Genomic DNA, 72,089 nt, shown 5'->3' on the forward strand with positions numbered 1-72,089 from the left:
CCTTCTTTATTAATATCAACCATTTTTCTGACATGAATTACCACTCCATATATAACACCCGAATAGCCTCACTTTTATAGTAAACTTAACAGGGGCGGAGAGTGTCTCACACAGGATTATTAACAACTCCATATATAACAACAACAGACAGAAGGTCATAATTTTCATTAAAAATCTGAACTGGAAAAAAATAACACTTTTTTATTCCTTTTTTTTTTTTTTAATTTGCCTTCCTTTTCATTACTTGTATAGAATACAATTTACTTTACATCTTCTCAGTGTTGTGATATATGGCATAATAATTTGTGTCAAGAAAATGGTTGATATTAATAAAGAAGGGGGAGATGTGGGAAAGTGGCCATGGGGGTCGGAAAGCCCCGTGGTTGATGATAACATCAGACTCTTAATGATGAGGCCATCAGGAATATAAAAGAGTTTAGAGGGAACAAAGAAGCCATTAAGGCATGGAAGTTTCTGGGTGTTTGCTGTTGTTGTTACATTCAAAGTTGTCTGACCAATGAAAAGTTGTTTTGAAAAGAACTGCTGTGGGGAGAAGGGTATAAGAGGGGAGCCTGCCCTCAAGATAAAAAAAAAAGAAGGCAACACGATGAAGTTATGTCATCAATAAAGAAGCAGGAATAAGGAATGAAAAGGAACAGGCTAGCAGAACGGAGACCAGGAGGGGAACAGGCACTTTGATTGCCTCTTGGAGATAGGTTTGGCCAGACTCAGCAAACTGCTCAAAGAAGTTCATAGAGAAACTCGCTGGAAATAGGTGCGCTGGAGCTGGAAAGAAGCTCAAGCTGAGAGAAGCAGACCTGTGCACACAACTGCCCCTCGCTGGTAAGCAGTTGCGCATTATGGGGAATCATACGTCCTTAGGAACAAAGACTGTCCTGGTAACCTTACAGCTTATTCTCCTTATTAACAATTGGACAGTTTATGATTCTGAAATATGGGACCAAACCGAGGTCAAGGTGTGGGACTCTGCAACTAAAAAGGACAAGGTTGCAGTGGGATTGCTCGGCACCTGGCGAGCAATCTCTGAGGCCTTAAAGAGCCATGTGGAGCCACAATCACAAAAGTGTGGCTTGCCAGATAGTGAGGGAGCTGCGGGCTCCTTTACTGATCCGACTGCTACACCATCAGCCCCTCTGCTGCTACAGCCATCGAAGGCTTTTGCTGTTTCGCCCCCTGTTGACCTGAACGTGCCTTTTGACCCAGGCCTTACTGGCCTTGAAAAGGAGATGGATATGCTTTACTTTGATCTGGGAAGAATGGGATACATAAGGCCTGAAGAACAAGTTGCTTGACAACTTAAAGCGAGACATATTGTTCTAAAGTAATGGAAAATGGAGACTTGTTTGTAATCAAGAAAAGAAATGGAAAATGGAGACTGTTAAGTCATGGAACTTAAAGGATTGTTTGTTACCTTTTCTGATTGTACATATGTATAGGCATACTCGGGTTTAGTATGTAAAGCCATGTTCTGTATATTTAGAATGTTTGATGTTTGTGTGTGCGTGTTGGTGGAGCGTAGACTCCCCACACACCCAGCACTGTTTACTTGCCTTTTATACCTTTTAGAAATATTTGTTTTATAAATATTACAAAATTCAGAGTGAGTTGAGACTTCATTTATAACAGCAGTACCCAGCACCTCTACCTCAATAACTTCGGAAATGCTGTCCCGTACTCCCACACAGCTCTCAGGCATCCACCATTTAGTTGTACCTTCTCTCAGCTTTCCCTCTACACCCTTGTAATTCATCAGATATTATTCATTCCTTTCACTGCTGTGGTAGAGTTCAGACAAGAGCAGAACTTTACTGTGCTGTATGAGCAGTGTAGGAGAGTTTCTGTTGCTGAAAAAGTTTGTAGTCGACAACAGAGAAAGTGGGGGAAACAGTATTTTTGTCATATTTCACTAAGGTTGATTGGGGACATCAAGCTATTGCCTTCTGTTCACACAAGAAATATCTAGTATATTTAAAATACTGAGTCTCTGCCTAGAGTCTAAAATCACCTTCCATTTCATCAAGGTTTCATGTTATGCAAATTACATATATTTAGAAGACATTCATGTTTTAGAAGTCCTATTCAATTCCCATCCTTTAACTTTAAACATATTTAAAGTTATAATCTTTAGTCCTACTTCCCAAAATGATTTGCTTTGATTTCATGTTTTCAGAAAAATCCATGATCACCTTTTCATAAAAATTGTCATGTGCTCTTAATTCGGCTGTATTCTTTCTACTTTGGCCACTAGAGGGTAGCACAAACAGCCTCCTGGAGAGAAGGTCCAAGTACCCCCAGGAAGTCTCTGGGACACAGATCAGGCACAGCAGGGTGGCAAAGCTGTACTGTGCGGCTGCAAAGAAAAGCCCAGTGTTCACTCCTTGCATCTGCTCAATTCAAGAGTGGTGCCACCACAGCAGTGACTGGAGCTAGACATGGATCACTGCCCATTAACAAAGCACAGCTATGGGGTTTGAAGGCTAAAGAAGGGTACACACAGGCACCTATATTAATGAGCTGCAGCAGATGTCTGGTTGTGATTGAATGAACTGCATATGATTAACCCTTTCAAGCAGCACACATATGGACCTGAATGAGAGTGCACAGAACACTGATTATAACATTTACAGGAACAGATTCTGGATAAATTTGTTTAGAAAATTGTCTGATTTGTTTAGAAATGTTATTGTCATTAATATGCCTTTGTCATATAAATCACATAACAGCCACTTGACTTTGACTTGAGATATTCACTGCATTTCAATCCAAGGGTTTCACTGGATGAAAGGCTTACTAGCCTACCTAACCCAGGCCAGGAGCATAAACAAAGACTGAAGAAATATAGGAGATAAGTGCTCTGTAGACACAGCACACTTCACATACAGATGCTAAGAAGTAGGTCAGACCTGTTGTAATAATTTCTTAACTCATAATGAAAATGAAAGGCAATAAACTGCAATATCCCAGCTAGGATTCTAGAATCCTAGTTACCTTGGTCATCATGAGCAAAAAAAGAGGGTGGAGAAGCTGAGTCAAACAGCAGAGCTATTGTGCACACCGACCTCCAGGTAACAAATAAACTGTAACTGTTGTACAGAAGTACAGAAGACAGCAGCAAAATACTCAAGGCGTGATCCAGTACAGAACAGAATGCAACACCAGAGGAAGGCCTATTATAAAGCAATTTTCATAAAGTCTCCACAGTAGAACAAGGAACTGGAAGGAAAAAAAAAAAAAAAAGAAAAAAAGAAAAAAAGAAAAAAAAAGATAATGACAGGCGGGAAAATTATATAACAGGTTGTAGATCATCAGTGATTTTTTTTTCATCTCAGCAGCAATGAATCTGGTAGTAAAATCAGCCGAAAAAGCAGTGTACAGGTCCACTAATAGCAGGAATAAAGAAGACCTAGGGGAAAGCCTAAATGGACAATAATTGCAGGTTATTATATATTGTGCTACAGTACAGTGGAAAGCTGGTCAGCTATTAGCAAGGCTGGAAGGAATAATCAAGAGGACAAGGAAGAAAGTTTATAATCTTTGAAATACAGCAAGGCAGAGGCAAGGCTCTGGAACTGAGAGATGGGAAAATAAGCCAATGATATGGAGAGGGTATGGCATTATACGCCAGGGTCATATCTCCACTGGCAAAGAAGGAATTTGTTAGGGTTTCTAAATATAATTTTAAAGTCACTTTTGCATGTGCAGCTGTAAGTTAACAGAGGTTCCTAGATCAGGTGCAGAGATGGTCTAGGCTGATGGAGATAGCCTCTCTGGAGGGGAATTCAGCCCACCTTAAATCTGAATCCCTGCCTAGAGCTTTCTGTCTCTCTCCATTGACTTTACAGGGAATGTAGAGCAACTAGCCTATTAATTTAAATTTCTTAAGTAAGGTCTGCAGCCATCTTAGATGAGAGGATGCTCAGAGGTAAGAGCAATGAGGGCCACAGATACACCCACAGGGAGACTAAGATGATGAATGACATGCTCAGGAAATGTTGATCAGGAGCACCTCCATGGCATATCCAAGAATGATCTTGAATTTTCTACACAGTATTTTAGTGGGCTCTTACAGAGCCCAATGCAACATCACCCATACTCCCACACAGTAAAACCTGCTCATGCACAAAGCTATGCCCATGCACACACAAAGCAGTCACACATTTGGGAAGAGAGGTATAGAGAACACTTCTTTAAAGGCTGGGAGCACCTAATGGCCAGAGGCTGAGCAGTGTGCAGTGTGCCATACTCTCTGTGGCAAGGTTGGGAAATGTCACTGCTCTAACACCCCACCACAGTGTAAATGTAAATAAGGTTACCCACTTAATCTTTCACCTGTCTTTATTCCTAGAGAAACTCACATCTGGCATACAATTAAGGTGAAACTGGAAACTGAACAGGAAAGATACTTTCAAGGCTTTGCACACTTTTCAAGGTGGCCACAGTTTTATCTCAACAGATATCTTCAGCTGGGTATAACTATATCTCTTTTCAACTTCTAAATGGCCTTCAATGGTATTGTCCTGAAGGCCATTTAGAAATTCAGTTGTTTCAACATAGGCATCCACTGTCATGTAAAGAGCTGTGGGACATCCCACCCAGTCATGGAAGTCGTGTCATATCTTGTGGATTAATTGCCTAAAGTGACTAGAAAAATTAAACTAATATTCACATTTTAAAGAAAATGTACAGCATGGAAAAGGTTTTTGGGGTAGGGCATAGTTGCATGACCTCAGCATTCCCTGGGCTTCCAACCTTAGATGTTACTGCACTAGGGGAATCTGGTGTGCTGACTCTAAGGAACAGTACGGAGCATAGAGTGAAGTGGAGACACCACGGCTAGGCTCTGTGACAAGAGGGGGACTCGACTGTTCTTGTGCACACTGAGACCGATCAGCTGCACATTTGCCACTCTGAGACAATGACCTGCCATGTTTTTGACAAAATACTGTACTCTAGTGAACTTTTGCTCGTTATAATATCATAATAATACCAAAACACACCTCTATCCCAAAAGCTACCCGCCTCCAAGGTGCAACCACCCCTCACTGAGCACGAGACAGTTTTGTTTATTTCTTTCCAGAAGTGTAATACGTTATGGTGGTACTGCTTTTGCAATAAGGATGACTTAAACATAGGAATAACATGAGTTTGAGTAGAAAGTAGATACCCCTTTTAATCAAACCAACCATATTGCTAAGGAAAACAACAAATCAGAAATGTAACAGTGGATGCTTTGCCACCCATTAGATTTCTTCAAGGACTTTTTGGACCTCATGCAACTGATATTTTTCTTTGTTTAGCTGTTTTCTTGTTGTTGTGTTTTGTAGGTTTTTTTCTTGCTGTTGTTGTTGTTGTTGTTTATTTGATTGGTTGGTTTTTGTTGTTGTTGTTGTTTTCCCTTGCTGCATCTACTGGTCTCATATAACTTTCTTTGGTTCTAATGTTACATGGTAGACCAAAATACCAGAAGCCAAAATGCACCATCACATTCAGAGGGAGATTTTTCATACTCTAAAGATGTATACAGGATCATGGTCTGGAGAAAATCAGTGATGTTCCATTGGCAAGCACTCGGCCTTGAAAAAGACAATAGTTTTCTACTGTGTTTCATTGAAAGACTCTGTGTGGGAGAGAGTTAAGAGGAAAATAATGCTATTCCTATTTTAGAGCTCATAAAACACAAAACAAAGTGGCCCATGGCCATGCCAGAGATCAGAACCAAGAACTGAGTGTAAATCATGAGACTCCAGGTGTGAGACAACAGGCTGCATTGCCTTATCCTTTTAATGAAACTGTTTCTCTGGCAACTTTCACCAGTGCTAAATGCACAACAGGAAGGATAATAAAGAGCCTAAGTGGAGGAAAATAGTGAGGAGTTGTGAGGTTTTGTTCAGTTGTAACAATATCACGTTTATTAATAGAAGGTCGCCGTGTATAAATATATAATTTTAGTTAGATATGGGCAGCATCCCTTTAATTATCTGAAGAAAGAGGGTACTTATTATATAGATAGTACAGGAACATCATTCAGCAGAAAAGCAATAGAGATTTTCAAGCAAAGAAAGGCATGAACTGATTTTTTTCCATCTCTTGCTTTTCATAATGAATCATTTCTACAGTGCCTGTGTGCACATATGCACGTGTGTAAGTGCGTATATATGTTTACACATAAAAATACAATGACTGCATGATATAAAATTGTGTGTATGCTTCCTCGGTAACTCTGAAGGCAGACAGGAGCTGTAAATTCTGGAAAAAAAAAAAAAAAAAGTGAAATGAATGCAGAGCTGACCTGGCTCAGTGTGCAGTGACTGAGGGTAGAATACAATTTAGTTTCACAAATTGAACTTCCTTTCATAGCCACTGTGTCCCAAAGTGCTTTACATACAGTACAATGAGAGTGATGCCACGAATAGAGGCAAACACAGCAGTCATTGTGGGCACACAAATAGCTCACATGTAACCTTCTATATTAGAATCTGTTTCAGCAGAAGAATGCTGGCCTTGGGAACACTATTAACGCTATATTCATCTGTTTCCTGCTTGCCAAGGGATGCTGAACTTCCCCCTGGACAGCCTCTGAGAGGATGTTTTCAAGAAAGTGTCATACTGTGAGATATGTTCATCTGATCCATGTCTGTATGGAACCTAGGGCCACATGGTATGATGAATGTGACCTTCTGTCTTACATACCCTTGTATAACCACAATTCTAAGAAAAACAGAGTGGTTAATGTATATATCATAGAATCATAGAATCATAGAATTTCTAGGATATAGTTCTTGTCTCTTGCAAAGGAATGTTTTAGCAATTCATGTCAATAGAGAGCTTGAAGGGAAATGTATTTGTAGGCTTTTCCTTGAAGTCTCTGATATCTGGGGGGGTTCAGAATAACTGCTAACTATTATGACTATTGCATGGGACACTATGCAAGTCTCTGATATCTGGCCAGGAGATTAAGGAGACGGGGAGAGCTGAAGAACAACTAAAAGACAAAGCTTGCAGGGGACGCTGCACAAGTCTCTGACATACAGCCAAGTTGGACAAAGGAGAAGGACAAGAGGGAGGAAGACTATGAACCTTCAGCACAAGAGACCCCCAGAGGGACCACCAGAGACTGATACGCATGCTCCAGTAGGAGGGTTTGGATTCCGGAAACTAATTATAATAATCCTCTTTTCTTTTAGGAGTAGTAATGAATATGTGTTAGCCTAGGAGCATAAAAATCAACTGCTTGATGTGACTGGTGTGCATCTTGGTGGAGCAGAGACTCCTGGTGCACCCAGCGCTGTTTGCTTACCTCTATTCCTTTAACAAATTGTAAACTTTGATTATAGTCCTATTTTGAAGACTGAGCCATTTATTACAGTACCTTCCATCCTCTTTAAAAAAGCTTATAATTATCATGCCCAAGTGTGGTGGTTTTACCTTGCTAGGCAGCTGAACTCCACCACAACCGCTCTCTCACTCCCCGTCCTCAGAAGAGGAGGGGAAGAAGTAAAGGAAAGAAACAACTCACGGGTTGAGATAAGGATAATTTAATTAAAGCAAAAAATATTTTTTAAGGTATAATTATTATTAATTAAACAATTTAACTAAAAGGAAAAAAGGGAAAGGGGAAAAGGGAAAAAACAAGCAAACAAACAAACAAGCAAAGGCTGTGTGGAAGTGCAGAGGAAAGAAATTACTCTCTACTTCCCACAAATGAGCGATGCTTGACCACATCCTTGAAGCAGGGCCTCAACGCACGTAGCTGTGGTTCAGGAGGACAGATGTTTTCACAACAAGAGCCCACCCCTCCCCTCTTCTTCCTGTTTCCACCTTTTATTGCTGAGTGTGACACCACAATGGTATGGAATATCCCTTTGGTTGGTTTAGGTCAGCTGCCCTGGTGATGTTCCTTCCTCACCTTTTGCCCATCCCCAGCCTGTTGGCTCTGGCAGTTTAGAGGAAGTCCTGATGCTGTGCCAGTATTGTGCAGCAATAGACACAACACTGGTGTGATACCAGTGCTGTTCTAGCTACAAGTGCAGAGCACAGCACTGTATGGGCTGCTGCAGTGAAAGTTAACTCCATCCCAGCCAGACCCAGCACAACCTCCACCCCTTATTCCATAAAATTTGTGTCAATCTCAGGTCCCACATACTTTAGCATATAAGTATTCTCATCACCATTGTTCCTTGTCCTTTAACAGAATGATAAGTAGGTACATCGTTTCATTTTACAGGTCTTTTTCAAAAAATGTTCATAAGAACTGGTGATGATTTAGTCTTCATCTGCCAAAGTGTCAGGACAGGTGGAATTGGATTTCTGGACGCCAACACCAGCTTAGCTCGAGTCGTTGCTGCACTTGACCGGTTTCTTGCTGTCCTGGTTTTAGCTAGGGTAGAGTTAATTTTCCTCCTAGTAGCTGGTAGAATGCTATGTTTTGGCTTAGGATGAGAAGAGTGTTGATAACATGCTGATGTTTTAATTGTTGCAGAGCAGTGCTTACACTAAGCCAAGGACTTTTCAACTTCTCACTCTGTCCTGCCGATGGGCAGGCTGGGGGAGCAGCAGGAGCTGGGAGGGGAAAGACCCAAGAAAGCTGACCCAAACTGGCCAAAGGGGGTATTCCATACCATCTGACATCATGCTAAACAATATATAGGGGTGGCTGGCTGGGGTGGGGGGTTGCTCAGGGTTAGGCTGGGCATTGGCCAGCGGGTGGTGAGCAATTGCATTGTGCATCACTTGTTTTGTACACATTATTAGTAGTAGTACTATTATTATTTTCTGTCTTAATAAACTGTCCCTATCTCAACCCACAGGCTTCATTTTCCTGTTTCTCTCCCCCATCCCAGAGAGGGAGGGGTGAGTGTGAGTGAACGGCTGTGTGGTGTTTAGCTGCTTGCCGGGTTAAACCATGACACTTGCAAAGCTGACCTGTCATTGATCCTGCAGTGTCTTCCTACAACATATAACTTAGATTACAGATTAGTTTTCTCCCGAGGTTAAATCTCTTTGAGGCATGCACATGTTATCCCCATACTTTTGCATGACCCACCAGGTATATCCCGGTCCTTCGGTGAAGACAATCCCACGAGTGGTTTTGCCTGTTCTCAAGCCAATTCATGAAACCCGAGGTTAGCATAGATACTTGATGTCCCTACTGAGAGCAGTGTTAGACTCAGAAGTGAAACACAGAAACTGTCCTCACTTCTAGCACAAAGCAAATTTGGGGAAACTTGGAAAATCTGCTGAGTACTTTAGGGTTCAGAGTATACAAACTTTTTTCAGCATGACTGTAGGAGGCCATGAAATGGCTACTTGTGGCTTGTGGTCAAAATGGAAAGTAACCATCTCTTATAAATAAAGCATAAATTATTTACTACATCTATATACAGAGACTAAAGCCTTATTCTCCATCTAAATGCATCAGTGCTGTTCTTTGCAAGCACCAATGAATGCTGTGCCACTCACCTTTGGTTTCCACCGTGCTGCTCTAAGAGATCCTTATTGGTGCCCTCCCTAAGCAGCTGCATTTTACACTTACTGGAATAGCACCTTATAGCCAGGCCCTTTTAAAAGAATGCTCTGTGTTTGAAATTCTTTACTGAGATTTTCATCCTGTATCCATGCAGCATCTCTTTCTGGCACTGGTTTGGATAGTTAGATTGACATCTAGATGCTTTTCTAATGCTCATCTGTACATTTTCCCTTTCTTTTGCCACAAGATAACTAGTGATGTCTTTGTGACACAGGGTTTCCAACATTCAAACATGCTCTGCTTTAGACTGCCCAAAACCTTTAGTTATGTAATTCTACTGTTCCATCCCAGAGCTATCACTGTTGGTTAAGCAGACATCTGTGCTCTCCAGAGCTTCGTTCATTTGTAGTGGTCTGGGTTGGGTGTTATAACCAACCTAAATCACAGACTGTGGGAATGATGCCTCTAAAAAGGTGTCCTGAATGTGCAAAGATGTATGGCATTTATTGCAGAGGCACAAACCAAAACTGTGACTTCTCAAGCAGAAAATACTTAATATTGGTCCTAACCTCTATTATTTTTCTCTTTAATGGTAGTAGGAGACATTTTCTTTTTGCATCTCTGTTCAATTTGGGAGCACCTATAAACAGGAAAGATTTAATTCTTGGGGATACTGGGAACAGTATCCCCATTTGGCACTTCTACTCACCTGAGCTGTCTCATGTCAATAAGCCTGCCTCAGATTTTCTTTAAGCCTCTTCATTAAAAAAGCTCTGTTTCCTGAAGAATATAGTGGCAATAAAGTTCAGCTTTGTCCTGAGAGCTTCTTTGTTCCCTCATAGACTTCCAAAGTTGTTTCAGTCCCCTACTCCTATGCTGCTTGTACCTTCTTGGTAACTTTAAGGTCTTGCTGAGTGTTAAGTAACGAGTGGGATTTCTTTCCTGGGGATATGACAACTGCCACATATAATGGATTTATGATAAATGATACATCTTCTGTTTATATGACTTCATGGTAGCAGAATACTTTGAAGAAAGGCTGAAGCACTACTTTCTTTTTACATTTTTTTTCTCCTCAGTTGTTGTAAATGCTTGGTAAAAAGAAAATGTATAACTCTCAGAGGTATATATCAGTAACAGGAAGTAAGAAACTCAAAAGTCCTTTTGTTGAACCACACAAATAAGCTTCTGTTAATTTTTCTCACTCACCCAACAGTGTAGAAATTTGGGAATATTAATTCATATATATTCAGGCTGCAAACTTAGTTATGGCCATGTGCCATCCTGCAGAGCCTGAAGATGGAAAATTTCTCTCTGTGATTGCTCTACCTGGTTGAAACACCTGCTACTGAACCACAGCACTTTTTTCAGATAGTTGAACCAATTTTGATCTTTGTTGCCACAGTCAAAAGGAAAGAAAAGTGTATACATGATGCAGGTGCTGATGATTCGCACTATTTTTCTCATCTCATGGCAGTGACAGGGCTTATGCCATGATGTGGCTTTGAAAACCCCAGCTGTATCTCTGAGCATGAGAGACATTATAATGCGAGTTTGAACAAACTTGTAGAAATGGTATTCTTTTGACTCGCAACAAGAATAACTCAGTTGATATATATCTAGGCCTCTATTTATTTTAGCCATTTTTTCTGTTCTTGATAGGGTGATGACTAACATTTCTTTCTTGATGGAAAACAAAATAGGGTTGATAAAACATTGAAAAGTTAAATCAAAGGCATCTGTGGTTACTGAAAGCCAGCGTTCATCAGTAGGGAAACACATTGGGAATCTGGGAGCTCTTAGATTTTAGTGCCTTCAGTTTAAATGTCAGACATATGACATTTTTCTGTATCTGCAGAATTTAGGTTTAGAGTCTTCTTTAAAAAAGTAATTCAACTTTCTGGTCTCGTTGTTAACAGCCTCTTTCAACCTTCAGTCAGTTATCCAGTGTAAATAGGAGAATATTTGATGACATAAGTGGAGGGTTGATACGTATGTGAATAGCAAGACTTCTCCCTTTGGACAATACACTTGGTCAAGGAAAGCTGCAGAGACATTGAAGGAGGTGATTCGTGGTTTGAAGTTGAGAACTATTTAGATTTTTTTTCAATTAATAATGAAAAGAATATAATGTAGGGACAGAAAAGCTTATGAAAGTGATATGCATCTATTTCTCTCACCATTTAGAAACACCCGGAACATTCACCTTTGAGTAAAGTAACTCAGTTGTGTACTGAGAAAGTCAGAGAGAGATCCCTTCCTCTTCACTGCTGGCAAGACTTACCCCCAATTTCAACAGATAATGCATTTGGAGGCAAGAGGAAGTCCTAAAATATGATGGGTATAGAATATCTGTCAGCCCAGGGCATCATGTTGTCAGTCCTGCAAGTTTGTGGGTTATGTCAAGTCAGATTTCTCCATTGTGTTGGACATACTTGATTTTAACTGAAGAAGATTCTCAGATGCCTTGAACTGATTCTGTGGTAAACATGAGCTGTGGGAGTATTGCCATGGGGGTCAACAAGCCCCATGGCTGGTGATAACATAGGACTCTTAACGATGAAACCATGAGGAATGTAAAGAAGTTAGAAGGAACAAAGAAGGGTGATTCAGGAGACACCTTGCTGTCTCAAACTGCTTGTTCTCCAGCCCTTAAGACATGGAAGTTGCTAAATGTTTGCTGTTGCTGGGTAAAATTGCTAACCAATTAAAAGTACTGCTGGTAGAGCTAATGGCATAAGAAGGGAGCTTGTCCTCAATAAAGTAGTGGAAGTAGAAGTTACTGATCCTAAAAGAAACCCTGGCATCTGTGTGGTCTTCACGCCACACTGAGCCAACCTAAATAGCTGCTTTATTATAGTTTATTATGTTAGTGTTGGTTCATAATAAATCGTTGTACTCTGTAGAAAGAAGTTTGAAAAAAAGTGCATAAATATTAAATGGCCTCAGGAATAAAGACATTTTCAGCAGGATTAATGAGTGTGGTTTTCCAAATCCATTGGGTAATCCAAAATCCCCATAGTCATTTAAGGACTGACATGTACTGCCATTTATAGTAATGTAAATCCAGTGTAATTGTGTTGAAATGAACAGTTATTGTGATATATGGAATAATAATTCGTGTCAAGAAGATGCTTGATGTTAATAAAGAAGGGGGAGATGTGGGAGTGTGGCCATGGGGGTCGGCAAGCCCCATGGTTGGTGATAACATCAGACTCTTAACAATGAGGCCATCAGGAATGTAAAAGAGTTTAGAGGGAACAAAGAAGGGTGATTCAGAAGATTCCATGCAGTCTGGGGTTTCTTCTTCTCCAGATGGTTTTCTTGTTCTCCAGCCATTAAGGCATGGAAGTTTCTGGGTGTTTGCTGTTGTTGTTACATTCAAAGTTGTTTAACCAATGAAAAGTTGTTTCAAAAAGAACTGCTGTGGAGAGAAGGGTATAAGAGGGGAGCCTGCCCTCAAGATAAAAAAAAAAGGCAACACGTTGTTATGAAGTTATGTCATCAATAAAGAAGCAGGAATAAGGAATGAAAAGGAATAGGCTAGCAGAACAGGGACCAGGATGGGAACATTGATCACCTCATGAAGATAGGTTCGGCCAAACTCAGCAAACTGCTCAAAGAAGCTCGTACTGAAAGTCCCTGGAAATAGGCGCACTAGAACTGGAGAGAAGCTCAAGCTGAGAGAAGCAGACCCGCGCACACAACTGCCTCCTGCTGGTAAGCAGCTGAAGTTATGTCATCAATAAAGAAGCTGGAATAAGGAATGAAAAGGAACAGGCTAGCAGAACGGGGAACAGGCACACTGATTGCGTCATGAAGATAGGTTCGGCCAGACTCAGCAAACTGCTCAAAGAAGTTCATAGAGAAACTCACTGGAAATAGGTGCACTGGAGCTGGAAAGAAGCTCAAGCTGAGAGAAGCAGACCTGTGCACACAACTGCCCCTCGCTGGTAAGCAGTTGCGCATTATGGGGAATCATACGTCCTCAGGAACAAAGACTGTCCTGGTAACCTTACAGCTTATTCTCCTTATTAACAATCGGACAGTTTATGATTCTGAAATATGGGACCAAACCGAGGTCAAGGTGTGGGACTCTGCAACTAAAAAGGACAAGGTTGCAGTGGGATTGCTCGGCACCTGGCGAGCAATCTCTGAGGCCTTAAAGAGCCATGTGGAGCCACAATCACAAAAGTGTGGCTTGCCAGATAGTGAGGGAGCTGCGGGCTCCTTTACTGATCCGACTGCTACGCCATCAGCCCCTCTGCTGCTACAGCCATCGAAGGCTTTTGCTGTTACGCCCCCTGTTGACCTGAACGTGCCTTTTGACCCAGGCCTATTGGCCTTGAAAAGGAGATGGATATGTTTTACTTTGATCTGGGAAGAATGGGATACATAAGGCCTGAAGAACGAGTTGCTTGACAACTTAAAGTAAGACATTGTTCAAACGGAATGGAAAATGGAGACTGTTAAGTTATGGAACTTAAAGGATTTTTTGTTACCTTTCCTGATTGTACGTATGTATAGGCATACTTGCATTTAGTATGCAAAGCAATGTTCTGTATATTTAGAATGTGTGATGTTTGTGTGTGCATGTTGGTGGAGCGTAGACTCCCCGCACACCCAGCGCTGCTTTCTTGCCTTTTATACCTTTTATAGTTTTTATACCTTTTATAAGTATAAATATTACAAAATTCAGATTGAGTTGAGACTTCATTTATAACAGAAGTAATTTACCCAAGAATGTTTTTGTGTCTTGAAGTTTCTTCAATATTTCTGCTTTGAAAACTTTGCAAGTGTGTATGGATCAGAGCAGTTACCGAGGCACTGACGTTCCCAATTTGCGCACAGTGTGACTTTTATAATGCTATCTGTGGGAATAGAAATGTTGTTTTTGCAGTTACATTGTTTAGAGGAAAGGAATATGGTATTGAGATATGCTTACAGTGATAAGAAAACTTAGCAGGTGACCTTGTACAATGCAGACAACCAGACTCCTTAGAACAATTAGGTGAAAATCACGGTGTCAAGTCAAGTCAGATAAGTGAAGAAACATTACCACTTCAAACAGTAAAAAAGTCAAAAGAAATTTGAAATTTAACAGGCCGGCAACTGAAGGCCATGCCAGACTGAGTGACGTGTGATTGAGATGTACTTTTGTACGAAGAGAGTGTGGAGCCCTGATCCGCGGTTCCGTAGCTCCGCGAGGGGCGTGGCCAGAGACAGACGAAGCGTGAGATAACCGAGAGAAATGAAAAGTCTCGGGAAATTTGGTGTGTGGTAAGCCCTTGCACAGGGATGTGCTTGGAAGTACACCAGAGAAATTTGGTGTACGGTAATCCCTGCACAGGGAAGTGCTTGGCAGTACACTACCATTTTCCAGAATCGGAATGTTAGTATGTGGTACCCTGTAGGAGGGAAATTTCTGTAGCAGCACAGTGACAAGGGCTAGGAAAAATGGGAAATATGGGTTCCAGGAGACAGGGAGATAACCCTGGGGGACTGCCTACCGACAGTTCTTCCTGAAGAATGATAAGAATTTGGAAAAATAATCTCAAAATTAGAGGAGATAATTAAAAAAAAAAAAAAAAAAAAAAAAAAAAGAGGTTAAATATTGTGCATCAATCTGGATAAAAGAACCAATTAAGGAAACAGCAGTATTTTGGCCAAAATACGGGTCTGATGAAAATTCAGGCTTTACATTTATGTGTAAACAATAAGATTCCTTTTTCGGAGAAGAAGCCAGGTTATGCTCCCTATAATCCTAATATTGCACCGGTGGCAGCAGCAGCCACTCCAGGAAGGGAGACAGGGACTGTAATTAACACTGTCCCTAAAGAAGGATCGTACTCTAGGCTCTGGCAAGAATTAGAACAAGATAGAAGATATATTGAGAATTTTGCCTTCCCTGATACTAACAGTACTAACACTAACTGTGTATTCTCTTAGGTGAACTCCCCCCCTTCTCCTTACCAACAGAGAGGTTAGGAGTTTTAAGAAGGAGATGAAGTCTTTAATTGAGGACCCCAACAGCCTAGCTGAACTATTAGACCAGTTCCTAGGGCCTAACTTATACTGTTGGGGGAGGGAATTATGTCTAGAAGTATGTTGTTTACAGGGAAAGAAATGGGAATGATCAGGAGGAGAGCTATACAAAGTGGGAAAGAGCTCATTCTCCAGGACCAGGGGTAATACTGGCAGGACAGAAATACCCACTTGCAAATCCTGGCTGGAATAATAATAGTGTGCAACACAGAAATCATATGAGACACTTGGGGTCAGACTGAGAAAGTACTCGGGGATGAATCCTCAGGACCTCGTATCCCAAGGGCTCTTGAAAGTTCATTGTGTGATTAATCAGCCTGGCAAGATACACAGAAAATGCTCCAGAAGGTGGGTGGATGTAGTGAACAGTCACTGGGGGTCCTCCTGCGGGAGGACGTGAAGGTGTGTGTCAGGAGGGGAGATGAGAAGGAAAAGCAGAGTGCGGAACTAATGGTATTGACAGTGTAGCAGGTAGTAAGGCAGAGGGTTGGAGAAAGAGGAAGAAAATCTTCAGGGGGAGTCAGGGCCAGGATGGAAAGGAGAGGAAGAGAGATAGTGAGAAACAATCCATAGCCAATAACTTATCTAGAGGGCAGGCTCCCCTCTTATAACCTTCTCTCAACAGTAGTCCTTTTCAAAAACAACTTTTCATTGGTCAAACAACTTTGCGTATAACAGCAACAGCAAACACCCAGAAACTTCCATGCCTTAATGGCTGGAGAACAAGCAACCCGAGACTTCATGGAGTCTCCTGAATCACCCTTCTTTGTTCCCTCTAAACTCTTTTACATTCCTGATGACCTAATTGTTAAAAGTCTGTGATATATGTTCATCTGATTCATGTCAGTATGGAACAGTACTAGGGCCGCATGGTATGATGAATGTGACCTTCTGTCTTACATACCCTTGTATAACCACAAGTCTAAGAAAAACAGAGTGGTTAATGTATATAGTTCTTGTACCTTGCAAAGGAATTCGTGTCAATAGAGAGCAGTTCTGTCTGTCTCTGGGTCCTGCACTGGCAATTTAATTCTTCCACAGATGTGGTTTCTTCCCTTTCCTCCCAGTGTCCCAGTCTCCCCCTCATTATAGTCAAATTATCAAATCTTCAGAAATATTCCTCAAATCCATGAGCCTATTTGCTTTTGTTATTCCAAACTCTTATTCCTAACAGTTACAGCCTTTTTGCCTTTGTGGTTGATTTAGCACTGCTATAGATGTGACTGGAGTGTCCCTGTGAATGGCCTGTGAGGAATGTTTTAACTACTCGTGAAGTGTCAATAAGAGAGCTATTTGTGTTTGTATGTTCTTTCTTTGAAGTCTCTGATGTCTGGGGGTTTCAGAACAACTGCTAACAACTAGTGACTGTTATGGCTTCTGAATGGGACACTATGTAAGCCCCTGATATCTGGCCAGGTGGCCAGGAGATTAAGGAGAAGAAAAAAAAAGAAGCTGAAGGACAGCTAGGAGACAAAACTTACAGGGGACGCTGTGTAAGCCAAGGAGTACAAAGGGGAAGGACAAGAAAAAAACTTGGAGAGGAAGACTACGAGCCTTCAGCATGAAAGACCCCTAGAGACCCCCATGGGGACCACCGGAGACTGATGCGCATGCTCCAGTAGGAGGGACTGGATCCCGGAAGTTAATTATAATAACCTATTTTTTTTAGAAGTAGTAATGAATATGTATTAGCCTAGGAACATAAAAATCAGCTACTTGATGTAACTGGTGTGCATCCTGGTGGAGCGGAGACTCCCGGTGCACCCAGCGCTGTTTGCTTACCTCTATTCTTTTAATAAATTGTAAACTTTGATTATAATCCTATTTTGAAGACTGAGCCATTTATAACAATCTGAACAAAGCTCACAATATTTCCCATCCAGACTGCATGTCATGCTTTTATTTCCATGGAAACCATGGCACTGGAGCCTTGATACAGTCCTGAATCTCATCGTTATATGAGCTCAGGGACATGGTGACACTGTTGGGCTCACAAGCTGTTCTGCACTCAGGTAAGTTTGGGAATTAATACTGTTCAACATGACCCCAGCTGACATTTAAATCCATTGATAACAGAGTGTCTTCCAGGTTACGCAAGCTTAAGTACCAGATCCTGTTAATGTTACCATAGAAATTAAAGCAGTCAAAAGCTGTCTGTGGCAGAAATGTCCCAGAATATTAAGATCAATATTAGGGAGCATGTTGAGATTGTTCAGCTGCTGAATTGGTTCATCAGAAGGCACGTTGCCCTCCCTAGCTCACCTGACATTATTGACTTCTGCTTTTCAAACCTTCAATATGCTCTATGGCAAGAATAGCAAAATCAATGAGATGTGATAACTGGGGATAATTTGGTATATAATCTGCTGCTGACCAGGTTGAGTGTTTCGCAAGAAGGGAAAGGGGATATGACAGCGTGAACAGTTCTTTAAAAGTATACACTTACATATTTGAAATTTCAAGGAGAGGTAATAATACAGAACCCCTTGCAATTTTCACTGCATAGAAATACTTGGGTTGAATCTTAGTGTTTGGAAACAGACACTAAAACACATGACTGGGGAGGACAATCAAGCTTTCAGGATCTTACAGCTTGGCTGGATCAAACATAGGCAGGACTAAGCTTGCTGGAGGCACGCAGGCCAAATGGAGTTATAGACGTTCATCTGATATCAGCTGTGTGGATAATAATAAGATGCTAAAATGTCTGATTTCATAACAACTGAACCTCAAAGATACCAAATTGTTTGGTATAAGCTGGGGTGTAATCTCATTACTAATGTTTTTCAGCCATGCAACATCTTTAAGCTAGCTGTTTTCCCCATGGCCTGATCCTGATTGTCCAAGGGAGCAGAAATCTCTCAGGTGTATTACTCAGGAAGCCTCTCTCCCTTCTGATTTCATAAGCAACAACAATAGCATGCAATGTATTTCTCTCTGAGGAAAGAATGGGGTAGTCTCATCTTCATGCCTCATTATGGGCTTCTTGGTTATGCTCAAATTGCACTGCCAGCAGACACCACTGTCGTGGTTTAACCCGGCCGGCAGCTAAACACCACGCAGCCGTTCGCTCACCCTCCCCCCTCCCTCTCTGGGACGGGGGAGAGAAATGGAAAGTGAAGCCCGTGAGTTGAGATAAAGACAGTTTAATAAGACAGGAAAATAATAATAACAATAATAATAATAATAATAATACAATGATGATAATAGTACTACTACTAATAATATGTACAAACAAGTGATGCACAATGCAATTGCTCACCACCCGCTGACCGATGCCCAGCCTAACCCCGAGCAGTCCGGCCCCCCTCCCCCGGCTAGCCACCCCTATATATTGTTTAGCATGATGTCAGATGGTATGGAATACCCCTTTGGCTAGTTTGGGTCACCTGTCCTGGGTCTGTCCCCTCTCAGCTCTTGCTGCACCCCCAGCCTGCCTGTTGGCAGGACAGAGCAAAAGGCTGAGATGTCCTTGGCTTGGTGTAAGCACTGCTCTGCAACAATTAAAACATCGGGGTGTTATCAGCACTCTTCTCATCCTAAGCCAAAACACAGCATTCCACCAGCTACTAGGAAGAAAATTAATTCTGTTCTAACTGAAACCAGGAAATCTATCCACCCCTTATTCCATACCATTATTGTCATGCTCAGGTTACACTCTTTTCCATACATTCTAATTAGTCACTTATAGTAGTCATGGTAGTGATAACATACAGTATTATATAGTAATTAACATGGTACAATTCAGTTCATGGGCTATTCTCACCCAGTATTAAATCTCCTTGAGGTACACACCAGACCTCTCCATTCTTTTGCATCACCCACCAAGTGTATCCAGGTCCCTGAGCGAAAACAATTCCACGAATAGGTTTGCCTTCTCCTGAGGCAGGACTAGCCCAGACTGTTTTATACAACATATTTTTTACATGCACTACAGGAACTTTATCTCTATCTACAGTACGTAACAGGTTTGATTGGGCAGGTCCAGCTCGGTTGGCAGATCCCCTAGTATTGACTAACCAGGTGGCCTTTGCCAAATGCGTATCCCAAGTTTTGAATGTCCCAGCGCCCATTGCTTTCAATGTAGTCTTTAAAAGTCCGTTGTATCATTCAACTTTCCCGGAGGCTGGTGCATGATAGGGGATGTGATACACCCACTCAATACCATGTTCTTTGGCCCAAGTGTCTATAAGGTTGTTTCAGAAATGAGTCCCATTGTCTGACTCTATTCTTTCTGGGGTACCATGTCGCCATAGGACTTGCTTTTCAAGGCCCAGGATAGTGTTCTGGGTGGTGGTATGAGGCACAGGATATGTTTCCAGCCATCCGGTGGTTGCTTCCACCATTGTAAGTACATAGCGCTTGCCATTGCGAGTTTGAGGGAGTGTGATGTAATCAATCTGCCAGGCCTCTCCATATTTATATTTCAGCCATCGTCCTCCATACCAAAGAGGCTTTGACCGTTTGGCTTGCTTGATTGCAGCACACGTTTCACAGTCATGAATAGCCTGTGCTATAGCGTCCATGGTCAGGTCCACCCCTCGATCACGAGCCCATCTGTATGTTGCATCTCTACCTTGATGGCCTGAGGTGTCATGGGCCCATCGGGCTATAAATAATTCACCTTTATGCTGCCAATCCAGGTCCACCTGAGCTACTTCAATCTTAGCAGCCTGATCCACCTGCTGGTTGTTTTGATGTTCTTCGGTAGCCCGATTCTTGGGCACATGAGCATCTACGTGGCATACTTTCACAGCCAGGTTCTCTACCCAAGCAGCAATATCTTGCCACAGTGCAGCAGCCCAGATGGGTTTGCCCCTACGCTGCCAGTTGTTTTGCTTCCATTGCTGTAACCATCCCCACAGGGCATTTGCTACCATCCATGAATCAGTACAGAGATAGAGAACTGGCCATTTTTCTCGTTCATCAATGTCTAAAGCCAGCTGAATGGCCTTCACTTCTGCAAACTGACTCGATTCACCTTCTCCCTCAGCAGCTTCTGCAACTCGTCATGTAGGGCTCCATACAGCAGCCTTCCATCTCCGATGCTTCCCCGCAATACGATAGGACCTGTCAGTGAACAGGGCATATTTCTTCTCATTCTCTGGTAACTGGTTGTACAGTGGGGCTTCTTCAGCACGACCCACCTCCTCCTCTGATGATATCCCAAAGTATTTGCCTTCTGGCCAGTTCATAATCACTTCCAATATTCCTTGGTGACTGGGGTTTCCTATTCGAGCCTGCTGAGTAATCAGTGAAACCCACTTGCTCCATGTAGCATCAGCTGCATGATGTGTAGAGGAAACCCTTCCTATGAACATCCAGCCTAGTACCGGCAGTCGGGGTGCTAGGAGGAGCTGCAAATCAGTACCGACCACCTCCGAAGCAGATCGAACTCCTTCCTATTCTGCCAATATCTCCTTTTCAGTTGGATTGTAGCATGCCTCAGATCCTCTGTATCCCCGACTCCAAAACCCCAGGGGCCGACCTCGAGTTTCCCCAGGTTCTTTCTGCCAGAGGCTCCAGGTGGGGCCGTTCTCCCCAGCTGCGGTGTAGAGCACATTCTTTACATCTGGTCCTGTTCGAACTGGCCCAAGGGCTACTGCATGGACTATTTCCTGCTTGATTTGTTCAAAAGGCTTGTCGTTGCTCAGGGCCCCATTCAAACTCATTCTTCTTACGGGTTACTTGGTAGAGCGGGTTTACAATCAGACTGTAATTTGGGATGTGCATTCTCCAAAACCCCACAACACCTAGGAAAGTCTGTGTTTCTTTTTTGTTAGTTGGTGGAGACATAGCTGTTATTTTGTTGATCACATCCATTGGGATTTGACGACGTCCATCTTGCCATTTTATTCCTAAAAACTGGATCTCTCGTGCAGGTCCTTTGACTTTATTTTGTTTTATGGCAAAACCGGCTTTCAGAAGGATTTGGACTATTTTCTTCCCTTTCTCAAAAACTTCCTCTGCTGTGTCACCCCACACAATAATGTCATCGATGTACTGCAGGTATTCAGGAGCTTCCCCCTGCTCTAGCGCAGACTGGATAAGCCCATGGCAAATGGTAGGGCTGTGTTTCCACCCCTGGGGCAGCCGATTCCAGGTATATTGGACTCCCCTCCAAGTGAAAGCAAACTGTGGCCTGCACTCTGCTGCTAGAGGGATGGAGATAAATGCATTAGCGATATCAATTGTGGCATACCACTTGGCTGCCTTCGATTCAAGTTCGTACTGAAGTTCCAGCATGTCCGGCACTGCAGCACTCAGTGGTGGCGTCACTTCGTTCAGGCCACGATAGTCCACTGTTAGTCTCCACTCGCCAGTAGACTTTCGCACTGGCCATATGGGACTATTGAAAGGTGAATGAGTCTTGCTGATCACTCCTTGGCTCTCCAATTGACGAATTAGCTTATGGATGGGAATCAGGGAGTCTCGGTTGGTGCAATATTGCCGCTGGTACACAGTTGTGGTAGCGATTGGCACTTGCTGTTCTTCGACCCTCAGCAACCCCACAACAGAGGGGTCCTCTGAGAGACCAGGCAAGGTAGACAATTGTTTAATGCCCTCTGTCTCTAAGGCAGCTATATCAAAAGCCCACCGGAACCCTTTTGGGTCCTTGCAATATCCTCTTCTAAGATAGTCTATGCCAAGGATACATGGAGCATCTGGGCCAGTCACAATGCGGTGCTTTTCCCACTCATTCCCAGTCAGACTCACTTCAGCCTCCAATACAGTCAACTGCTGAGATCCCCCTGTCACTCCACAAATATAGATGGGCTCTGGTCCTTTATATCTCGATGGCATTATAGTACATTGTACACCGGTGTCTACTAAAGCCTTATACTTTTGTGCGTCTGATGTGCCAGGCCATCGAATCCACACAGTCCAATAAACTTGATTATCCCTTTCCTCCCCCTGGCTGGAGGCAGGGCCTCCATAATCCTGGGCAAAATCTTCTTCGTTTCTGTGTTTGAAGGACTGTCTGCTGGAAGTTGGAGCAGCAAACTTTTCAGAGAATCCCTTTTTCCCGATTGTTTTCATTTGCAACTCACGTACCCATGCCTCTAGGGTCGCAGTAGATTTTCCATCCCATTTTGTCATGTCCTCTCCATGGTCTGAAACCAGGGCCTGGAGAGGATAAACAACATGACAGAGATCACATACGGAAAATAACGTGCTATAATACTCAATTTGGAAAACAGGCGCAGCAGAGTTGAGATTAAAGCAATCAGCATTATGACAAGTGACTATTAAGCAGGTCTAATACTTATACCAACTTTAGTTTAACACACTCTGGTCAGATCTGCCGTTATCTCAACCTTTCGAGCCCCACGTTGGGCACCAAAAAGACTGTCGTGGTTTAACCCAGCCGGCAGCTAAACACCATGCAGCCGTTCGCTCACCCTCCCCCCTCCCTCTCTGGGACGGGGGAGAGAAATGGAAAGTGAAGCCCGTGAGTTGAGATAAAGACAGTTTAATAAGACAGGAAAATAATAATAACAATAATAATAATAATAATACAATGATGATAATAGTACTACTACTAATAATATGTACAAACAAGTGATGCACAATGCAATTGCTCACCACCTGCTGACCGATGCCCAGCCTAACCCCGAGCAGTCCGGCCCCCTCCCCCAGCTAGCCACCCCTATATATTGTTTAGCATGACGTCAGATGGTATGGAATACCCCTTTGGCTAGTTTGGGTCACCTGTCCTGGGTCTGTCCCCTCCCAGCTCTTACTGCACCAGCCTGCCTGTTGGCAGGACAGAGCAAAAGGCTGAGATGTCCTTGACTTGGTATAAGCACTGCTCTGCAACAATTAAAACATCGGGGTGTTATCAGCACTCTTCTCATCCTAAGCCAAAACACAGCATTCCACCAGCTACTAGGAAGAAAATTAATTCTGTTCTAACTGAAACCAGGACAACCATGCACCACTTTGATTAGTCAGCTGGACATTTCCTCCAGATAAAATCAAGAAGAAAGATAAGTTTTCCCTTGGCACAGGTTGGGAAGAAGAGCAGGCCTTTTCAGTTCAAAATCAATTGCCCCTGGAAAGCAACGTCTGATTCTGTCAGTCTGGGACTTAGCTCACTTACGTCTCTTCTCAGTGCCTCTCTGGCTGTGCACCAGCAGAAGCACAGTGTGAGCTAATGCACGCAAGCAGAAATATGGGACAGACACCCTCCCATTCTGCTTCTGACTCTTCATTGATCCCCCTTCGATACAAACATTTCATTTCTCTTCTTGCATGGGCTTGAGACAACTTGTTATTGAGGCATCAGTGGGAGAACTGGTCAATCCAGCAGGTGGAAAACTGAAATCCATGCTTCATTGCTCCATGCTTTCATGCAAAAATACTGACTTCAGACTGTATGTGAAACTAATACTGGCACATCCTAACCTTGAAGTATCAATGTTTTCATTCTACTCAACTATTAAAATATTAATATATGTATGTAAATGCATATACAAATTCTGCTGCTCGTCCTATGCACTTTTTTAGTGTAGATAAATTCACAAGGGTCATGATATCCTTAGACTTACTGCATTATTTTCTGTCACAACACCTCCTATGACAGCTGATAGCATTAGAAGGTTTCCAGCCTCCATCAGGAGCCACTGCAGATGGAACTAGAACATTTTACCAGTATCCTACTTGAATTTTCAGACAGTAGAAGCATAGCAGGAGTCAGAGATCCTTTATTATTATGGACTTTGGAAGAGCCTACATCTTTTTTTGCCATTTCTCCCCACACTCAACCTCTTTCACTTTATGCTTTTAAATCCTCTAAGCCCTTTCATCTAGTTTCCTTATGTGCATGTTCAGAGCTTCCTCAGAAAGGTCTCAGTCTCTTTAAACATATATATGTACAATCATAAAAGGTAACAAACAATCCTCCAAGTTCCACGACTCAACAGTCTCAATTTTCCACTCCTTTTCTTGATTACATACAAGTCTCCATTTTCCATTCCCTTTAAACAATATGTCTCGCTTTAAGTTGTCAAGCAACTTAGTCTTCAGGCCTTATGTATCCCGTTCTTCCCAGATCGAAGAAAAGCATATCCATCTCCTTTTCAAGGCCAATAGGCCTGGGCCAAAAGGCACGTTCAGGTCAACAGGGGGCGTAACAGCAAAGGCCTTTGATGGCTGTAGCAGCAGAGGGGCTGATGGCGTAGCAGTCGGATCAGTAAAGGAGCCCGCAGCTCCCTCACTATTTGGCAAACCACATGTTTGTGATTGTGGCCCCACATGGCTCTTTAAGGCCTCAGAGACTGCCCGCCAGGTGCCGAGCAATCCCACTGCAACCTTGTCCTTTTTAGTTGCAGAGTCCCACACCTTGACCTCAGTTTGGTCCCATATTTCAGAATCATAAACTGTCCGATTGTTAATAAGGAGAATGAGCTGTAAGGTTACCAGGACAGTCTTTGTTCCTAAGGACGTATGATTCCCCATAATGCGCAACTGCTTACCAGCGAGGGGCAGTTGTGTGCACGGGTCCACTTCTCTCAGCTCGAGTTTCTCTCCAGATCCAGTGCGCCTGTTTCTAGCGACTTTCTGTACGAGCTTCTCTGAGTACTTTGTTGAGTTTGGCCGAACCTATCTTCATGAGGCAATCAAAGTGCCTGTTCCTGTCCTGGTCTCCATTCTGCCAGCCTGTTCCTCTTCACTCCTTTTTCCTGTTTCTTTATTGACATATCTTCATCGTGTTGCCTTTTTTATCTTGAGGGCAGGCTCCCCTCTTATACCCTTCTCTCCACAGCAGTTCTTTTCAAAACAACTTTTCATTGGTCAAACAACTTTGAATGTAACAACAACAGCAAACACCCAGAAACATCCATGCCTTAATGGCTGGAGAACAAGAGAACCATCTGGAGAACAAGAAACCCCAGACTGCATGGAGTCTCCTGAATCACCCTTCTTTGTTCCCTCTAAACTCTTTTATATTCCTGATGGCCTGGTCGTTAAGAGTCTAATGTTATCTCAACCACAGGGCTTTCCAACCCCCATGGCCACATTCCCAAATCTCCCCCTTCTTTATTAATATCAACCATTTTCTCGACACAAATTACCACTCCATATATAAAAGAGGTATGCACAGACCTCTGGTTGCTCTCCTGGGCATCCAGCTGCTCTTGCCAGTGGCCTGGCCATGTCGGTACATTTTTCCAGAGGTGAGGATTTGGAGCAGCATGTCTTCTGAGGAGGGATGAATCACCAGCAACCTAGCCCCAGATAAATAGCTTTTGTGTTTACAAAGAAAGATGCTGACCAGAGTGAGGAGCAGGAGCAAAAGGGGGTTGTAAATGGGCTTGGAAATGTTATTTTATTTTATTTTATTTTATTTTATTTTATTTTATTTTATTTTATTTTATTTTATTTTATTTTATTTTATTTTATTTTTTAATTTTTCCTGGAAGTAGACACATAGAAAAAAAAATCTAAGAATTGTGATATATGGCATAATAATTCATGTCAAGAAAATGGTTGATATTAATAAAGAAGGGGGAGATGTTGGAGTGTGGCCATGGGGGTCGGCAAGCCCCATGGTTGGTGATAACATCAGACTCTTAACAATGAGGCCATCAAGAATGTAAAAGAGTTTAGAGGGAACAAAGAAGGGTGATTCAGGAGACTCCATGCAGTCTCCTGGTTTCTTGTTCTCCAGCCATTAAGGCATGGATGTTTCTGGGTGTTTGCTGTTGCTGTTATATGCAAAGTTGTTTGACCAATTGTTGTTTTTGAAAATGACTGCTGTGGAGAGTAGGATATAAGAGGGGAGCCTGCCCTCAAGATGAAATAGGCAACACGATATAATGATGTTACGTCATCAATAAAGAAGTAGAAAAAAGGAATGAATAGGAATAGGCTAGCAGAACAGGGACCAGGACAGGAACAGGCACTTTGATTGCCTCATGTAGATAGGTTCGGCCAAACTCAGCAAACTACTCAGAGAAGCTCGTACAGAAAGTCGCTAGAAACAGGCGCACTGGATCTGGAGAGAAACTCGAGCTGAGAGAAGTGGACCCGTGCACACAACTGCCCCTCGCTGGTAAGCAGTTGCGCATTATGGGGAATCATACGTCCTTAGGAACAAAGACTGTCCTGGTAACCTTACAGCTCATTCTCCTTATTAACAATCGGACAGTTTATGATCCTGAAATATGGGACCAAACTGAGGTCAAGGTGTGGGACTCTGCAACTAAAAAGGACAAGGTTGCAGTGGGATTGCTCGGCACCTGGCGGGCAGTCTCTGAGGCCTTAAAGAGCCATGTGGGGCCACAATCACAAACATGTGGTTTGCCAAATAGTGAGGGAGCTGCGGGCTCCTTTACTGATCCGACTGCTACGCCATCGGCCCCTCTGCTGCTACAGCCATCGAAGGCCTTTGCTGTTACGCCCCCTGTTGACCTGAACGTGCCTTTTGGCCCAGGCCTATTGGCCTAGAAAGGGAGATGGAAATGTTTCCATTCGATCCGGGAAGATTAGGATACATAAGGCCTGAAGACTAAGTTGCTTGACAACTTAAAGCGAGCCATGTTGTTCCCACGACTAGCCCTGGAATTCTCCGGTGTTTGTAATCAAGAAAAGGAATGGAAAATGGAGACTGTTAATTCATGGAACTTAAAGGTTTGTTTGTTACCTTTTCTGATTGTACATATGTATTGGCATACTCGGGTTTAGTATGTAAAAGCAATGTTATGTATATTTAAAAAAAGGTTTAACAAGTCTTCTTGCAGTGAGCCCTCCTCACTGTACTTCAGGTTTGTTTAAAGTTCACCTGCTTCGGGGAGGCAGCCTTGAGAGCTGCAGAGCTACAGTATCAGGATGATTTTTCATTTCATTTCATTTCTTTTTTATTTATTTTTTGGCGGGGGAGGGGGGACAGTACGCTACCTTGCTGCTCAGTTGTTAAAACTCAAATAAAGTGAAAGCCATCCCTGCCACAACGGTGCTGTGGTTCTTTTCCTTTTCATTTATTTATTATTACCACCACCTTTATTTTTTTAAAAAAAACAACAACAACAAAAATACAAATAAATAAATCCTGGTTGAGAAAACAGGCAGGAAAACTGCGAATTTAAACCTCTACCCTCCCTCCCTCCGCTGCTGCCCCTTCCATTTACAGCCACACGTGTTACCGGCTCTTCCTTGGAACAAGGGGGGTCCCGCTCCCTGCCCACCCCCGGGGCCGATGCCACCGCTTGCATCGTGGGGAGCAGCCAGCAGCACCGGGAACAAAGGCTTGGAGCCTCCCCAGGTGGCTGAGGGGGGCCAGGGGATTGGGGAGAACTGGGGGTATCAGGGGGCGTTCAGGCCGGGTAACTCTTGGGCTGCTCCCAGCTTGGTCCCCTCACAGCTTGCACGGGAAGCTGGGGGTAGGAAAAAGGGGAAAAAATAGCAGGGGAATTGCACTGAGCTCATGCAATGCCTTGTTTGGTTGCTGTCCGGATTACTGTTGTTATTATTTGGAGGACAAGGGGGAGTTGTGTCCTTAATCCGAGCCCTGTCCTTAATCCCTGCCCTCCCCACCCCCAGATGCTATGAAAGGAGAGCTGATTTCATTTCCACCATACAGTACATTTTCTCTAGAGAGCATTGTTTGGACAAGCAACTCCCAATCCCTGATGACTACAAAATACGATTTATGTTTCCATCAGAGACAGAATATCCTGATGGCTTGAAAGACAGGCAAGAAAACCTTACCTAATCAATCCCTTTCCAATACACACACACACACACACGCAGCTAGCACAGGAAATAATGCCCGCACTGACTGCACATAAAATAAATATCGGCAGCACAAAAATTAACAATAGTCATCTTGATATTTTTTCTCTCCCTGCAAAGACCTACAGTAATACAGTTTGCGCCTTTCCTAGCTTGATGTCATCATCGGCAGTATAATTCAAAAAAAAGGAAGAGTTTAAAAAGCATGCTTTTTTATTTTAGATGCAACAAGAATAGATATAGTAAAGACAGCTTGTAACATCACAACAACAGCAACAACAACAGCAACAGCAACCTCCAAGCTGGAGGATTTGTCCCTATCTCAACTGCTTTTATTATATATAATTGCGAAATCATAATAAGAATAAACAATAAATAAGAGGCATCATCATAATAGGAAGAAGTCAGAACACCTTGGGTTTGTGTTTTTTTTCCCCCTCTCAATTAAATGGCAGATTTCCCGATGATCACTGAAATTATAACGACAGCGATTGCAAGGGAAAAGGAAGAAAAATAAAATCATCATCATTGGTCCTAAAAATGCAACTGTTCCCCTTTGCTCACTTGGCACAATAGAAATTGACTGTCTCTCAAAGAGCCATGCGCCTAGTGCTATTTATAGCCAGGGGCTGTGTTGGAAGCTACCATTGAGATTCTTCCGGGGCAGGCAGACAGGGTGTGCTCAGAGGGGAGGAGGGGGCTTGGGTCGAGCAGAAGCAGCAGCAGCCCCCTGCCCCCAGCCTCCCTTCCCTGCACACATACACATCCGCACACTCACACCCCACCCCATAGTCTGGCTGGGGAATTTGAACTGATCCAGCCTGTTTAAACGGAAATGACACAGATCTTCAATGTAAAAAAAAAATCAGATCAGACCCGGGGGGGGGGGGGGATGAGAGAAGGGGGAGTGTGTGTGTGTGTGTGTGTGTGTGTGTGTGTGAAAGAGGGAGAGGGAGAGCAAGCGAGAGGGAGAGAGAGGGAGAAGGAGGGAGAGAGAAAAGAAGAGGGGGGAAAAAAGGAAAGATTTTCTCTATGTATATAAAGATGGCCACTTTAGCAAACAGACAACCAGACAATACCAGCCTGAGTAGCAATCACAGCAACCCCAGCACCAACGGGCATATGAACGGATTAAACCATAGTCCCGGAAACCCATCCACCATCCCAATGAAGGACCATGATGCCATTAAGCTCTTTATTGGGCAGATTCCCCGTAACTTGGATGAGAAAGACCTCAAACTGCTCTTCGAGGAGTTCGGGAAGATCTATGAATTGACGGTGCTAAAGGACAGGTTCACTGGCATGCACAAAGGTGAGTTACCTCCTGAACTTTCCCAGAGAGATTGAAAGAGGAAGGCAGGCTCTCGCTCCCTCTCTGGCTCTCTTTATCTCTTTCCTTTCGATTTCATTTTATTTAATTTTCGGCTGGCCAGGGGCGGAGGCGGCAGGGAAAGAAATAATAGACCCTCTTGGAAAGCAAAGAGAGAGAGACAGAGAAGGGGGTTAGCTCCGTTTGGGTTATTTAGGACTATTTTTCCCTCTTTCCCCCCTTTTTTGGGGGGGTGAGATGAAGCCACTTGCGAAAGCTGGAGAGTCCAGGCAAAAGCAGTGGTGCTGAAAAAGATTAAGAGGATTTCTTTATTTATCTTTAGGAGCCGCACATTTTCCACCCAGGTGTGTGTGTGTGTCTGTCCATGTGTTTGTGCCGAGCCGGGAAGCCCCTATTTTACAGCTGTTGTGAATCAGGCACCAGAACCTTTGCATCTTTCTTTTCTTTTCTTTTCTTTTCTTTTCTTTTCTTTTCTTTTCTTTTCTTTTCTTTTCTTTTCTTTTCTTTTCTTTTCTTTTCTTTTCTTTTCTTTTCTTTTCTTTTCTTTTCTTTTCTTTTCTTTTTTCATTTTTGCTGCTGTTAGGATTCTTATTTGTAGCCTGTTCCAAAACCAGATGCAGAGGAGACTGATTTGCTCAAGGGGTAGGAGGTGCTGGGGGGGGGGGGGGAATTCATTTTTGTTTTGTTCAGCGTAGGAACAGAGACATAAAAAAAATAAAAAAGCCCATATCAAGCAGGGGGGGAGTATGAAATCACAAAATGTGGATGTGTTAGAGAGAGCAAGGCAGGAAGGATGGGTTGTAGCTCAGTTCCAGAAGGGAGAAGTCTCCAAGCAGGCATATTCCCAGCACTACTTTAATGTGCCTGAAGTCCACCCTGGGAACTTTTTGTTTTTTCTTTCAAGGCAGTAGAGATGTGCTCCCTGTGCAATGCCTCATTTGATCCGGCTTTGCCCACTCCTTTTCTTTCCCTGCTTAGTCTCTCTGGAGGTACATTTCAGATTAGAGGATGCTATCTTTTGGGGGTGGAGTATGGGGAGGGATGGGGATGCTCAGATACTCGGGTAAGAAAGTAGGACTCACAGGGAGGAAGTTGAAGATAATTTGCATGATAGCCCTGCTTAGGAGCGGGAGAGATACAGGAGGACAGAAAGAAAGAAAAGAAAAGAAAAGAAAAGAAAAGAAAAGAAAAGAAAAGAAAAGAAAAGAAAAGAAAAGAAAAGAAAAGAAAAGAAAAGAAAAGAAAAGAAAAGAAAAGAAAAGAAAAGAAAGAAAGAAAGAAAGAAAGAAAGAAAGAAAGAAAGAAAGAAAGAAAGAAAGAAAGAAAGAAAGAAAGAAAGAAAGAAAAGATCTAATCAGAAGTAAGCAGGGTGTGACTCCAGATCTAGTGCAGGTGAAAAAAGGTTGTGCACGGGGGGGAGTGGTAGTTGCATCTGTTACAGGAGAGGTTCAGTAGCAATGTCTGCTCCAGCCTGGTTAACTCCTGGTAGGGAGAGTCACTGGGAATGGCATTAGTGGCTTCCCAGCTTTCCAGCTGCCATGGTGAGTTGTAAATCTTAAACTTAACAGCATGTTTAGGAGGCATCTCTTCCCCTTTCCCACTCACTCCCCTCCTCTCCTCCACCTTCAGGAAATGCAAATGAAAATATACCCTGACAGTGCAAGTAGCAGTGTTGCACAGGATAGAGAAAACATTCAGGGCTTGGGGACTGGGGATTCAGTCCAAGTTATAGGGTATTTCTTCCTTCCTTTCTTGCAGGCCGCTCCAAACACCCTTCTCATATTTACAGTGATCAGTGTATCCCTTATGAACATTGCTTTCCTTTCGGACTAACTTCTTAGAAACCACATCAAGGTCTGATGGGCATCATTTAAACATGACATCCACACTAGAATAATTATTAATAATAACAATTAAAACAATAGTAAGAAGCACAGGGAAGGAAAGGTCCTGGAAGGTTTTGTCTAATAGATGAGGCATAGTGAGAGTAACCAGTGAGCCCATGTGTGCGCACATGTTTGCAAAAATTATCTAAGGTTTCCATAAAATAAAACAGTAAAAGCTCCACTGAAGAGAATTACTCAACACAGTATAGAGGAAATGTCTGAGTTAATGTCTAGGTAAAGGATTTTTTTTTTGGGGGGTGGAGGGGTATTTTGATTTGTTGATGAGATTTTATTCTTTTGCTTTGTACTACTGTAAACCTGTAATTAATCAATCTATGTGCTAACTTTAATTTCTATTTCATAGATCCTTTCTCTTGCATTTCAGTTTTGCTTTTACTGTATGCCTGTATTCATAGAGACAAACTCAGGAAGGAAGGGAGGGAGACATAGAGAGAGAGAGGGATCATTTATATTGCTTGGATGTGTTTAACACATATTCTTGAATTAAGCAAGATACTAACTTCATTTCCCTTCATTTCATTTCTGTTTTAAAGCTGCAACCTAGGAAAAAAGACAGGTGGGAAATCTTGTCACCTCATCAAACCAAATTGCATGAGTTCATCTTGAAAGAAACAGTCATTTTTAATCTCATGGAAGTTCTGGACTTTGGAAGGAAAAATGATCACGATGATTATTGTATCACAGCCTAGTGTTTGAGTGAAGCTTCAATAGACACTGAGTTGCCAGCGTTTCAGAGACTGGTTTTATTTAGTACATCTGAGAAGAATTTGAACTCCTTTCTAGTGATGCTGCTGATTTATTAGCTAATCCTGATAAAAATGTGCCTCTGGCTACCTGGAAAAAAATTACTTTCTTGCCAGTAGTGATTAATTACTATTAAGTCAAAAAGCATGATGGGGCTTTGAAGGATGAGGATTGTGTTTGGCTTTTTTATTTTATTTCATTATTTCATTTCATTTCATTTCATTTCATTTCATTTCATTTCATTTTTAATCTCTTTTCTCTCTCTTTTCTCTAAATTCAGCCATGTGAAGCATAGTATTCACTCAGATCTCCTTATTTTGGCTTTTCTTGGAGGCATAGGTGAAGAATTGCATAAAAATAGTCCAACTTGGCTCTCAGGGGTAGGATGGCAATATGAAACCCCAAGATGCTTTCCGTAAGTGATACATAATGCTTATACATTAATTGATCCATCACTCTCAGTTTATTTTATTACTAATCCAGTGGATGAAGCTGTGGCAGTGGTATACCTTGAAGGGTTAATAGTGGGCTGTAGTTTATTTAAGTGTATGGAGAGCAAATCTTGGGTGTGGAGGGGGAGAAGGTGGGTTTGTGCTGGGGGGAGGGAAGAGAGAGGAATTAGCTTAGAGTAAAAAGGTAGCAATAAGAGTCATTTCAGGTGTAAATCCACTGAAATGAGAGCATATTATGTGTATGATTCAAAATATTATGAAGAGATCCTACTGTGGTGTGTCTGTATATCAGGAAGAAATTGAAAATTAAGAACTTGAAGATAAAGTACATGACTATCCCTTCTTGCAAAGAAAAAAACAACCAAACAACTATCAAAAGGGAGAGTGAAGTCCTAGATTCTTTCACCAGGAAACCTGGCTGATGCCAGGCCAGATACCAGGGAAGAGGCAGGGGAGTATGACTGTCTTGCAGACACGTGATAAGAGAAGTTATGGGGGAAGCAGCATGTGAGGGAAGGTGGGAAAGAATTGCCAGATCTCTGAGAAAACAAGATTTTGTGTCACGAGCATCGCTGCTACAGATTCCCCCCTTCCTCGCTTTTCTTCACATGGGGCAGGAACACACTCCTGCTGTGGCACTTTGCTCTAGGGTTGGGAAGAGGCTGTGTGTTGAGATCCGTGGGTAGAGATCTACTAGGGCTGAACTGACCCACCCACGCACTCACACGCGCTCACACGCACAGAGTTAACTAATCACACGAACAATTTAGCAAGCAATTCATTCATAACTTCCCCCCTTCTTATCTAGCAGTGGAGTACGCTTAAAGGCTAAGTTACTAGGAGACATGAAGGTTAGTGCTCTCAGAACAGCCATATTATAATGCATTATCTTTGAAGTCATTTAAGGCCAATTTAAGTGGTATTTAGTATAATATTTAATAATTAATGTAATCTAAATATAGGACTGTCCCCATAGGTTTAAACAGCCTTTTCTATCGAAGCATGCTTGTTCCTAAGGCCTGGAATGTGTTTTAATTTAAAACACACAGGTCTCCATAATATTCTATTTAGGAAGTCAGAAGAAATCACTATTCCACACTTAACTGAAATTTACTGAAACATATGCAGGTGAGTGCATTTAAAGAGTGGAGACAGCGTGCTGTGAGAAAGCAAGAGTCTTTCATGGACATGAGACCTACAACTTTCTTTCAACCCTTATTTAGAGAGGGGGAAGCACAAAACTCCCAAAACCTCCTCAAAATCCACTATTGCGGTCCCACTAGGATAGTGTAACTATCTGACCCGAACCTCACTCGTCTAGCGTTCAGTGCAGCTAGAAAAATGCAGTAGAAAAAGAATAATTTAGTTCTTTTGCTGCTTTACCTTCTCAAAAGTACAAATAATTTTGGAATTTAAGACACCTAGGGAGTAGGTAAACAAGGCTTCCATTCATTATATTGTTATGTTTGATTACAAAGATAGATGATAGAAAGATTAAAACCTTGTTAAGTCTAAGGATGTTTATGAGGGTTTGCATATCTCAGAAATTCAAAGGTGCAATGAAAATGTGCATTCAGTTAAGATGGTATATTGTACATGTGTATAAATGTATAGATTTGTGTGTGTACACATACAGAAAAAAAGAGTGATGTATACACATTCACGCATATAGCTTTTGGGAAATGGAAATTTAGTTGAAAAGAAGCACAATGCAATACAGGTGCTGAATAAACTCCTCCATAATTGAAACATAAGGCTTGCCTGGCTGAAAGCAACATATACAGCATTTAGTATGGCAGTAAACCAAACAAGTTTTAGGGAGGTAAATGCACAAATAAACTGGAATAAAACAGAGGAGGCTTTATGCCTTAGGTTTAAAGAGCATCCCCTTAAAACAATCAAAATGCAATTGGATAGCTTGATGGAAGAGAGAAAAAAAGCAACCCCTTGTACATTATAATCTCCCGTACAGATGAGCGTGTATGTATATTTGATAATGTCAAACAGATAGCCCAGATTGCTTCATAAATTAGAAGGCTATGTATTAACTCTTTTTTTCAGGGGTCTAGACATGGATTTTGGTTTCTAAAAGCAGCTGCAGCCAGTTATGATGCTGATGTTATGATTGTGTCAGCATTTCCAGTACAAACTCCAATTTTCTGGGATCTCTCGCTTGGCTGTTAAGTTTTGCACTGAAAGCTGTTCTTCAGCTAGCCCCACCACCATATCAACTAATCGTCCTTACAAGAATGTATTTGCTTTAAAGTTACAGAATGTGGAGAAAAGAAAGAAATTAAAGTCCATGGTTCTGGAGCTTTTGTTTATTTTCTTACCTTTCTCCAGGTTAGACTTATACTTCCAACACATTTATAGATTACTTCTGTCCCTCAATATCTACATATACTGGTGCCTTTGAACATTTTAGGGGAGGAAAAAAAAAGTACTTATTTTTTTTCTTCTGAAAAAAATATAATAGCGACAACTACCAAATCTCATAGTATTTACTTGGCCAAAACAGTGTTTTAATTAAATGTCAAATCAGGAATTTACTAATACCTTAAGAATAAAAACAGAAAATGCTTTTGATTTATTTTATTATATTATTTTTTCCTGTATTCATCCAGAAGAGAACGGGAATGTCAACACTAAAGTAGGGAGAAAATTTGAGGATCCTTGTCACCTTGGATGAAAAACGTGGTTCATCTGGTTCTCTGTCCTGCTTCTGCCAGTGGCCAGTGCCACAGACAGGACTTTCTTTTGCAGAGGATTCAAATTGCATAGTATAACAAAAGCCGGGCAGCTGAAGGAATAGTTTTTTGAAGGAAGTTGTCAGAGACTCTCTGGAAATTTTGCCTGGGTAAAGAGTGAGCAAGATTGTGGAAAGCGTCTTGTGCTCAATAGAAAAGTGGATTGTACCCATCAAGGAGGGTGTGCATAGTACTTCCAATGCTCGGAGTGAAGATCGAGCCAGATGGCCAAGAAGGACCTCTCCTAGCCTTCAGAGCTGGAAATACGCAGCCACATTTTTCAGGAAGATGTCAGGGTGTTTTTTATCACGCATACCCTGTGTGCATGCATACTTGCCGCGCTGACCTGACAGACCAGAACAACACTAAAGGAGCTGTTACCATCCCTCCCGTCAATCAAGTGTAAACCCAGGTGGGTTTATGTGACAGGTGGTAATGGCTCCAAGGGAGAAAAAGTGGGGGAGATGATCGAGGCTGGTGGGACTGGTACCTGCATTTAAAACAGCACAAAAAGCATCTGATGCCCAAAGACTCATGTCGGCGTTGGCTATAGCTTTACAATAAAACTGTGACAGCAGGAGGCTGCAGAGCTCCATATGATCCCTCCAGCATGAGCCATCAGGTTTGTGTCCTGTAAGAGTTCACACTAAGCAGGTGAGGTGTTAAGTGAGCTAAGCCAAATCCTGGCCTTAACAACAAGGCTGGTGTTTCATTAATCCCAGCATCTTCTTTTGGTAGGGAGTGGAGGCCCCTTGCCTGTTGGCTGGGCAGAAGTCCATAAGACCTTTGCCATCACATCAGTTGGTTCACATTTGCAAACTGAATGTTTCCCCTTCCTGTTAAAATTCAGGATTGCAGATTTATGTAGCAAACCACACTTGCAGCTAATGTGACCAGCTTCTGTGCTTGCTGGCTTGTCCCTGAACTTAGCTTTCCTTCAGCAAGTGAAACTAAAACTTAAACAAAGGTGAGGAACTGACAGAAGTCTGACCCCTGCCACATTTCTCACTCACTTAACTGCTCCACCAATGCCCATATGAATGTTTCCTGGGCTTGTCATGGCAGGTTGATCCTTGTGTATTAAAATCTGCAACAGAAAGAGGGAAAAATAATAACCATGGAGACGGAAAGCTATAGCTTTTCTTCCACTGCCACTCCTATGACTGAGCTGGGGTATTTATTATAAGCACCTCTTTCCCTCTGTAACTCTTGGAGATGCATCGTCGCATTTTGGGGATTGCAGGATCTCTTGTATCACTCTCTCTGTGCTGCATCGCTTGGGGTGGGCTGAAGTCAGGGTGTCACCACAGATGTTGCATTTATTTGCTTTTGTCATTGTGATCCATGGCCTGAATGCACACACAGGTGAATGCAGCTTTTAATGTGCATTTATTATATCCACCTGATATCCCCTCGAAGGAAGAGAGGGGTTATTATTGTCACTCCTTAAAATAAAGATAGATGAGAGTTCTAAACCTCTCAAATAAAGTGCCAGACCATATGTAGTGGCTAAAAATAAATCATATATGGCCATCTATTCCATGTAAATGAATGGCAAGACATGTAAATATTGAAATCGTGTTAAGTTTGTCAAGCAGAAGCAGCCAAAAATATTGATCAAGGCAAGAGGAAAAAAGTGATAATGAACTGGACTCCAAGAAGACTTTAATTGACGGTGACTTCTGTGAACCAGCTTTGGACAGTATATATAAACTGACATTGATGTAACTTTATTGCAATGCACTCTCCTTTAATTAATTGTCATCTTTGTTAAGACTGGCTACAGATCAAAGGTTTAAAGAGACTTAACAGGTTCTTAGTAACAAACCCTTCAGATGCATTAGAAATGTCCGACAGCTCAGCCAATGAGGCATGCAGATTTCGATCTACCTCACCCTTATCTGTTTATTTCTCCCTCCTTTGTTGAACAGACAGTCATTGTTTAACATTAACTATTTCATAGATGGCTTTGTTGGTGATGTTGATGCCTCCAGGGATGTGTATTTGCCAGCAAGAGGTGTCTTCGCTCCTAGGTCTGTCAAAGCATTTTGCCACTGGAAACTTGCTTATGGTCTGAGAGACCAAGGTGCAGTACAGGCAGAGTTTGTAACACAGGGTATTCTTTCCCCTTTTCCCTTATCGAGATCTGTAATTTCCCGATTTAACTCTGGAAAATATAATGAGCCATAGTTTGCATGCAAGGGGCTGCCGAGAATGAACTCTTGCATGAAAGTTGCGCATGCAGACAGATATGAATGTGTCTGCCACGGTTTTGTATCACACGCACATGCAACCAACATGTGCATAGTAATGAAAACATGCATTCGGTATAGATGTATATACATTACATACATTCAGGCTGACATATGTCTCTAAATAATTCTTTTCTAAAAGACAGTATAGAGATTGTATTCTTGCATGAAAGTGGCAGGTGACTTAACAGGTTATTCCTGGAATTATATGCGGAGTTTAATATGATACGTAGCTGTTTGTTCATTAAACTAATTTAATGACACACTCACACTTAACTAATCCATGTCTGGTTTATTTGTACATTGTGTCTGAGTCTCCAAAATATTTTAGAGGCAACCCAGCTGGCTTCCCAGTGTGCTGGGGCAGATAACTCTGGACATGAAGCTTCTTCAAACAGAATAAAAATGGAGATCTGACTGCATATTTGGCTTGTTTCTAATTCAAATGCCTGTGTATGCACACATGTATCGAAAGGGCAGACTTACATTTGCGCATAGTTCCTTTCCTTTTCAGTCCCTAAGGATAGATTCACATCACATAATATAACTCACTCACTGCAAACACACACAAATATCTTTGTCGGATTTGGTAGCTTCTTGCAGGTAGATGTATAAAGCAGCATCAGCCTAATAATATCCCTATAAAACAGTGCTTCCTTCCTAGGATCCAAAGGGATGAAGGTTGTCAGAAAATCAAAAGATATATCACAGTATGCTTGTAGAAATCCCCTGATTATGTTTCCTCTATAATGCTCTAATTCACTATTTGATCAATTGTAAAAGGGCCAATGCTGTAGTAGGGGAAAAAAAAATGTAGTAGGTTACTAGATGCTTCAGGATGAGTGAAAATCACACTTAAAATGAAATGTAGTAATACAGTAATGAGCTTATCAATACTTCTTTAAGGAATCTGACAGCCCTATAGGAGAGATTCAGTTCTGTGAGCAAAGGTTACAATACAGATATTGCTTATTAAGACTATCGATAGCCTGGTTGACCAATCTAACCAGAGACTGTATAATGTACCTGCTGTTAACAGGCAGGGAGGAGAACTATGAAGAATTTACAGAATTGCCCACATGTAATATTAATAATATTGATTGATTCTAATAATATAGTAAGGTAAAGATGCACTTCTTTGAAATGGTGCATGAAAGAGAGAGAGAGAGGTGGACACCTTTGCTGAGTAGCTTGAATTGGCTGGCAACTCTTTGAAAGCTAACCCAGAGAAAACTGTTTTCTTACCCCTTCCAGGAAGGGCTCTGTTTCTTGTGCCATGTCTCACCAGACCCACACAGAGTCAGGACACCTCCTGCTCCAGGATCGGATCTGTGCCTGGCAGCTGCAGAGAAGCCAGAGGCCTGGAGAAACTCCAGGATCGAACAGGACCAATCCCAGGGAGCTCTTCTTTCAATGCAACAGTGCAGTGAAAGTGCTCTATTTTTATTTTTATTTTATTTATTTTTCACACTTTTAGTAGCATTTAAAAATTGTGTAAAGAAGAGGGTGTAAGTAATAGGTATTCCATGATATGCACGATCTATAACTGATGGGAAAGGATTTTTCAGAGCAGACGGTGACCTGCTCCGAAACCTGTTGAAGTCTCCAGGAAACCCCCACCTTGCCTGCAGCAGGGTTTGTGTTGGGCCCTAAGTTATGGTCAGTTCTTCAAGGTGCTGCTCATTGGGGCAGGAGCTACCTATAACATGCAGTGTGACTGCTGTAAGGTTGTTCCTCCTATAAATCCAGAGATGCAGACTGGCTTGCTTCCAAATTTCCTAACTGCTCCCTCTTCAGCTATAGGCTGCCTTTTCTTAAGTGCCAGTTCAGTCCTGCCATACCATTCAGCTTCAAGTGTCTCATTCCATTTGCCGTATGGTAGTTTCAAGATGGTTTGCATTTCATTATTTCTTCTCTCAGTTTACAGACTGAGTGTTTTTCTTTTGTGAGCATTTAATTGCTTTTAAAAGTGATTTATTTGATCCTATTCCATCTTCAATAATACACGGATGAGGATGTAATTTTTCACCCTCTTTTATAAAGATATAGTGTTATTCAGTTATGCTGTTCTGCGGGTTTTATTCCGTTTTGTGTGTTCTGAAGGAGACTAGTCATTTTTATGCTTGGTTTTCCTTTTTTCTTTTCTTTTCTTTTCTTTTCTTTTCTTTTCTTTTCTTTTCTTTTCTTTTCTTTTCTTTTAACTATAGATTTTTTATTTTTCTTTTAAGAAAAAGAAATCTCATTCAAGATACTGGCAATAAAAGAGAAAAGTAGAAGTGAGGAATGGACAAGGCAACCAACAAAAATCCTCTGGCAAAGTCTTTAAAAGCATACCATTGCTGCATGTTTATTTGCAAGAGTCTGGACCCAGCTGATTTTGGTAACAAAGAAAAAAGTATCTTACAAATGATTTAACTCCAAATTTAGTCATTAACAAAGAAGAAAAAAAAAAAAACAACAAATCAACCCATAGAAACTGTAGGAGGAAGTGCACATAAAGATCTCGCAGGAGATAAGGGTGACATAGTGGTGCTAGGTTTTACATTTTGCTCTCGGCACAGTAAAAAGTTAACACCAAATTAAATAAACAAGCAAGAAAAGCAAGCGTTACTGCTCCTTCTGTATTTTTATTAGTGGCTACCACATCTCAGAGCTGCCCCCTTGAAACTAGTGCCTGGATCTGCAGTTTCAACGGAAGAGCAGTATATGGTGGGTGAGGGTGGGCAGACACAAACCAAGCCAACTCGGTTCTAATCAGGGCTGGGATAGTTACTCTCTGATAGAGTCATTTAAGCTTGGTGCCTTCAGGCCTGATCCGAAACCTGTTGAATCAATGGGAAGATTCCCATTGGCTCCAGCGAGCTATTCATCTGTCATTTCCTCATCTGCAATATTAGGCCGGTTGGATTTTCTCAGGAGGGAGGAGTTAATGGCAGAAATTTTACATTTATTTTCTGTCAGGAAAGGTTTACGTGCGTCTCTGATGACAGGTGTGTTGCATCAGAGCTTCTTTCAGCATAGAGCAGGAAAACGTACTTGCAAAAAAACATGTGGTGGGGAGGTGGAAATTAGCTTTACTCATTTTACTTGAAAATACATATTTATCCCTGCTTTGCCAAGAAAGAGTCAATGGCAATTTTGCCAGTTTTCTTTGTGTGAGTAGGATTCAGCCTTTGTAATTTCTCTGTCTACAGGAATATCATCATTCACTGATTCAGGATCTTGATTTTTTTTTTCTTTTAGTGAATCACATATATACTCTTCATTGTTACGGCAACTGAGGGAGCTGCAAGGCTCAAGGATCTGATGAAAAGCTGCATCCCACCTTTCTTCTCTAAGGGCCTGATCCAAATCTATTGTTCACAATACAGTTTGGATCAAGCCGAAGGGATATATCTTCCTTGGGTCAGTAAAAAAAGCAAATTCCCTACAGACAAGTGTGCTCTTGCCCTCGGTATGGGCAGAAGGAATTGTCAGTTGTCGTCCGTTTACCGAGGACCAACCCAACACTCTGCAAAGTCGATAGTTAGACTGTGACCCAGCCTCTCGAACAACAGACAGACACCGCATAAATCCTTAAGCAGGGGACGTGAGTGTCCCTGGTTTTGGCAGAGGAAATTAGTCCAGAAGGGGGTTTTCACTGCTGCTACTCAAGGAACAACTTATTGTGGGGGATAAACAAGATTCCAGTGACCTCAGGTACCCAGTCACAACAAAATTCATTTAGAAACCTTTTCATTTAAATGGGGGATTTCAGATTATCTCCCACAGAGATGATCTGGCCACTGACAAGCAAATAAATCAAACTTCTTTTTTTTTTTTTTTTAATTTCAGTTGTAGTTTTAGCTAGTTCATCAATAGCAACGTATGTGGTATTTTGTGTTTCCATCGCATCTGTGCTTACGTTTTTTCATGAAATAAATGGAAGAGCTGGAGTGTGCATGTGTATCTGTGTATGTACAGTTGATTATCTACCCCCAAGTCTATTTGAAATTATCACAGTCAATGATATTCTGTCAAAGGTGGAGAGGAAGCATGTATGCAGGGTGAGTGTGATGCTGTTTGCCTGAAATCCAACAAAGTTTCAGTATCAAAGGCCTGGGGGAAGCAGGGAAAGTATTTGTTTTTTAAAAATTATTCATATAATATAATATAATATAATATAATATAATATAATATATATTTATATATTTATTCAGCTTTACTGACAGTGTTTGCAGATGGGGAAGAAAAAAATTAAAATTGAAGAAGGGATGTTGGGTTCTTGTTTGGAGGGGAACGTGTGTTATATTAGCCTCAATCTGTTCTCCCATATAATGGCTGCTTTGTGCTGTTAAATGATCATTTGTTACTGACCTGCTCATTGAAAAAGGCCAGAGAGGTGCTGATAGAATTAGATTTTACAAGTTTATTCGTAAAAGGAGCTGCACAGTAGGTGTGTTATTCCCCTGTCCTCTCCCTTACATTGATCCAGGGACTCCTGGCAGCAGCTTCCTAACTCACAAATAGCCAAGCTACCAGCCAGCCCAGTGACCCTGCTCTGTGCTCTCAGGCAGGCAGAAGCCATTGGTGGGAATGCCGGGAGAGCCACTCGCTCCCCAGGTGCTCTTCTCCATCCCCAGCCCCCACGTTTGCTGTGCCTGGTCTCTCGCTGGCTGGGTTTGGACACAGGACCTGCTCCTCATCCTTCCTCCTCCCTTGCCCAGTTTCCTCCCTGGGCAAAGGTTGCATGTCCAGGCATGGGTGTATGGACCACAGACTCAGCATCACACCCAGGGACAGGTTCCTTCCCCAGGCACAACTCTCCATGTGCCTGCTTCCCCTAACGTCCTATCTGCTCTCACGAGCTGTTCATTTCCCACAACCAGCCTCTGCCAGTGCAGGACTGTTTGCCTGCCTCTCAACCACTTTGGTTACACTCCTGTTCCCTTCATTCAGCTCTGCACAAACTACATCTCTCCTCTCCTCTCCAAGCTTTTCCTTAAACAGGGCTGGGGAAAAGGCAGCTACACTGACCCTACCAACATTAAAAAAGCCATGAGTAGTAGCCGAAAGATTCACAAAGTATACATGCACATGTAGATAAACTAATATATATATCTGTATGTAAACAATTGAAAAAGCAGAGAGAAAAGCTTTCTTTCTTTTAAGGTTAAAAGCTTAATGACATCTTTCAAAAAAAAAAACAAAAAAACAAAACAAAACAAAAACACAATGTGCAGTAGTTCTACAATTTCACCAAAGCAATTTCACCTTTTTTTTAAAAAAAACTTTTCTTGTTTCATTAAATCAGCAGCAGATTTCTCACATCTGAACAAAAATCCAGCATACATTTTCCTTTGAATTCTTAAAATCATGAGCTTATTCTTAACTATTCTTGGAAGCCCCTTCTGGGACTACAGTTCAGCTTCTTGGAGAAATATTTTCCCTGCTTTTTTGAAACATAGCTACCCATCAGCTCCAGGACCCTTCTCTAGCAGCCCAGCACTAAAGCAAGAAGGCAAAATACATGTAAGTCTTTGGTGTAGTGCTGCACCAGTCTGCTTCATTCAGAGGTGGGTAGGAGGGGATTAGGACCCTATTTCTAGTCCGGACCATCTTCCTTGTCCTGCAAGATCCTGTTTCTAGACCTTGCTCTTCCTCAGTTTGCTATGTGTAAAGAAGAATTTATGATATCCAGCTTTGCAAAGAGCATTCTTTGTATTTAAGGTATAAGTCATGCTGTAGCTTTAGCAGTGATGGTCTGTTATAAATGAGACAACATTTGTAAGGGGAGGTAATCTTTTGTATTAGTCCAGCTGATATAGCTGGAAAAAAAAAAACAACAACAGACAGACTTCCTTGTGTGCTTGAAGGCTTGTCTATTTTTTTCCAACTATATCAGTTGATCCAATAAAAGATATTACCTCTCCTGACAAGCTTTGTCTCATCTGAGGTGTAAAGCATGTACGCTGATTATTTAGGCCTGTTCTGTGGCGGTGTGGAGGGGTTAGACATTTCCTCACCTATTAGGCCAGGGTAAGAGCAGCCCAGGCTGGTGTCCCCCTCATCCCCTCTGTGCCCAGTGATGGTGGCCATCTCATGGGTGCTCGGAGGCATGGAGAAACTCCGGCAGCCTCTGTTTTCTGATCCTGGAGATGTCCTTCCTTTTTCGCTGTTCTGCTCCCTTGCGAAGTGCCGCATACCCTCTCCTCACCCCTGCTACTGTGATTTATTTAAAAAATTGCTGTGTGTGTGTGCGAGTGCGTGTGTGGGCAACCACACAAACACCAGCTGAGCAATCTGATGAGCATTTTCTAATGTATTTAGCAAGTAATAATGCAAACCACAGGCAAAAAGTACAGCAAGGAGTGCAGGTAAAATATTTAAGCTAGGAAAGTCCTAGGAAGGAAAGGATTTTTCCTTCAGCTGCTAATAAATCGCAGTCCCCTGCATGGCTGGGGAAGTATTTTGGTAGTGTTTTTGGTTTTGTTTGATTTTTTAAAGCACAGATGAAAATCCCGAGCAGCTGAAAAGAATCCTGAAGCAGGTAGCAGGTTTTCAGATGTGGCAAAATCCTACTGCAAGGCAGCAGTAGTCAGAAGATGTATACCCCTCACCCTGTCACATAGAGGTGGTGCTGTTTTCCCCGCAAGTTCACATTTCTCTTAATGGTCCCTGTATGATCCCAGTCATCCATCCCGTACGCTTTCCCTGTCTGTCTGTCCCTCTCCAAATACCACACTTTCCCCAGCTCCCTCTCATCATCTCTCTGTTTATCAGAGCTAGACAGGTGTGTGTGTGTGCATTTGCAACCCTGTGCAGGTACATAGATGTGCATATCTGGCTGCTCATTGATAAATAATACATGTACTAAGCCACATCTGCCTCCTTCCTATGTGCACTAGGGTTGTATTTACGCCCTCCAGCCTTTATTTATTCTGACCGGGGACACTCAGATGTAGAACATTTTGCAGGGAGTTATGGTTTATGATGTTACCTCTCCCTTCTATTATTCATTCTCTCTGATTTTTATCTAATCTCTGTCTGATTGTCCTGGTGCAGCTTAAGATACAAACTGAATTTTTATTACATCATCATTATAGTCTCCAGCTAATCAGCATCTGGGTGCATTACCATTCCCCCTTTGGCTTTTCATCCATGTTCATAAATAATAAGAATAATTATTGGGGCCTTTTTGTGCACACGTGTGTGTTTGCTTGTGTATGTTGGTATCAGGCAGGGAGTCACAGCTGCACTTTTTCATTTCAGCCAGCTTGTTTTAGCAACATTGGACCCAGCTTTGTGAAGATTGTCTTGACTATTGCCCAGATTAATTTCCTGGTACCTAATGCTTAAATCATGGAAACGATTAAAGCGGATGAATCCGTCCACATCTCACAGATATGAGACTGGCTTCCTGGTGGCTCAGGGTGAGATCCACATCTGATACACAAACCGTAACCCTCATGTCCAAGCCCGCAGTGCCAGGATTTGTCCTTTCTGAGCTGCCTGAGACTGATCATGAACCCTGTGCCAGAGTTCAATCAGATATGACAAAGTCTTCAATAAAAAGACACACATGCTCGTGGGAAAATTCTAGAGCGATGCACTACGTATCAGCCAGCCCATTGGGAAGGGCCTGAATCTCGTCCAGATGAAATGTAGTTATGGTATAGAGCCGTCCATCCTGCAAAGCATGTGCTTAATTCATATTGTGGAAAGCCTCCCAGAAAGCAATAAGTTCCTAAAGTTGAACAGGTGCTTAAATGCTTTGCTGGATCCATGGAAATCTGTAGTTCAGATGAAATAATTAAGTGTAGGGGTGTTACGGGAGCCAAGTGCAAAGCATAATTCTGTGACTCAGAAATAACATTCCTTCAGAACTGGGGCAGAACATGGAAATCATGAAAGAAACACCACGTACCTAGAACACCTTGCAGCATGAATGAGGATAAGACTCTTCCAATAATTTTAAATATTTCCTTCCTGATTTTTTCTAGGGAGACATTCTGATTAGAGTTGATCTGGGAATAGGATTTGCTCTCAGCAAAGAGAAACAGAATGTTTTCAGATCTCACCTTCACTTTTTTTTTTTTTTTTTATACCAAACTCTTTCCCCTGGTCCTTCCAGCTTCACTGCCTGTTTTGACAAACAGCTCATTTAGCAGATGAGAAAAAGGAAGAGGGAAACAAGAATGCTTTTTGTTCATCACTAAGCTTCTTTTCATTGCTGTTTATCAAAGTCCTCTCACCCCTCATCACTGCCCTTCTGGCTCATCTCCCCCAGTCCAGTGGCTGAATCCCTTGGGCAGGTAGGAAACCAGTGTTGTTCCTGGCTAAAAATCTACCTTGAAGGATGAAGAGCATGCCCTGTTTGTAACTGGAAGGCATGAAAAAGAACACATCACTTATCTGAATTTGCTGTTCATCCAAGCACTATTTATGGAGATTTACAGTACCTTGCCGGTGCAAAGAGCTCTATTGCATGGTGACCGCCGGAGGATTTTAGGCAGTGGTATTACCTGTGGTATTAAAAATGCATCGGAAGGCACAGGGTGGGAGATTAGTTGGATAGAAAGACCCATGAACAAAGGGTTAATTACATTCAAAGAGACCATCATACGGAGCAGAAGAAACAATAGATTTTTTTTCTTCAAAATTTACTAAATATCTGGAAACACAGTTTAATGAATTTTAATGGGATATTTATGAATCCTATGCATATTGCATCTGCTGACTGTAGGAAGTCAAAATATTGTTGAAAGGGAGGGTATTGCCCTACTTTAGGTTTCACAGTTCAGTATTTAAAAAAATATTCTGCAACAAACATTTTATTCAATATATATTTTTCTCCCTATTTAATTCCCCCCCTTGCAAAGCAGAAAAGACTTTCAGGATCTGTAAGCCCTCAATACCATAGATTATTCTGCTATTATGTAACACGTGCTTTGCATTTATTGAGCCATCTTGTGCCATCAAGATAAAGGAGCCTTTAGTATTTTTTCCAGCTCTGGAGCCATCCATGAGGACGTGGGGATGGATTCTGCTCTCAATTACAGAATCACAGAATCACAGAATTTCTAGGTTGGAAGAGACCTCAAGATCATCGAGTCCAACCTCTGACCTAACGCTAACAATCCCCACTAAACCATATCCCTAAGCTCTACATCTAAACGTCTTTTAAAGACTTCCAGGGATGGTGACTCCACCACTTCCCTGGGCAGCCTGTTCCAATGTCCAACAACCCTTTCGGTAAAGAAGTTCTTCCTAATATCCAACCTAAAACTCCCCTGGCTCAACTTAAGCCCATTCCCCCTCGTCCTGTCACCAGGCACGTGGGAGAACAGACCAACCCCCACCTCACTACAGCCTCCTTTAAGGTATCTGTAGAGAGCAATAAGGTCGCCCCTGAGCCTCCTTTTCTCCAGGCTGAACAAGCCCAGCTCCCTCAGCCGCTCCTCGTAGGACTTGTTCTCCAGGCCCCTCACCAGCTTTGTCGCCCTTCTCTGGACCCGCTCAAGCACCTCGATGTCCTTCTTGTAGCGAGGGGCCCAAAACTGAACACAGTACTCGAGGTGCGGCCTCACCAGAGCCGAGTACAGGGGGAAATTATACCCATATAGGTCTAGAGGAAGGGACGTCCGTGAATTTCTTCCAGGATTACTGCGATATAAATGAGATCAGGATTTGGCCCACTCTAGTAGAAGAAAGAAAAGAGGGAAGGAGCTGGAGTTCTCTCTCTTCCTGTGCAGCGTGCACAGACTGGGATGGGGTCAGATGCCACACCACCTGTTTCGGTGCAGGCTCCAGCAGGGGCAGCAGCAAAGCCAATCTATTTGACTCCAATGCAACACAAACAAGGTATCTGCATGTCAGAGAGAGCGGGTCAGAAACCTTGACTGTAACATCCATATAGTGCTGAGCTGCAGAGAGCCAGCATCTTCTTCCACCTTGAAGTTGGAGGGAAGGTTATTCAGGGCATGTCGTGAGTTTGGCTCAGAGCAGTGGTGTCTGGCTCCTGGCTGTATTTTTATGTCTTCCATCACTATGCTGAGGTTGCTCATTGCCTTGGTAACTCAATTTTTTCCTGTCTCTCATTCTCGAAATGCCGGGCACCCTCTCAGGCAGCTGATAGTGTAAAGCTGCCCTAGTTTTCATTAACCTAGGACCCAATCCTCCTTCAGGGAGCAGGGAGAGACACTAAGACCCTCTCAAAAGGTGCCTTGAGGTTCCTTCAAAGTCAGCAGGAACTGGCAGAGCTTAAGGCTTTGCAGCATGGCACTTCAGTCCATCGAAGGAGAAAAGCTGCACTGCTTTGTCTGCACCAGTATGACCAAGGTGACAAAACTTCTCTGCTGGGGGCGTTGTAATACCTGTACAAAAGTGGTTATACCAATGTATAAATATGCACACACATGCAAATAGTAGAAGGAAGGTGAAAGTATGCTGGCATCAGGCACCGTTACATTGGCGTGGCTGCTCTTGCTGGCTGGGGTGTGCAGGATGATGTTTTCCATACCAAGGCAGTGTTACACCAGCTTGGGGCTGCACACCCAGAGAGGATCCCGGGGCAGGAACCAGAGCTTGCTAAGAGCAGAGCCAGCCCCAGGCCTGGGTCTGGAGTGAGACTTCCCAGCCTGAGAGCAACAGGAGGACTTTGCGTCCGGACTTGCGTAAAGCAGAAGGGCAGGTACTGAAATGCAATTCTGCAGGGCTCCCCAGCACGGAGGTGTTGTTGCCTTGTCTCCTCGCCCCTCCCTCATTGTCCTGGTTTCAGTTAGAACAGAATTAATTTTCTTCCTAGTAGCTGGTGGAATGCTGTGTTTTGGCTTAGGATGAGAAGAGTGCTGATAACACCCCGATGTTTTAATTGTTGCAGAGCAGTGCTTATACCAAGCCAAGGACACCTCAGACTTTTGCTCTGTCCTGCCAACAGGCAGGCTGGGGGTGCAGTAAGAGCTGGGAGGGGACAGACCCAGGACAGGTGACCCGAACTAGCCAAAGGGGTATTCCATACCATCTGACGTCATGCTAAACAATATATAGGGGTGGCTAGCCGGGGGGAGGGGGCCGGACTGCTCGGGGTTAAGCTGGGCATCGGTCAGCGGGTGGTGAGCAATTGCATTGTGCATGACTTGTTTGTACATATTATTATTAGTAGTACTATTATCATCATTGTATTATTATTATTATTATTATTTTCCTGTCTTATTAAACTGTCTTTATCTCAACTCACGGGCTTCACTTTCCATTTCTCTCCCCCGTCCCAGAGAGGGAGGGGGGAGGGTGAGCGAACGGCTGCGTGGTATTTAGCTGCCAGCCGGGTTAAACCACGACACTCATCTATTCTCTGCTTCTGAGTAGACAATGCGATGCCTGCTTGAATGGCACAGATAAGTTAGCCATGCAGCTTGGAGCGCCAGCCCTAAGCCACCTTGCCTCCCTTTGATCTGAAATCAAAACAAAAGACTCCGGCATCAAAACGAGCCTTTGCCAGGTAACAGTCACTTTGTGCGCGTTGCCTTAATTCGGCTGCGAGGAGCTCTTGTCTCTTTGTATCATGCCCAGATCTGTGCTCATCTTAATACTTTATCAATGTGCCAGAAGGCTCCTTCTGCCATGGGTACAGCTAGCTGTGCAGAAGCTGTCAAGCTGTCAGCATTTTTAAGTAAAGCTTTAAACAATACTTCTGGTGGCAGCAAACGGTTATTTCCTTGCCCCTTGCCCCCCCCCTCCAATTCCTCCCTCTTCCCCTTCCTCACCAAGCCCAGATGCTGAAGACTTTATTTTTATGTCAGCTTCGTGCTCACATTACACGACCCAAATGTTTTCCTTTTTTTTTTTTTTTTTTTTTTTTCCTTGATGAGAGTCGTTCTCTTTTGAAGGGGTGGAGAAGCATAATTCAGGTGTGCTGGTGGGATTTGCCCAGACAAGCTGCCCACCTCACTTGGGTCTTGCCACAAGGATGGCCTGTGATTTCCAGACCTACACAGATGTTCAGTGCTCTGTCATGGGTCATGGGGTTGTCAGGTTGTCAAGAGCTGAGAGTTAGGACAGCTGCCTTTTTTTTTTTTTTTTTTTTTTTATCCTTGCTCAGCTGCTGGTTTACTCCGCAGAGGCTGAGCAAGTCATTTCCAGAGAAAAATTAAAGCTGGCTGTCACTTTTTTTTACCGCCTACTTAGTTTGTATGTAAATGATGTGGGGGTAGGGGTCCCCACTGCAATTAGTATTTCAAGCTGGACACTGTAAATTAGGGATTAATTTCAAAAATTCAGATATTTAACAAGTCATTGTGGTTCTTGTCCTTGCTCTACAAAATAGGATAAACAATCCTTCCCCATGAAGAACTCTGAGGTTTTCCAGAAAGTTAACAGATTGACATTCGCAGGAAGTATCAGGGGTCGGACCTTGCTGGAGTCACACACACCATGTTAACAGATATTTCCTAACAGGCAGAGCTTTGCCAGATTCTTGCTCAAGGGAACCCAGCCTGTTTTGGTGAATAATAATCAAGCCACCCTAGTTTTGTTGGCTTTTTTTCCCTTCTTTTTCTTCACTTCCAGTGAAGGATAGTTACTGAGGCACCAGTACCTGCGAACAAAATTTGCTCCTTAGATGTCTCCTCCATCCCTGACCCTCTTCTAATAAATCAGCTCAGATCTGATATAGGCAGGACTAAGGTCAGCCTGGCTTGACTCTCACTGTCTCGTCCACACGCCAGATACAATGCTGCCACGTTGTGGCTCCTTCCTATCTGTTCTGCCGCATGCACTCGCTTGGCGCTTGGATCCTGCAAGCGAGCATCCTGGCTTTCCCTCCAGGGAAGGCACACAGCTCCACGCCACACCATTGGGGATGCCACCCAGCCCCACTTGCCTCCACACCAGGCAGATGCCAGAAGAGACCCCTTTGCCATAAATTGTCATGAATTACAAATTGCTTGCCTGCTCCCATAGTTTGTTTCACCTGGCTGCTGGTGCTTCGCACAAAGACGCTCCGAGTTGGAAGGGAGGGTGTAGGGATGCCAAACCAGTTCTCTGATAGGCATTGCCTGCTTGATATTTCCCACCCCTGTCAAGATCTGTATAGAGGTGGCTGATCCTTCTGGCTCAAGGAAAATGTACTTATGGAAATATGGGCATGATCATGCTGTTCTTTTCCTCAAACTGGCTTCTCTTTATTGGCTGTCAAGTTCTCAGTTCTCTTTATTTTTTCTCTCATTGCTTTTTTCTTTATTTCCTTTCCTCCTTTGGGAAAAAGAAAAATACACACACAAAAACACAGCAGGGCAGGAAATTAAACCTTTCCACAAAGATGCTTTGAAAAGATGTTGGCTGTTCACTCATTTATTTTGCACTGATTATTTTTATAATGGAAAAAGGTAGGAGTGAGAGAGAAGGATGAGACAGACAAGGCAACTGAGCAGAGGGAAGAAAGTCCTGTAATTTATTTGGGGAATTCAATCGTTGGTTGTTGCTGGTTTTTCTACACACACATGAGAAAACTAGAAGAGCTTTAAACCCATCAGCAACACTCACATGAATTAAACGCCAGGTGGAACTGCTCCCATTTTCCTGGATATGAGAAGGATAATGGCCTCCTCCTGGCATCATTCTCCCCATTTCATCCTGGCTAAGCAACACCACGAAGCATCCGAAAGCTCCTTTTAATTCAGGAAATGAATTAATTACTTTATAGTGAATGGTTGTTTTAAAGGAAGGCCATAGCATCTCCTCCAAACCCTCCTGCTTTTTTAGGATGCTATGAACCATTAGAGCCAGGAAGCATTGGATGTCTCTGTGGTTCCCTTCTCATGCTTGCTTCCCAGACAGCACAGTCTGCCTCCCTGCAGTGAATCCTCAGGGAGGTTCCAGCCCTTGGGGTTATTGAAACCCAATGAACAGGAGGACACTGCCATGAGTTTGGGCACATGCGCTTTAGGAAAAATGTGTGAATATCAAGGATAGTCTCCATTTGGGGGAGGGGGAGGGAGGGAAATGTGCTTCAGACAAAAAGAATCCGGTGCTCACCATGGCAGTGCCTCAGCCTTCCTGGAAGCAGGCTTAGGTTTACAAGCTCGGCTGGGGCTGGTTGTTCAAGTGTGCTAACATTCAGCTCCGCCATGACCCCTGCAAGCCCCAGCTGATGGCTGCAGGGGGGGAATTTCCCCACATCTCCTGTGCAGGGAGGGTTAACCCAGGGGAATGACAGTGGGGAAAGCTCTCCGTTCTTTCTCCATCTCTCCCTAGTGACAACTCTGTGGTGTAATTGCCTAAAGTAACTAGGAAAATAAAACTAACATTCACATTTTAAAGAAAATGTACAGCATTGAAGAGGCTTTCAGGGTAGGGCATAGCTGCATTATCTGAGTGTTCCCTAGGCTTCCAACCTTAGATGCTGTCGCACTGGGGAAACTTGGTGTGCTAGCCCTAAGGAACAGTACGGAGCATAGAGTGGAGTGGAGACACCACGGCTAGGCTCTGTAATCAGGTGGGGACTCTGTTGTTCTTGTGCACACTGAGACTGATAAGCTGCACTTTTTGCTACCCTGAGCCAAGGACCTGTCATGTTTTGACAAATGCTGTACCCTAGTGTACTTTTTGCTCATTATAATATCATTATAATACCAAAACACACCTCCATCCCAAAAGCTACCCGCCTCCAAGGTGTGACCACCCCTCACTGAGCATGCGCTCTGAATTTCTCGGAGCCTATTACTTTAAACGGAGACGGGAGAACTTTTCACCAATCATAACTAAGATATGCTTGACTAGAGTCACTCAAGCTCCACCTAAAAGATAGAAAATAATATGCATTGGCCTAAGAGAGAGGGGATGTTAGGGAAGATACCACCGTCAGGGAAGATACCATCCCGAGGAAATACAACATCCTTAGGACCTCCTGACTCCTGGGACCAGTCGACGGGCTGAGCCTCTCTTCCCCCCCCATTGGGACGCCTTTGGGTGAGATTTGAACACTTGCTTATAAATCTCTCTAGAGTCTTTGATCCTTTTAACGTGTTTATTTCTAGGCTGTGCACCTGTAACACCTGTAACACCTGTGTCACCTGTGTATTTCATGCATGCTAGCTTGCTTTTGCAGACAGTCACTATCGCTGGCAATCCAAAGAACCTGTGTACCTGTTGCTGTAATAAATCACACTTGATTGCATTGTTATAGCTCTCATTAAGTGCAACTAGGGTAAGGGTGGTTATCCGTGACCGTGATAGTTCAGTGTTCTGAATCCAACCAGACCCCAGACGGTTAACACGTTATTGGTGAATATCTGACTGGACCCCAGACGATTAATGTGTTATTGGTGAATCCGACTGGACCCCAGACGGTTAATCCGTTATTGGTGAAGATCCGACCGGACCCCAGATGGTTAACGTGTTATTGGTGTATCCGACTGGTTCAGTACCCTGAATCCAACCGGGCCCATAACAGTTAATCAGCTACACCCCTTAACGTGACAAACGTGACGGACACAACTACAGTCCCAATGCAGACACTGCCAGTCACCTGGTGGTGTATCCAGTACAACATTTTAACAGTTCCTTGCTCAGGAAGGCTCATGACCCATCCAAGGCCTCTAAAAGTTGGTTCTCTGGGGCTGCTTGGTTTTATGTGTTCCTTTTTGCTTAAAATCCCATGAAGGACCTCACATTGCCTGCTCTCACCAAGGGAGAGAGATGACCACAGTGAAGAATGCTCTCATTAGAAGAACAAACCTAATGAGGAGGAGACAGAAAACAATGCTTTAGAAATCAGAGGAGTAGAAATGGGACTCCCATCCCCAGAGAGCTGGTTAAAGCTGGGTTGTTCTGGTTGAAATAAAGGGCCTGTGGGTCTGTTCCAAGGCAGAATTTACTGGCATGCTTTGCTGTATCAACATCTAGGTGCCTACTTAGGTTCCTTCTGTTCTGGACAAAGTTCCGTGACTCAGTTTCCTAACTGCAAAGAAGCAAGATGAAAATTCCATGCCTGGACAAGAGGGATGCAAAGCCTAATTCACATCTGTAAAACACCTGAGATGTTTTGAGGAAGAGTTGCTAGAAGGGCTGAATAATTTAACAGGACGCAGGAGATCAATGCATAGCCAAAGACATGGGTTTTGCTGATAATTTTTAAAGCATGAGAGCACATTAAAAACTAGACTGCAATGTTAAGGGTCTTAGATTATTTTGTTGCAGTTTAGCTTTCAAAGCTTACTATTATTTACTTATTTATTGGCAATTGTTATCACATTTGTATTATATTCTTCCAGCAACAGCTGAGATTTAGGACCCCGCTGTGCTAGAGGCTGTGCAGACACATACAGATGCACCACATTCCAAGAGGACATAAACAAGCACTCATCCTGTAGGAGAAAATAAGTACCAGGTTGTGATCTAATAGGTTTGGTTCCTAACCCTGAGATGCACTGAGACTAAGACTCAGATCCTTAAAGGCACTTAGAGCCCAACTGCCATTGAAATCAATGGGTGTTAGATACCTAAATAGCTTTATGGATCTGAACATAAGTGACTTATCCAACAGCAGAGAGGCAATCTACAGCTGGGTTGGAAATTAAACACAGATTATACAAATCCCAGTCTGATTTCCTAATCACAAAATCATCTTTCCTCTCCATATTTCGTACAATAAATCCCTGGCATTCACATCACAACATGGAAACATAATGTCCATCCTATAAAATCACTGGAAACTCACAGCCTCAAAAATGGGCTTCCTCAAACCAAGCCCAGTTGCAGACACAATCATACACTTTGCCTAGGCTTGGGGTTGGCTCCTGCTCTCCCTTATACCATGGAAGCTGCACGGAGGAGCACGGAGTAGTTTGGAGGAGCCTCCCAACATTTACATCCAGGTAACAGAGAGCAGAATCCCACCCCAGTGCTGCAAGTTCAAACATTTTTCACACAGCTCTGAGGAGGGGATGGATTAGACAAACTGAACTTTCTGAAAAGATCAATATGGAACATCTCTTTCAATTATTCTCCAAGGCACTGAGCCTGCTAAGTTGGTTATGGTGTGTTTATAAATTTTTCCAGGAGGGGCTGTTTGATGTACTCTTCTTCCACCTTTAATCCTCACAAGCAATCCCTTATTCCGTTGGATGGGCTGGCAGGGCAGCACTACTCACACAGCTAGTGGGGCAGAATCAGACCCAAGTCTCCAAATCGGGACAAATGGGGACCTTTTTGATCTCCCTTCCCCAAATGCTACCACTCACATAATCAGAGATTCAGCTACAGAAAAAACAGGAGTGTCACATTAAGGGGTGTAGCTAATTAACCGTTATGGGTCCAGTTGGATTCAGGGTAATGAACTATCATGGTCACAGATTCACCAATAATGTATTAACCGATATGGGTCTCATTAGGATGTAACTCAAAGTGACAAATGTTTTGTTCAGTGTCAAGACAAATATCTTGGACTTTGAGTGTGTTTCTCTCACAGATGAAGCCTTTTTGTTCACACACAATACGTGTATTCACATCAACTGTTTGCCACTTTCCTCCATTTTGATGGGCCCATACTTTATGCTCCTTAGGATAAAGTATAGTTCTATTATGATTAAGTACTAATGCAACGATTGGATATACATTGTATATGGTGGCATTGCTTATGGTAAGTATAAAGGCAATAATTTTATCATTTCCTGCATAATAGGTAAAGTTGACTAATTGTCACCATGTTGAAAACTCCTTTTCAAGTTCTGAAGCATTATCCCAAATCAATTTTTGAATTTCAGTGGGCAAAGTTCCTCCTTCTCCCTCTCTAATAATAGCTGCTGCTACAGATTGTATCCATAACTGTGCTTGGATGCAGCTCAAGGCAAGGGAGGTATTGCCTTGAGTTTTTTCCAAGGGCATTTACAATTAATTGATGATAATTTTCTTCAGAATGTTCCCAATGGGGTAAAATATCAAAAGCCATTGACTTGCTCCTAAGGCCAATAAGGATGATTTTATTGGTCATTCCAATTTCCTTAGATCATCTGTAGTAGCAGGTATTCTACTTATTAAGTCCTCAGCGTCAATGCTATTTAATATACCTAATCCTGTTCCCAATAACCCAGTTGCATCCCGTGGCATGTGCTGAGATTGTTTCAGAGAATGTCTGTGTAACCATGCTAACCAGCTGGTGTAGGCAGTTCTCAAAAAGGTAGTACATTTTGAGTTGATTACTGAGATATTAATGTGCAGTGCTAGCTCTACCCTGTTTAGAGACCAGCTAGGGTTAAAGAGAATTTGTTGTTGTCCCACATTTTTAATATGCAAGGACCTGTGTTGAAGATGGAAGGAGTTAGACTAATGGGAGGCTGAGTTGGTAAGTTTTCAAATATCTGTGGGGGCAGAGGCTTCTTATCCTTTTCAGTCAAAGAAGATGTTTCTGTATTGATCATAAATTCAAATAGTAATTCTGTGCCTCTGTAACCCCAAAGACAGTGCACAATTATAGGTTTGGTGAAAGTAAAATTGTACCAGCAATCAAAATTTGGTTCAGTTATTTTGACACAATCAGTATTATAATTTTGTGGTCTGGTAGAATCAGCATAAACTGTCTTAATTTCAGTCGGCCTATTGTAAGTAGATCCGTTAGATATTCGGCAAATGATTTGTATTGTCTGGCCACACGTGGCTTGAATTCTTAGAGAATTGTTCCAACTGTTCCAATTGTTCCAACTCCATTCATCTTTTGAAAATATTTTGTTCCCATGTAAAACTAAAGTAGAAATATTTAGGTCCTTTTTGTTTTGAGATGTTCCAGTGATTTTGCTATACTGTGACAGTGCATGGTTCCAAGGGTTATTTTGAGATGTCACTGTGAAACAACTCAGCTCCATGCACAGCCACAGTAGCTAAATTTAAGTTTTCCCTGATGGCACGTGTTCCCATAATCCAGTGTATTTAACATGGGCTTGGGACCACGGCCATTTTGGATCTTTTTGGCTATGAACCAAAAGGGATTGCATTAAGGTCAGGGTAAAGCATAGCATTATCAATCCAAACTGCTGATTTGTGATTCTCCAGCTGTCCACATGCAGTTCACACAGGATTCCTGTGAACTCAAAAGGAAATAAAATATGCTCGGTTGTATTCAACTGGCAGGGTTAGAAAGAGGGTGAAATAGCAATCTTTGAGTTCCCATGCATAGAAATATTTGGGAGTAGTTAGCACCATTGCTACTGTTAGATGCACAGAAGGCTTTCACTATCTCTTCCATGTTTGGAACTGCAGCAATCAAAGGTGTGCTGTTGGTATTTAACTGTCTGTAATTCACTATAAAATGCCATTGCCTGGTTGGTTTCTTTACTGGAAATACCGGTGTTGAGGGATTTTTTGAAACAGCAAAAATCCCATGACTTGCTGTAGCTGAGCAAACCAAGCTACCAGGGCAACTATGAGAAGTTCCCATGACAGTGTTCCCACATCGCCCAATTGAGGAATTCAGAAAAATATTGTTACCAGTAGCTGGCTTCAAGGACAAGGTCTACGTGACTGCTAATCACAAGGGGGTTGTTTTCTTGCAGGTGGGGTTGTTTTCTTGCTGTTGTTTGTCTGAGTGCTTTTGACCAATAATCTTGTGTGAAACACTGTCCGCCCCTGTTAAGTTCACTATAAAAGTTAGGCTATTCAGGCAATAAAATGGAGCATGATCTGACTCTACTGGTGTCTGTTGTGCTTTCGGCCGTGCTTCCTGCAACATATGGCGCCCGAACAGGCTGAGACCCGAACAGGCTGAGCCCTGCACAGACGGAAATCCGGACTCGCTGAGACCCAGACTCGCTGAGACCCGAACAGGCCGGGAGCCCGGAGCAGTGCCGAGAGACCGGAGCAGCGCCGGGAGACCCGAGGCACACAGAGGGACTACCGTCGGATGGAGAGAACCCTGAGAGACGCTTCAGAGCCACGGACGACTCTGAGAGACACGGAGAGACCTGGCAGAAACCGGAACACCTGAGGGACATTGAGAAACTCCAAGCACTGACCCGGACAAAGGTCACGTGGTGAGACGCGGGGAAAAGAAACCGCGGGGAGATGCGGGAAAAGATCCGCGGGGAGACGCGGGAAAGAAACCACGGGAGGACGCGGGAAACGGAGCTGCAGGGGGACGCGGGAAAAGGGGAGCCGTGGGGAGCTGCGGGAACCGCGAAACATGCGGGAGCCGCGGAGGGACGCGGGAAACAAAGTAATCGCAGTGCGACGCGGGCCATCCGAGATCGAGTTGCTACGGGAGACCAGAGGCGTCAGTGGACAATGGCAGCTGACCCTCACCGTGTGGCGAGTTGGCACATAGCAGAGGGGCGGAGATCAGGACCCTGCAGCCTGTCTGACGTAACCATGGAGGCAGCGGCGGCTGTGCTGCTTCTCTCTAGCATTCTTTTTATAAGAGGTTTATCTTGCAATACAAAAAAGACTATTCGTCCCCAGATCAGTGTTATAACTATGCTGTTACATAATTTGATAAATGTACAAATGTTCCTGGATAACATTCAGTGGGGTTGCCACATTGTACGGATTACTAATTATGACTTAGCTCTATTACTACCTTTATTGCAGTGCAGAAGTGCAGAGCCGCAGATTACACTGCCAAATGACCACCGGCAAGCTCTTTCACAAATAGTGTCTAAGGTTGCAGCTGGCACTGCCTGCAGCCGTATAGCAGATGTTACACTCTCTTTCCTAACTAGCAATCATGTGTCTCATCCATTTGTGGTGAATGGTCAGTGGCAAAAAGAAAAGGGGGAGAGTAAGGGGTGACAAAGACAGAAACGGAACCAGGAGGATGCCACTGACGCTAACAGCATGGGTAATAGGAGTAGTGTAAGTGACACAGGTGACGGTGCGGGGCGGTAGTGGGCGCTGCCGCGCTGCGGGGCGCTCTGCCTGCTGCTCGCCCTCGCCCGCCTGTGCACTGCTGCCAACGGTGCTAGAGCAAAATGTGAAGACTGCTCAGATGGCAGTGATGAGAGTGCTTGTGTGAAGAAGACATGCTGAATCTGACTTTGTGTGCAACAGATGGCAGTGTGATGGGGATCCGGACTGTGAAGATGGGTCTGATGGGAGTGCTGAGCTGTGTCATATGAGAACATGCCGGGTAAATGAAATCAGCTGTGGTCCTCAGTCAACCCAGTGTATCCCAGTGTCCTGGAACTGTGATGGTGAAAAAGACTGTGACAGTGGAGAAGATGAAGAGAATTGTGGCAATGTGACTTGTAGTGCAGCAGAGTTCAAATGCAGTAGTGGGCAATGTATTTCCAAAAGCTTTGTCTGCAATGGTCAAGGTGACTGCTCCAACCACTTGGATGAATCTTTGGAGCAGTGTGGCCGCCAGCCTGCACCTCCAGTGAAGTGTTCTGCGAGTGAGGCACAGTGCGGCTCAGGTAAATGTATCCACAAGAAGTGGCGATGTGACAGAAATCCTGATTGCAAGGATGGAAGCGATGAAATTAACTGCCCTTCTCGGACCTGCAGGCCAGACCAGTTCAGATGTGAAGATGGGAACTGTGTCCATGGGAGTAGGCAGTGCAGTGGTGTGAGAGACTGGATGGCACTGATGAAGCAAACTGTAACAATGTTATTCAGTGCTCTGGACCTGGAAAATTCAAGTGCAGAAGTGGAAAATGCATAAATATCAATAAGGTGTTTAACCAGCAGAAAGACTGCAAGGACTGGGGTGATGAGCCCCTGAAGGAATGCAACATAAATGAATGTTTGGTGAACATTGGCTATGAATGTGACTGTCCAGCTGGGTTTGAGTTTGTAGACAAGAGAACCTGTGGAGATATTGATGAATGCCAAAACCCTGGTATCTGTAGTCAAATCTGTATCAACCTGAAAGGTGGCTACAAAAGTGAACGTAGCCGTGGCTATCAGATGGATCCTGCTACAGGAACCTGGAAAGGGCCATACGGGTACAGAAATACAAATAACACCCGTGATTACAATGATACTGCTAAGCAGGGTTTAGGGGTTTATGGCACGGAGACAAGGGGTAACAACTACAGTGTTTGGAACAATTGTACAGCTTTGGCCTTACCTCCTGATGTTTCTCTGATTTGTGGAGATAGGGCCTGGCAAGGTATCCCTGCAAATGCTATCAGAGGTCCATAGAGACTCTATTGGTGTCTGTCATGCTTTCGGCCGTGCTTCCTGCAACATACCGGCAAATTGTAAAGTGAATGAATCCTCTTTCTTCCAATTCTGTTACCACCCCATCAATCCCCATAAGTGCTGCTGCTGGCAACAGATGATATCTTCTCTAACATTCCCTCTCTCTTAGGCCAATTTATATTATTTTCTATCTTTTAGGTGGAGCTTGAGGGACTCTAGTCAAGCATATCTTAGTTATGATTGGTGAAAAGTTTTCTCGTCTTCATTTAAAGGAATAGGCTCCGAGAAATTCAAAGCGTGCTCAGTGAGGGGTGGTTGCACCTTGGAGGCGGGTAGCTTTTGGGATGGAGGTGTGTTTTGGTATTATTATGATATAATGAACAAAATTTCACTAGAGTACAGTATTTTGTCAAAAATATGACAGGTTGTCAGCTCAGGGTGGCAAATGTGCAGTTTATCAGTTTCGGTGTGCACAAGAACAGTCGAGTCCCCCTCTTGTCACAGAGCCCAGCCGTGGTGTCTCCACTTTGCTCTATGCTCCGTACTGTTCCTTAGAGTCAGCACACCAGGTTCCCCTAGTGCGGTAATATCTAAGGTTGGAAGCCTAGGGAACGCTCAGGTAATGCAGCTATGCCCTACCCTGAAAGCCTCTTCAATGCTGTACATTTTCTTTAAAATGTGAATGTTAGTTTTATTTTCTTAGTTACTTTAGGCAATTACCACACAGGAGGGGGCTGACCCAAACCTGGTAAAAGCCTCCATAAAGTCACCAGGGCCAGGAGGAATTTCAGAAGCCGAACATGTATGTTAAACCCTCCAAAACAACCACAGCTCTGCAGATAAGTTTCACAGCTCTGCAGATAAGTTTAGATGCAGTTATATATGGGAAGAGGGTGGGGGAGCCCTTATGCCAAGACAGCTTCTTCAATTCGTGGAACAGGTTTCAATCCTACCCCAAAAAAACCATACACTGAATACGTTGATTTAAGTCCACTCATCACCTACAAGCCTGCTGTCTCCTCGCTGGTGCTGCAGGGTTGAAGTGAGGATTTGGAGCATGCAGGGAGAGTTTGCTAGAGGAGCATGAGTCACTACACAGGAACTGTGTGGTCTTCTGTGCATTTACCTGCCAGGATAACAGGAAACCTGTCAGGTAGGAGAGCAGCAGGGTCATCCGAGGTGTAATCCATGCCCGATTTCCTCTTCAAATACTCCAGCTTCAGATCAAGTCATCTTAAGTTTTATTTTGTTTTCTCTCTGGGTGTCTGGTTAAAACCTTCTCTATAGGGTTAGCTGCAGGTAACCGGCTCAGGCAGCAGAGGCAGCAAGGTTTTAACATATATTAGCCATTCAGACTTTGCTCTGGCGAGGTTGCAGGATTAACACATGCTAACTCCCATCCCCAAGCTGTGCTGTGGCGCAGGGTAAAGGCAGCAGAGGAGTCCTGCAAGGTTGGGCACTCTTCAAGAGGGAAATCTTAATGCCACAGGAGCGGTCCATCCCCACGTGCCCAAAGATGAGCCGGCGTGGAAGAAGACCGGCCTGGCTGAGTTGCATCCTGAGCTTAGAAGAAAAAAGAGGGTTTATAATCTTTGGAAAAAAGGGCGGGCAACTGAGGAGGACTATAAGGATGTTGCAAGGCTGTGCAGGGACAAAATTAGAAAGGCCAAAGCTCATCTGGAGCTCAATCTGGCTACTGCCGATAAAGATAACAAAAAAAAGTTTTTATAAATACATCAACACAAAAAGGAGGACTAAGGAGAATCTCCATCCTTTACTGGATGCAGGGGGAAACCTAGTTACAAAAGATGAGGAAAAGGTGGAGGTGCTTAATGCCTTCTTTGCCTCAGTCTTTAGAGCCAATAGAAGTTGTTCTCTGGATACCCAGTACTCTGAGCTGGTGGAAGGGGATGGGGAGCAGAATGTGCCCCTCACTATCCATGAGGAAATGGTTGGTGACCTGCTACGACACCGGGATGCGCGCAAGTCGATGGGGCCAGATGGGATCCACCCAAGGGTACTGAGAGAACTGGCGGAGGAGCTGGCCAAGCCACTTTCCATCATTTATCAACAGTCCTGACTATCGGGGGAGGTCCCAGTTGACTGGCGGCTAGCAAACGTGACGCCCATCTACAAGAAGGGCCGGAGGGCAGACCCGGGAAACTATAGGCCTGTCAGTTTGACCTCAGTGCGAGGGAAGCTCATGAAGTAGATTATCTTGAGTGTCATCACGCAGCACTTGCAGGGCAAGCAGGCGATCAGGCCCAGTCAGCATGGGTTTATGAAAGGCAGGTCCTGCTTCACGAACCTGATCTCCTTCTATGACAGAGTGACACGCTGGGTGGATGAGGGGAAGGCTGTGGATGTGGTCTACCTTGACTTCAGCAAGGCTTTTGACACCGTTCCCCACCGCACTCTCCTCAAGAAACTGGCTGCTCTTGGCTTGGACTGGCATACGCTTCGTTGGGTTAAAAACCTGTCTGGATAGCCGGGCCCAAAGAGTTGTGCTGAATGGAGTCAAATCCAGTTGGAGGCTGGTCACTAGTGGCGTTCCCCAGGGCTCGGTACTGGGGCCGGTCCTCTTTAATATCTTCATCGATGATCTGGATGAGGGGACCGAGTGCACCCTCAGTAAGTTTGCAGATGACACCAAGTTAGGTGTGTGTGTCAATCTGCTCAAGGGTAGGAAGGCTCTGCAGGAGGATCTGGATAGGCTGGACCGATGGGCTGAGGCCAACCATATGAAGTTCAACAAGGCCAAGTGCTGGGTCCTGCACCTGGGGCGCAACAACCCCAAGCAGAGCTACAGGCTGGGAGATGAGTGGTTGGAAAGCTGCCTGGCGGAGAAGTACCTGGGAGTATTGGTTGATAGTCGGCTGAATGTGAGCCAGCAGTGTCCTCAGGTGGCCAAGAAGGCCAACAGCATCCTGGCTTGTATAAGAAGCAGTGTGGCCAGCAGGTCTAGGGAAGTGATTGTCCCCCTGTACTCGGCTCTGGTGAGGCCGCACCTCGAGTACTGTGTTCAGTTTCGGGCCCCTCGCTACAAGAAGGACATCGAGGTGCTTGAGCGAGTCCAGAGAAGGGCGACGAAGCTGGTGAGGGGCCTGGAGAACAAGTCCTATGAGGAGCGGCTGAGGGAGCTGGGCTTGTTCAGCCTGGAGAAAAGGAGGCTCAGGGGTGACCTTATTGCTCTCTACAGATACCTTAAAGGAGGCTGTAGCAAGGTGGGGGTTGGTCTGTTCTCCCATGTGCCTGGTGACAGGACAAGGGGGAATGGGCTAAAGTTGCTTCAGGGGTGTTTTAGGTTGGATGTTAGGAAGAACTTCTTTACCAAAAGGGTTGTTAGACATTGGAACGGGCTGCCCAGGGAAGTGGCTGAGTCACCATCCCTGGAGGTCTTTAAAAGACGTTTAGATGTAGAGCTTAGTGATATGGCTTAGTTGAGGACTGGTTAGTGTTAGGTCAGAGGTTGGACTCGATGATCTTGAGGTCTCTTCCAACCTAGAAATTCTGTGATTCTGTGAAATAATTTGTTGATATGCAGCATTGAATATGAAAGGGTGATTATTATCACATTTACAGATATTTGAGCAAAGTGCGCATAATAGATGTATTTTTACATTGTAGTAATTACATTATCTAGAAAAAAAAACAAAACAGACATGCACATGACTATATTAAAGATTTAGGGCTCTATCCTGCACCATTTAAGTCAATTAGAGTTTGTCACTGATTTTAATGAAAGCTAGATAGGGGCTTATATGTCAATCTAATGCAGCTGCTAAGGAATAAATATTGACACATATGGGTCAACATATTGGTGTCTTTTAAGTGCTAAAACTGTACTTCACGATACCTATTACAATTTCTTGCATGTTCATTGCAACTGCAGTGTACCCACCCTGATGCTGAGGAAAAGGCTGTGACAGGTGTCAGCATTCACGGTGTAGCAGTGACACCTTCAGGTCACAACCAACAGTAGTCCCTTCTGTGCAACGTGCTGCACATCATGCATGGGGGGAAAGAAATCTGAGGAGGTGACCGAGGACATGGGGCACACCAGTGCCAGAGATGACAGCGACAGCCGGGGGCTGCAGCACCGGGGAGAAACCAGGACTACGGCTGTGCAAGCAGCTGCTGAAGTCTGGCTTGGGAGGTCTGGTTGGTTTGGGTTTTGCTTTCTTTGTTTTTCCCAACGGACCACAAAAAACGTTAGGTTAGGCTGAAAAATTAATTTTATTTTCTAGGTAAAAAACAATAATAGTGTAAGGTATTTTGCTTTTGAGCACTTTCATGACCTTGCATATATACTCTTAGAAAATAACAAAAACAAGTACTGGCTATTTTAAAAAAGGAAAATATTCCCACAGATAAACTTTTTTTTTTTTTTTTTTTTTTTTTTTTTTTTTTAGATAATTGATGTTTTGGCTTTTTCTTTTTCATATCCTCCTTAAAAAAACTTGCCAAATTTCCTCCAGTTCTGTGAACAGCTTTCCTTCCTGCTAAGCTGTTTTTCCCCTACAAATATCAGCTGACAAAAAAGCCGTGCAAGTCTAGTCATCAACCTACTTTCAGCCCCCTCAAATGAAGCAAAATGTAGAGAAAACAGAAAAGAACTTAGGAAAAAGCCAGAGAAGCCAGAAGAAAAGAAAAAAGAAAAAAGAAAAAAAAAAAAAAAAAAAAAAAAGGAAGATTAATTCTTAAATTCTCTTAAAGATGCAGCCTGGGATATTACTCCAGGAAGCACAAGAACCACTAGAAACAGCCACCTCCATATGAACAGAGAGAATGCAAAAATGTTGTGCTCTGCCTCCATCTAATACATGAGATTTATGTTATATATGGAGTGGTAATTCGTGATCAGGACAAAATCAGGGAGGTCCTCCAGGGGATGTGAAATGGCCAAATACCAACCCTAACTGGGATCATCAGGCTGCTCAGGGTAGGCAAAATATGAGGGATCTTAGGACCATAATGATACAAGGGATAAAGGAATCGGTTCCAAGGGGACAAAATATAAATAAAGCTTTTAACGAGTGTCAGTGCAGAGACGAATCTCCAACTGAATGGTTAGACAGGCTGAGAAAAAGCCTTAAGATGTACTCGGGTATAGATCCTGATTCCCCTGCAGGAGGGGCACTGTTGAGAACCCAGTTTGTAGCAAAATCCTGGGAAGGCATCCAAAAGCCAAGGATGCTTAATGTGTCAAAAAGTAAATAAGAAGGTGATTAGGCAAGCATCTGCTGGAGGAAGAAGAATTGCATATCGACCATTTGAGAGAATACAGGTGGACTTTACTGAACTACCAAAGGATGACATAAATATCTGTTGGTAATCGTGGATCAACTAACACATTGGGTAGAGGCTTATCCTGCAGCACGAGCCACCACTGCAGTGGTAGCTAAAAACTGTTGGAGAATGTTATTCTTTGCTTTGGTTTAATCGGGAACATTGATTCCGATCAGGGGACACACTTTACTTCAAAGGTTTTAAAGGCTTTGACTGTGGCCCTGGGCATTAAATGGGAATATCATACGCCATGGCATCCTCAAAGTTCTGGACGAGTCGAGAGAATGAATCAGACAATTAAACACCAATTGGCCAAATTGATGATTGAGACTCAATTATCATGGGTAAAATGCTTACCATTGGCATTGCTAAACATAAGAACCATGCCACATGGGGAGACTGGAGTATCACCTTATGAGATGCTTTATGTTATGCCATATTCCCAAGGAATGCCCTTAGATCATTCTCTGATAGAAGACTATGAGACCCAGAAATATGTGATAACTCTGGGAAAACAATTGAACGAACTTCGGGAGAAGGGGATGTTGGCTCAAAATGTGCCCTTGGGGTTCACAATTCATAAAATACAGCCTGGAGATAAAGCATTGATAAAAACTTGGAAAGAAGAATCGTTGTCTCCACATTGGGAAGGTCCTTATCTTGTCTTGCTTACTACAGAGACGGCTATAAGAACAGTGGAAAAGGGGTGGACACATGCATCACGAGTAAAGGGACCCGTAACAGGAACCTGGAAGGTTGAGTCTACTCCTGGAGATCTGAAAGTTAAGCTTAAAAGAACTTGAAGTATATCAGGGCATACCTACCCTTTGGATGCTAATTGTATGTATATTAAATCTTGTATTGATTAGAATATTAGCAATCATTGGAAACTCATATAAAGGCCCTAATAGAAGGATTTGGGGACCCCAAAATCCCATAGGAGGAGTGCCACCTCCAGTAGAGATACCCGCAACATCTTGAATTACCTGAAAATTTAATAATAGGTGGGAAAATTTACCTAGATGATTGGTTATCTGCTTTGAATCGAGCCCCCACTAACTCGTGGAAAAGTGGAACGCAAATAGAAGAACCATCGGGTGTGTAAGTCTGGACCATTTCCTAAGAAGCATCAGGGAGAGGGCAAGCACGGAGAAGGGACCAGTACTGCGGCTCGAGAAGGTTTACCAAGGGCTGCAACCCCTTAGGGCAATAACCGCCGGGTAACATGGCCTTTACCGGACCTCTCCTAATTACATGCTATTGGTCTCATAATTGTAGTGAATGTATTGTTAACACCCGGAGGGGAAGAATCCAGGAACAAACACTACTATGCCTATTAAACCTATGCTATGGAAACCAGAGTATGCTGGATGCAATGAAAGCAATATGATAACCAGTTATGAGCCAAAAGAGGTCCCCTATCAATGGTGGATAGAGGTAAGAGTTAATAATGAAGGAGGGTTAATTGGGAAAAGTACAATTATTATACACCTTGCTGAATCATGAAATTGAAACACGAGCTAAATATGGGATTCCAACCATTGCTAAAAACTTGTTTATAAATCTTACAGAGAATATTGTGAAAGCATTCTTTTATGGTTCAATTGGCCTTGGCCAAATTTGAAGCCAAGACACAAATTAATGACATTCAAAAGAAGAGGAGGGATTGTTATATATGGAGTGGTAATTCGTGTCAGAAAAATGATTGATATTAATAAAGAAGGGGGAGATTTGGGAATGTGGCAATGGGGGTCGGAAAGCCTCATGGTTGGTGATAACATTAAACTCTTAACGATGAGGTCATCAGGAATGTAAAGAGTTTAGAAGAAATAGAGAAGGGTGATTGAGGTGATGCCCTGCCATCTGGGATTGCTTTTTTTCCCCTCTGTTAAGGCACAGAAGTTGGGGGGGGGGTATGTTGCTGGTTAGAACTGTTAACATTTATTGTTCAGTGTGGTTTCAAGTGTTAACGAAACGTGGGAAAAGCAATCACGTTTTGTTGCTTTCGGGAACATTGTGGTGAGCAGAGCATGTGCAGAAGAGGAAGACAGTCGAAGCCGCTCCTGCAGTCTGGAACAAAAGGTTGCTAATGGTGATGGGGAAACCATGAGCCTTTCACCCACAACGACCACCACAAAGAGAATTATAATATGAAGCGGGGATAGGATATACATATGTATAGGCATACTCGGGTTTTCTTGTAAATATGTAACAGCAATGTCCTATATATATTTGGAAAGTTTGACGGGTGGGTGTGCGTGTTAGTAGAGCATAGGCTCCCCATGCACCCAGCGCTGTTTACTTGCCTTTTATAAATATTCTTTTATGTTACTAAATTCAGAGTTGAGACTTCTTTTATAACATTTTTAAGTGCTTCAGCTCCCCAGAGGCACACAGGCATATTACTATATATAGGACTGTTCCAAGATTACAGAATGCCTTCCCTTGATGGTGACATTATCAGACCTACAGGGATTTTTTTCTTCTCTTCCCCTCCCACCCCCCCCCCCAAACCAACTCACTCCAAGCTGTTTCCCTTTGTTCCCTCTGCCACCAGTGTTAATCATTGCATGGGAACAGGTTCAACAACCAGCTCAAAAGCAGTCCTTGGAAAATACAGATAAACATCTCCTCCTGAGAAGTGACAATATTTGTGTGACACGTAATGCTGACAACAGATTTGTTTTCTAAAAGAGTTAGTTGGAAAATCAGTCGTATCAGATGCCTTGCATCAAGCTGTGCCTCCAGTGGGGCTGCGCTGTTGCTTTCTTAATAGCTTCAGTACAGCCACACTGATTTGGAGGTATGAAGTACCCAAGGGCTTTCCACAACCAGCAGTGGCCATGAGAAGATGCATAGAGAACAGTGAGAACAGGGCAAGTGTACCCAATATTTCCCTCAGACATTCTCCAAGCCTCTCACCATTTTCAACCCAAGGGATTTTCTAAGCCTGATGTGGATCATTTTGTCATGTAATGAACAGTAATGAGCAATTTTATCATGATGGTGATCTGATCCACAGTTCTTGAAAACCTAGGACCGTATATACACTGCACATTCCACCAAAGTCCACGCATCTGGTCAACAGAGGAAAAAAGTAACTTGGAGGGCACAGTAAAACCTTGAGCAGAGTGTCTTTTGAAGGCAACCAAGGAAATACCAGTCCAAAGTCCAGAGCATACAAGGTTTGAATATGCCTTTTAGGGCTGACCGGAAGGTTATATACCCTCTGTATAAGGAAAAAGAACTATCACAACTCTTTCCAGAGGTACTGTTTCTCTGAACCAGATCAAATTCCCACAATAAAAACTGAATACATGTAAAATTCACCCCCATTTAGCATTTCAGTCTAAGATTCAGGCTGAGCCAGATTAGATTTAAAGTCCATCCAACCTTTTAGATGAGTCTGGAATTTGAGAGAAACAGGGCAGACTTTTGCTTTTGTAACATTATCCTGTGACTGGAACACTGGTGGGTCTCTCTCTTGGAACCAGCTATCAGTGCTCAACACAAAAATTGAGCAAGCGTGACTGGAGAGGGGACTTCTGTTCATATCTTTACAGTGCCTCTAGAAAGTTTTCCAAATGAAAGGCTACAGTTTTAAAAGTAGTGACCAAATTATCAGCACTGCTGTAACAAGGTCATTACACCATCAAGCATCCTACAAGCAAAGGTCCATTTCTATTATTACCTTCCACACATTGCTTATTTAAGTTTAATTCCCACTTTGTGCCTGTGAGCAATACAATAACGTCCTCTTGCTATTTGTGTTTTCTGGCCCAGGCCAACATCAAAGGCAGCAGTATGAAATTAAGGAGTGCTTTGGATTTATATTTAAACCACTCTGTATTCCAAGCCTGAGCCCCTGGGTCCCCTCATCCCAGGTAGATATTTGCATCCCTTAGATGATCTTGCTTATTCTGTGTGTCAGAGTATAGTTATCTGAATATTAATTATGGTTTTAGTGAAGTTCATCGGTTGAGTGTGGGAGTTGAGAATTCTTCCTTCAGCTGCAGCCACCTGCTTAGATTTCTGTGTTTAGCTGCTTCACTGAGTTTAAATCAGTTTCTGTAAGTAAAAGTCCATTGCTTTGAGCAAATGTTAATGCTCAGAAATAGTGTAGTCTGCCATTAGCATATGTAGCATAATACTAATAAATAGAGGCATGTATCACCCTTGAAGGTGATTCTGATTTTGATGGAAGACCTCACCCCCTCACATATACCCCCCATTTCTGCCAGCCCCTTTCCTTAGGGAAGCCTCTGGCTGATACAGCTGTTATAAGTGAGGAACCTTCCTCCCACCCCCAGAAAGATCTTAACAAACGGTCCATTCTGTTTATGCTACATTTGGATGATTAATGATATTGTATATTGTAACTAAATTGTACTAGTCAAGAACAGGAGGGCTGGAAATCTGAAAAAGCCAGGTCGTGAACATGTTCTGTCTCAAAAGCAGATCCATGTTCCTAACCCTGGCAGCTGCAGGTAACCATTTGAGGGAGAAACCATATTGAATCAAGATGAAAAGTTTGAGGGAGTGTCGTGGTTTAACCCGGCTGGCAGCTAAATACCACGCAGCCGTTTGCTCACCCTCCCCCCTCCCTCTCTGGGACGGGGGAGAGAAATGGAAAGTGAAGCCCGTGAGTTGAGATAAAGACAGTTTAATAAGACAGGAAAATAATAATAACAAAATAATAATAACAATAATAACAATAATGTTACAATGGTGATAATAGGAAAGTAATAATAATATGTACAAACAAGTGATGCACAATGCAATTGCTCACCACCCGCTGACCGATGCCCAGCTTAACCCCGAGCAGTCCGGCCCCCTCCCCCCGGCTAGCCACCCCTATATATTGTTTAGCATGACGTCAGATGGTATGGAATACCCCTTTGGCTAGTTTGGGTCACCTGTCCTGGGTCTGTCCCCTCCCAGCTCTTACTGCACCCCCAGCCTGCCTGTTGGCAGGACAGAGCAAAAGGCTGAGATGTCCTTGGCTTGGTATAAGCACTGCTCTGCAACAATTAAAACATCGGGGTGTTATCAGCACTCTTCTCATCCTAAGCCAAAACACAGCATTCCACCAGCTACTAGGAAGAAAATTAATTCTGTTCTAACTGAAACCAGGACATCTATCCACCCCTTATTCCATACCATTTATGTCATGCTCAGGTTACACTCTTTTCCATACATTCTAATTAGTCACCTACAGTAGTCATAGTAGTGATAACATACAGTATTATATAGTAATTAACATGGTACAATTCAGTTCATGGGCTATTCTCACCCAGTATTAAATCTCCTTGAGGTACACACCGGACCGCTCCGTTCTTTTGCATCACCCACCAAGTGTATCCAGGTCCCTGAGCGAAAACAATTCCACGAATAGGTTTGCCTTTTCCTGAGGCAGGAGTAGCCCAGACTGTTTTACCCAGCATATTTCTTACATGCACTACAGGAACTTTATCCCCATCTACAGTACGTAACAGGTTTGATTGGGCAGGTCCAGCTCGGTTGGCAGATCCCCTAGTATTGACTAACCAGGTGGCCTTTGCCAAATGCGTATCCCAAGTTTTGAATGTTCCAGCGCCCATTGCTTTCAATGTAGTCTTTAACAGTCCACTGTATCGTTCAACTTTCCCGGAGGCTGGTGCATGATAGGGGATGTGATACACCCACTCAATACCATGTTCTTTGGCCCAAGTGTCTATAAGGTTGTTTCGGAAATGAGTTCCATTGTCTGACTCTATTCTTTCTGGGGTACCATGTCGCCATAGGACTTGCTTTTCAAGGCCCAGGATAGTGTTCCGGGCGGTGGCATGAGGCACAGGATATGTTTCCAGCCATCCGGTGGTTGCTTCCACCATTGTAAGTACGTGGCGCTTGCCATTGCGAGTTTGAGGGAGTGTGATGTAATCAATCTGCCAGGCCTCTCCATATTTATATTTCAGCCATCGTCCTCCATACCAAAGAGGCTTTGACCGTTTGGCTTGCTTGATTGCAGCACATGTTTCACAGTCATGAATAACCTGTGCTATAGCGTCCATGGTCAAGTCCACCCCTCGATCACGAGCCCATCTGTATGTTGCATCTCTACCTTGATGGCCTGAGGTGTCATGGGCCCATCGGGCTATAAATAATTCACCTTTATGCTGCCAATCCAGGTCCACCTGAGCTACTTCAATCTTAGCAGCCTGATCCACCTGCTGGTTGTTTTGATGTTCTTCGGTAGCCCGATTCTTGGGCACATGAGCATCTACGTGACGTACTTTCACAGCCAGGTTCTCTACCCGAGCAGCAATGTCTTGCCACAATGCAGCAGCCCAGATGGGTTTGCCCCTACGCTGCCAGTTGTTTTGCTTCCATTGCTGTAACCATCCCCACAGGGCATTTGCTACCATCCATGAATCGGTGTAGAGATAGAGAACTGGCCATTTTTCTCGTTCAGCAATGTCTAAAGCCAGCTGAATGGCCTTCACTTCTGCAAACTGACTCGATTCACCTTCTCCCTCAGCAGCTTCTGCAACTCGTCGTGTAGGACTCCATACAGCAGCCTTCCATCTCCGATGCTTCCCCACAATACGACAGGACCCATCAGTGAACAGGGCATATTTCTTTTCATTCTCTGTTAACTGGTTGTACAGTGGGGCTTCTTCAGCACGACCCACCTCCTCCTCTTCTGATGATATCCCAAAGTATTTGCCTTCTGGCCAGTCCATAATCACTTCCAAGATTCCTGGGCGACTGGGGTTTCCTATTCGAGCCTGCTGAGTAATCAGTGCAACCCACTTGCTCCATGTAGCATCAGCTGCATGATGCGTAGAAGAGACCCTTCCCTTGAACATCCAGCCTAGTACTGGCAATCGGGGTGCTAGGAGGAGCTGCGCTTCAGTACCGACCACCTCCGAAGCAGATCGAACTCCTTCATATGCTGCCAATATCTCCTTTTCAGTTGGAGTATAGCGGGCCTCAGATCCTCTGTATC

General features: G+C 43.3%; 2 long non-coding RNA genes across 2 annotated transcripts; both read left to right on the plus strand.

Moving 5' to 3' along the window:
• The first annotated feature begins 29,226 nt into the window (after positions 1-29,226).
• Positions 29,227-38,124, plus strand: LOC311426400. Its single transcript, XR_014686709.1, has 4 exons — positions 29,227-29,582; positions 32,041-32,063; positions 32,532-32,666; positions 35,328-38,124. It is a non-coding gene; the product is annotated as an uncharacterized lncRNA (long non-coding RNA).
• Positions 38,125-39,972: 1,848 nt separating this feature from the next.
• LOC311426425 lies at positions 39,973-41,647 on the plus strand. The gene is made up of 2 exons (XR_014686742.1): positions 39,973-40,082; positions 40,946-41,647. It is a non-coding gene; the product is annotated as an uncharacterized lncRNA (long non-coding RNA).
• Positions 41,648-72,089: the final 30,442 nt, after the last annotated feature.

This window comes from Aythya ferina (genome assembly GCF_964211825.1).
Source record: "Aythya ferina genome assembly, chromosome: W".
Taxonomy (NCBI): Eukaryota; Metazoa; Chordata; class Aves; order Anseriformes; family Anatidae; genus Aythya; species Aythya ferina.